The 69830-nt window shown below is 44.2% G+C and overlaps 17 non-coding genes across 17 annotated transcripts; all 17 read right to left on the minus strand.

Moving 5' to 3' along the window:
- Window positions 1-1088: 1088 nt before the first annotated feature.
- On the minus strand, window positions 1089-1195 carry LOC149428244 (U6 spliceosomal RNA). Its single transcript, XR_016310798.1, has one exon. It is a non-coding gene; the product is annotated as a U6 spliceosomal RNA (small nuclear RNA).
- Window positions 1196-4215: 3020 nt separating this feature from the next.
- Window positions 4216-4322, minus strand: LOC149428245 (U6 spliceosomal RNA). The gene has a single exon (XR_016310809.1). It is a non-coding gene; the product is annotated as a U6 spliceosomal RNA (small nuclear RNA).
- A 4804-nt stretch (window positions 4323-9126) lies between these two features.
- Window positions 9127-9233, minus strand: LOC149428246 (U6 spliceosomal RNA). Its single transcript, XR_016310820.1, has one exon. It is a non-coding gene; the product is annotated as a U6 spliceosomal RNA (small nuclear RNA).
- A 3016-nt stretch (window positions 9234-12249) lies between these two features.
- LOC149428247 (U6 spliceosomal RNA) lies at window positions 12250-12356 on the minus strand. The gene has a single exon (XR_016310824.1). It is a non-coding gene; the product is annotated as a U6 spliceosomal RNA (small nuclear RNA).
- A 3016-nt stretch (window positions 12357-15372) lies between these two features.
- On the minus strand, window positions 15373-15479 carry LOC149428248 (U6 spliceosomal RNA). Its single transcript, XR_016310825.1, has one exon. It is a non-coding gene; the product is annotated as a U6 spliceosomal RNA (small nuclear RNA).
- A 4799-nt stretch (window positions 15480-20278) lies between these two features.
- LOC149428249 (U6 spliceosomal RNA) lies at window positions 20279-20385 on the minus strand. Its single transcript, XR_016310799.1, has one exon. It is a non-coding gene; the product is annotated as a U6 spliceosomal RNA (small nuclear RNA).
- Window positions 20386-25184: 4799 nt separating this feature from the next.
- On the minus strand, window positions 25185-25291 carry LOC149428250 (U6 spliceosomal RNA). Its single transcript, XR_016310800.1, has one exon. It is a non-coding gene; the product is annotated as a U6 spliceosomal RNA (small nuclear RNA).
- A 3016-nt stretch (window positions 25292-28307) lies between these two features.
- LOC149428251 (U6 spliceosomal RNA) lies at window positions 28308-28414 on the minus strand. The gene has a single exon (XR_016310801.1). It is a non-coding gene; the product is annotated as a U6 spliceosomal RNA (small nuclear RNA).
- A 3020-nt stretch (window positions 28415-31434) lies between these two features.
- On the minus strand, window positions 31435-31541 carry LOC149428252 (U6 spliceosomal RNA). Its single transcript, XR_016310802.1, has one exon. It is a non-coding gene; the product is annotated as a U6 spliceosomal RNA (small nuclear RNA).
- Window positions 31542-34557: 3016 nt separating this feature from the next.
- Window positions 34558-34664, minus strand: LOC149428253 (U6 spliceosomal RNA). Its single transcript, XR_016310803.1, has one exon. It is a non-coding gene; the product is annotated as a U6 spliceosomal RNA (small nuclear RNA).
- A 4799-nt stretch (window positions 34665-39463) lies between these two features.
- Window positions 39464-39570, minus strand: LOC149428254 (U6 spliceosomal RNA). The gene has a single exon (XR_016310804.1). It is a non-coding gene; the product is annotated as a U6 spliceosomal RNA (small nuclear RNA).
- Window positions 39571-42586: 3016 nt separating this feature from the next.
- LOC149428255 (U6 spliceosomal RNA) lies at window positions 42587-42693 on the minus strand. The gene has a single exon (XR_016310805.1). It is a non-coding gene; the product is annotated as a U6 spliceosomal RNA (small nuclear RNA).
- A 3020-nt stretch (window positions 42694-45713) lies between these two features.
- Window positions 45714-45820, minus strand: LOC149428256 (U6 spliceosomal RNA). The gene has a single exon (XR_016310806.1). It is a non-coding gene; the product is annotated as a U6 spliceosomal RNA (small nuclear RNA).
- Window positions 45821-50619: 4799 nt separating this feature from the next.
- Window positions 50620-50726, minus strand: LOC149428257 (U6 spliceosomal RNA). The gene has a single exon (XR_016310807.1). It is a non-coding gene; the product is annotated as a U6 spliceosomal RNA (small nuclear RNA).
- A 3016-nt stretch (window positions 50727-53742) lies between these two features.
- Window positions 53743-53849, minus strand: LOC149428258 (U6 spliceosomal RNA). The gene has a single exon (XR_016310808.1). It is a non-coding gene; the product is annotated as a U6 spliceosomal RNA (small nuclear RNA).
- A 4794-nt stretch (window positions 53850-58643) lies between these two features.
- Window positions 58644-58750, minus strand: LOC149428259 (U6 spliceosomal RNA). Its single transcript, XR_016310810.1, has one exon. It is a non-coding gene; the product is annotated as a U6 spliceosomal RNA (small nuclear RNA).
- A 6583-nt stretch (window positions 58751-65333) lies between these two features.
- LOC149428260 (U6 spliceosomal RNA) lies at window positions 65334-65440 on the minus strand. Its single transcript, XR_016310811.1, has one exon. It is a non-coding gene; the product is annotated as a U6 spliceosomal RNA (small nuclear RNA).
- Between the last annotated feature and the right edge of the window lie 4390 nt (window positions 65441-69830).

Genomic DNA, 69830 nt, shown 5'->3' on the forward strand with positions numbered 1-69830 from the left:
AAGCATTTACCTGAATGACATCGATTCATTCAGGGGTTTGTTTTTTTTTTGTTTTTTTTTTTTGTGCTCAGCTGTGATCTGGCCACGGCTCATCACATGACATGTGCATGTGATCGCTGTGACGATTCACAGCTAGACACTAGTAGACAATGGATGGCATGCATGAAGCCATCCATGGTGTACAACTGTCATGTGACCTGCTGTGATTGGTCACAGCAGGTCACATGGTACCAGCAACGGGGCCGGTACTCAGATCTGTCATCGGCCGTGTCCGAGGTACATTGGTTTTGTTTTTTTGCTATATTATTTTCAACTCACTTTGATTGATTTATGTATCTCTGTGGTTTTAAAATCGATCTATTCACCTAGGGAAGCCTATTGAAACGAGTGGTCTGTCCTAGACGTGCGCTATGAGAACGCACACGCTGGCATGCCCCTTACACCCCGGTCACGTCAGGTGCAACTTGGCCTGCGACTTGTAAAACTGTAGGCCAAGTCGCACCCTATTGTCCGCTATTAGAGCGGTCGTACGGGTGCGGTTCCGGCTTTGTCGGAGCCGCGCCGACTTCTAAAGTAGTGCACGCAGCAGAGCTTTTGGTGCGATTTGCATAGGCATTGGTGTCAGCAGGTCACCCAATTTTGAAATTGGTTTTGATGTGAGCGGGGGCTCAGGGTGTAAGAGAGCGCTTATGGCATTTGCTGCCTTTTTGTTTTCCCGAATGAAGGGGCTCGGGGGAGGGGCGCACTTTGGCATCCTCACCTTGAGTGCCGGGGGAGCTTTCCCAGAGCTGGCCGTATAGAAAGGCATTGGGAAAGAAAGGGGAGCCAAGAGAAGGAGTGAGAGAATGGAGCGCCCCCATAGACTAACGGGGCAGTGGGATGCCCATAGGCGTGCTGCTCTTCTTCAGAGAAGGTTGGTGGGAGAAGCCGCTAGGGCACGTGCAGCTTTCAGTTGCGCTCTAACCGTAAGCCGCAGCTTGTAATTTTTATTTTTTAAAATAGTTGATGCTAAGAGTAAAAAAAAAAAAAAAGAAAGAAAGAAAGCAAGAAATCCAAAGCATTGAATTGAAGGAAGGTTGTTTGAGGAAAAAATTTGGGACCGCTTCATGGGTTAGCATGTCAACCTTACGCAGGGGCTTGCTAATTTTCTCTGTATCGTTCCACGATTGTAATCCTGCCCACCCGCCGATGCGGGGGGGCAAAGCAATGGGAGAGCCCGAGGGGTATATAAGCCGTCAAAGAGGTCAGAAGATCAGCTTATGGAGAGCGTTGAATGTCGGTGTTCTGCGCTATTTCTGCCAAACTATGTTTATGAATTCTAAGAATGCTTTTTGTATAATCATAATCAATGTGATCAATAATGTCTGTCAGTTGAAAAGTTGATTTTACTGAAGAAAATGAGGAGCACACAGGCTATTGTTAAGCAGGACACCGCATGCAAGTGAGCAGCTCTGCCAGGAGGCATTGTGGGAAGGCAGGCAGGCCACGCCCACCATGCCTTGCTGGGCCCATAAAGCAGAGGTGGTTGGATCCAAACCATCCTCTGCTAGGCGGCTATTTTGGATTTGGATTTCCTGGTAATTATTAAAGAGCCATTTTAGTCCATTGGTTTTGTTTTTTTGCTATATTATTTTCAACTCACTTTGATTGATTGATGTATCTCTGTGGTTTTAAAAATGGTGCCTGCGCCATCTATCCACCTAGGGAAGCCTATTGAAACGAGTGGTCTGTCCTAGAGGTGCGCTACGAGAACGCACACGCTGGCATGCCCCTTACACCCCGGTCACGTCAGGTGCAACTTGGCCTGCGACTTGCAAAACTGTAGGCCAAGTCGCACCCTATTGTCCGCTATTACAGCGGTCCTATGGGTGCGGTTCCGGCTTTGTCGGAGCCGCGCCGACCTCTAAAGTAGTGCACGCAGCAGAGCTTTTGGTGCGGTTTGCATAGGCATTGGTGTCAGCAGGTCGCCCGATTTTGAAATGGTTTTGGGTGTGAGCGGGGGCTCAGGGTGTAAGCGAGCGCTTATGGCATTTGTTCCCTGGTTCCCTTTTTGTTTTCCCGAATGAAGGAGCTCGGGGGAGGGGCGCACTTTTGGCATCCTCACCTTGAGTGCCAGGGGACCTTTCCCAGAGCTGGCCCAGAGGTCGTTGGATGGAAACCATCCTCCGCTAGGCGGCTCTTTTTGATTTTCTCGTATCGATGAACCATTTCCATGCCGGGCACTTTTACCCCCTTCCTGCCCAGGCCATTTTTCAGGTTTCAGCGCTCTCACAATTTCAATGACAATTCGCTCGGTCATACAACATTGTACCCAAACAAACATTTCATCGTTTTCTTCACACAACTAGAGCTTTCTTTTGGTGGTATTTAATCACCGCTGGGGTTTTTATTTTTGGCTAAATTAACCAAAAAAGACCGAAAATTTAAAAACAAAACACGGTTTTCTTTGTTTCTGTTATAAAAGTTCGCAAATCCGTAATGGTTCTTCATAAATTTAGGCCGAGATGTATTCTGCTACATGTCTTTGGTGAAAATAACCCAAATTAGGATGTATTTTTTAGTTTGTAGGAAAGTGATAGAGTTCACAAACTCTGGTATAGGTCTGAATATTGATCAATCCTGAAGTAGTGACAGCCAATCTAATTTCTTGAGGCCCAAGAATGTCAGAACAGTACAGATATTCCCCAAATGACCCCTTTTTGTAAAGTAGACAGTACGACGGATTTCATAAGAGGCATGGCGAGTTTTTTGAAGTTGTATTTTTTTTGTCCGAATTTTTCAGAAAATGAAAAAAATGATTGTCACAATTATTTTTTTTTACATACTGTCACCAGTGCAGTACAGCGTCATCCTATCACTGGCATAGCGGTGATCAGGGACACTGACTGGTGACAGTATGGGGAAAAAAAAAAAAAAAAATCATTTTTTTTACTTTTTTTTTATTATTGTTCATTTTTTATTACATTTTTTTTCTTTTTCTTCAAGATTTTCTTTTCATATTTCCCTATGACCAAAGTAGTACAATGTTACCACAGTAACATTGTACTACTTTGGGGAAGTGATCAGTTTTTTTTTTTTTCTTTTCTTACACAATTTGCTTATAGCAAAGACTTCCTTTGCTATAAGCAAGCATTTACCTGAATGACATCGATTCATTCAGGGGTTTGTTTTTTTTTTGTTTTTTTTTTTTGTGCTCAGCTGTGATCTGGCCACGGCTCATCACATGACATGTGCATGTGATCGCTGTGACGATTCACAGCTAGACACTAGTAGACAATGGATGGCATGCATGAAGCCATCCATGGTGTACAACTGTCATGTGACCTGCTGTGATTGGTCACAGCAGGTCACATGGTACCAGCAACGGGGCCGGTACTCAGATCTGTCATCGGCCGTGTCCGAGGTACATTGGTTTTGTTTTTTTGCTATATTATTTTCAACTCACTTTGATTGATTTATGTATCTCTGTGGTTTTAAAATCGATCTATTCACCTAGGGAAGCCTATTGAAACGAGTGGTCTGTCCTAGACGTGCGCTATGAGAACGCACACGCTGGCATGCCCCTTACACCCCGGTCACGTCAGGTGCAACTTGGCCTGCGACTTGTAAAACTGTAGGCCAAGTCGCACCCTATTGTCCGCTATTAGAGCGGTCGTACGGGTGCGGTTCCGGCTTTGTCGGAGCCGCGCCGACTTCTAAAGTAGTGCACGCAGCAGAGCTTTTGGTGCGATTTGCATAGGCATTGGTGTCAGCAGGTCACCCAATTTTGAAATTGGTTTTGATGTGAGCGGGGGCTCAGGGTGTAAGAGAGCGCTTATGGCATTTGCTGCCTTTTTGTTTTCCCGAATGAAGGGGCTCGGGGGAGGGGCGCACTTTGGCATCCTCACCTTGAGTGCCGGGGGAGCTTTCCCAGAGCTGGCCGTATAGAAAGGCATTGGGAAAGAAAGGGGAGCCAAGAGAAGGAGTGAGAGAATGGAGCGCCCCCATAGACTAACGGGGCAGTGGGATGCCCATAGGCGTGCTGCTCTTCTTCAGAGAAGGTTGGTGGGAGAAGCCGCTAGGGCACGTGCAGCTTTCAGTTGCGCTCTAACCGTAAGCCGCAGCTTGTAATTTTTATTTTTTAAAATAGTTGATGCTAAGAGTAAAAAAAAAAAAAAAGAAAGAAAGAAAGCAAGAAATCCAAAGCATTGAATTGAAGGAAGGTTGTTTGAGGAAAAAATTTGGGACCGCTTCATGGGTTAGCATGTCAACCTTACGCAGGGGCTTGCTAATTTTCTCTGTATCGTTCCACGATTGTAATCCTGCCCACCCGCCGATGCGGGGGGGCAAAGCAATGGGAGAGCCCGAGGGGTATATAAGCCGTCAAAGAGGTCAGAAGATCAGCTTATGGAGAGCGTTGAATGTCGGTGTTCTGCGCTATTTCTGCCAAACTATGTTTATGAATTCTAAGAATGCTTTTTGTATAATCATAATCAATGTGATCAATAATGTCTGTCAGTTGAAAAGTTGATTTTACTGAAGAAAATGAGGAGCACACAGGCTATTGTTAAGCAGGACACCGCATGCAAGTGAGCAGCTCTGCCAGGAGGCATTGTGGGAAGGCAGGCAGGCCACGCCCACCATGCCTTGCTGGGCCCATAAAGCAGAGGTGGTTGGATCCAAACCATCCTCTGCTAGGCGGCTATTTTGGATTTGGATTTCCTGGTAATTATTAAAGAGCCATTTTAGTCCATTGGTTTTGTTTTTTTGCTATATTATTTTCAACTCACTTTGATTGATTGATGTATCTCTGTGGTTTTAAAAATGGTGCCTGCGCCATCTATCCACCTAGGGAAGCCTATTGAAACGAGTGGTCTGTCCTAGAGGTGCGCTACGAGAACGCACACGCTGGCATGCCCCTTACACCCCGGTCACGTCAGGTGCAACTTGGCCTGCGACTTGCAAAACTGTAGGCCAAGTCGCACCCTATTGTCCGCTATTACAGCGGTCCTATGGGTGCGGTTCCGGCTTTGTCGGAGCCGCGCCGACCTCTAAAGTAGTGCACGCAGCAGAGCTTTTGGTGCGGTTTGCATAGGCATTGGTGTCAGCAGGTCGCCCGATTTTGAAATGGTTTTGGGTGTGAGCGGGGGCTCAGGGTGTAAGCGAGCGCTTATGGCATTTGTTCCCTGGTTCCCTTTTTGTTTTCCCGAATGAAGGAGCTCGGGGGAGGGGCGCACTTTTGGCATCCTCACCTTGAGTGCCAGGGGACCTTTCCCAGAGCTGGCCCAGAGGTCGTTGGATGGAAACCATCCTCCGCTAGGCGGCTCTTTTTGATTTTCTCGTATCGATGAACCATTTCCATGCCGGGCACTTTTACCCCCTTCCTGCCCAGGCCATTTTTCAGGTTTCAGCGCTCTCACAATTTCAATGACAATTCGCTCGGTCATACAACATTGTACCCAAACAAACATTTCATCGTTTTCTTCACACAACTAGAGCTTTCTTTTGGTGGTATTTAATCACCGCTGGGGTTTTTATTTTTGGCTAAATTAACCAAAAAAGACCGAAAATTTAAAAACAAAACACGGTTTTCTTTGTTTCTGTTATAAAAGTTCGCAAATCCGTAATGGTTCTTCATAAATTTAGGCCGAGATGTATTCTGCTACATGTCTTTGGTGAAAATAACCCAAATTAGGATGTATTTTTTAGTTTGTAGGAAAGTGATAGAGTTCACAAACTCTGGTATAGGTCTGAATATTGATCAATCCTGAAGTAGTGACAGCCAATCTAATTTCTTGAGGCCCAAGAATGTCAGAACAGTACAGATATTCCCCAAATGACCCCTTTTTGTAAAGTAGACAGTACGACGGATTTCATAAGAGGCATGGCGAGTTTTTTGAAGTTGTATTTTTTTTGTCCGAATTTTTCAGAAAATGAAAAAAATGATTGTCACAATTATTTTTTTTTACATACTGTCACCAGTGCAGTACAGCGTCATCCTATCACTGGCATAGCGGTGATCAGGGACACTGACTGGTGACAGTATGGAAAAAAAAAAAAAAATCATTTTTTTTACTTTTTTTTTATTATTGTTCATTTTTTATTACATTTTTTTTCTTTTTCTTCAAGATTTTCTTTTCATATTTCCCTATGACCAAAGTAGTACAATGTTACCACAGTAACATTGTACTACTTTGGGGAAGTGATCAGTTTTTTTTTTTTTCTTTTCTTACACAATTTGCTTATAGCAAAGACTTCCTTTGCTATAAGCAAGCATTTACCTGAATGACATCGATTCATTCAGGGGTTTGTTTTTTTTTTGTTTTTTTTTTTTGTGCTCAGCTGTGATCTGGCCACGGCTCATCACATGACATGTGCATGTGATCGCTGTGACGATTCACAGCTAGACACTAGTAGACAATGGATGGCATGCATGAAGCCATCCATGGTGTACAACTGTCATGTGACCTGCTGTGATTGGTCACAGCAGGTCACATGGTACCAGCAACGGGGCCGGTACTCAGATCTGTCATCGGCCGTGTCCGAGGTACATTGGTTTTGTTTTTTTGCTATATTATTTTCAACTCACTTTGATTGATTTATGTATCTCTGTGGTTTTAAAATCGATCTATTCACCTAGGGAAGCCTATTGAAACGAGTGGTCTGTCCTAGACGTGCGCTATGAGAACGCACACGCTGGCATGCCCCTTACACCCCGGTCACGTCAGGTGCAACTTGGCCTGCGACTTGTAAAACTGTAGGCCAAGTCGCACCCTATTGTCCGCTATTACAGCGGTCCTATGGGTGCGGTTCCGGCTTTGTCGGAGCCGCGCCGACCTCTAAAGTAGTGCACGCAGCAGAGCTTTTGGTGCGGTTTGCATAGGCATTGGTGTCAGCAGGTCGCCCGATTTTGAAATGGTTTTGGGTGTGAGCGGGGGCTCAGGGTGTAAGCGAGCGCTTATGGCATTTGTTCCCTGGTTCCCTTTTTGTTTTCCCGAATGAAGGAGCTCGGGGGAGGGGCGCACTTTTGGCATCCTCACCTTGAGTGCCAGGGGACCTTTCCCAGAGCTGGCCCAGAGGTCGTTGGATGGAAACCATCCTCCGCTAGGCGGCTCTTTTTGATTTTCTCGTATCGATGAACCATTTCCATGCCGGGCACTTTTACCCCCTTCCTGCCCAGGCCATTTTTCAGGTTTCAGCGCTCTCACAATTTCAATGACAATTCGCTCGGTCATACAACATTGTACCCAAACAAACATTTCATCGTTTTCTTCACACAACTAGAGCTTTCTTTTGGTGGTATTTAATCACCGCTGGGGTTTTTATTTTTGGCTAAATTAACCAAAAAAGACCGAAAATTTAAAAACAAAACACGGTTTTCTTTGTTTCTGTTATAAAAGTTCGCAAATCCGTAATGGTTCTTCATAAATTTAGGCCGAGATGTATTCTGCTACATGTCTTTGGTGAAAATAACCCAAATTAGGATGTATTTTTTAGTTTGTAGGAAAGTGATAGAGTTCACAAACTCTGGTATAGGTCTGAATATTGATCAATCCTGAAGTAGTGACAGCCAATCTAATTTCTTGAGGCCCAAGAATGTCAGAACAGTACAGATATTCCCCAAATGACCCCTTTTTGTAAAGTAGACAGTACGACGGATTTCATAAGAGGCATGGCGAGTTTTTTGAAGTTGTATTTTTTTTGTCCGAATTTTTCAGAAAATGAAAAAAATGATTGTCACAATTATTTTTTTTTACATACTGTCACCAGTGCAGTACAGCGTCATCCTATCACTGGCATAGCGGTGATCAGGGACACTGACTGGTGACAGTATGGAAAAAAAAAAAAAAATCATTTTTTTTACTTTTTTTTTATTATTGTTCATTTTTTATTACATTTTTTTTCTTTTTCTTCAAGATTTTCTTTTCATATTTCCCTATGACCAAAGTAGTACAATGTTACCACAGTAACATTGTACTACTTTGGGGAAGTGATCAGTTTTTTTTTTTTTCTTTTCTTACACAATTTGCTTATAGCAAAGACTTCCTTTGCTATAAGCAAGCATTTACCTGAATGACATCGATTCATTCAGGGGTTTGTTTTTTTTTTGTTTTTTTTTTTTGTGCTCAGCTGTGATCTGGCCACGGCTCATCACATGACATGTGCATGTGATCGCTGTGACGATTCACAGCTAGACACTAGTAGACAATGGATGGCATGCATGAAGCCATCCATGGTGTACAACTGTCATGTGACCTGCTGTGATTGGTCACAGCAGGTCACATGGTACCAGCAACGGGGCCGGTACTCAGATCTGTCATCGGCCGTGTCCGAGGTACATTGGTTTTGTTTTTTTGCTATATTATTTTCAACTCACTTTGATTGATTTATGTATCTCTGTGGTTTTAAAATCGATCTATTCACCTAGGGAAGCCTATTGAAACGAGTGGTCTGTCCTAGACGTGCGCTATGAGAACGCACACGCTGGCATGCCCCTTACACCCCGGTCACGTCAGGTGCAACTTGGCCTGCGACTTGTAAAACTGTAGGCCAAGTCGCACCCTATTGTCCGCTATTAGAGCGGTCGTACGGGTGCGGTTCCGGCTTTGTCGGAGCCGCGCCGACTTCTAAAGTAGTGCACGCAGCAGAGCTTTTGGTGCGATTTGCATAGGCATTGGTGTCAGCAGGTCACCCAATTTTGAAATTGGTTTTGATGTGAGCGGGGGCTCAGGGTGTAAGAGAGCGCTTATGGCATTTGCTGCCTTTTTGTTTTCCCGAATGAAGGGGCTCGGGGGAGGGGCGCACTTTGGCATCCTCACCTTGAGTGCCGGGGGAGCTTTCCCAGAGCTGGCCGTATAGAAAGGCATTGGGAAAGAAAGGGGAGCCAAGAGAAGGAGTGAGAGAATGGAGCGCCCCCATAGACTAACGGGGCAGTGGGATGCCCATAGGCGTGCTGCTCTTCTTCAGAGAAGGTTGGTGGGAGAAGCCGCTAGGGCACGTGCAGCTTTCAGTTGCGCTCTAACCGTAAGCCGCAGCTTGTAATTTTTATTTTTTAAAATAGTTGATGCTAAGAGTAAAAAAAAAAAAAAAGAAAGAAAGAAAGCAAGAAATCCAAAGCATTGAATTGAAGGAAGGTTGTTTGAGGAAAAAATTTGGGACCGCTTCATGGGTTAGCATGTCAACCTTACGCAGGGGCTTGCTAATTTTCTCTGTATCGTTCCACGATTGTAATCCTGCCCACCCGCCGATGCGGGGGGGCAAAGCAATGGGAGAGCCCGAGGGGTATATAAGCCGTCAAAGAGGTCAGAAGATCAGCTTATGGAGAGCGTTGAATGTCGGTGTTCTGCGCTATTTCTGCCAAACTATGTTTATGAATTCTAAGAATGCTTTTTGTATAATCATAATCAATGTGATCAATAATGTCTGTCAGTTGAAAAGTTGATTTTACTGAAGAAAATGAGGAGCACACAGGCTATTGTTAAGCAGGACACCGCATGCAAGTGAGCAGCTCTGCCAGGAGGCATTGTGGGAAGGCAGGCAGGCCACGCCCACCATGCCTTGCTGGGCCCATAAAGCAGAGGTGGTTGGATCCAAACCATCCTCTGCTAGGCGGCTATTTTGGATTTGGATTTCCTGGTAATTATTAAAGAGCCATTTTAGTCCATTGGTTTTGTTTTTTTGCTATATTATTTTCAACTCACTTTGATTGATTGATGTATCTCTGTGGTTTTAAAAATGGTGCCTGCGCCATCTATCCACCTAGGGAAGCCTATTGAAACGAGTGGTCTGTCCTAGACGTGCGCTATGAGAACGCACACGCTGGCATGCCCCTTACACCCCGGTCACGTCAGGTGCAACTTGGCCTGCGACTTGTAAAACTGTAGGCCAAGTCGCACCCTATTGTCCGCTATTACAGCGGTCCTATGGGTGCGGTTCCGGCTTTGTCGGAGCCGCGCCGACCTCTAAAGTAGTGCACGCAGCAGAGCTTTTGGTGCGGTTTGCATAGGCATTGGTGTCAGCAGGTCGCCCGATTTTGAAATGGTTTTGGGTGTGAGCGGGGGCTCAGGGTGTAAGCGAGCGCTTATGGCATTTGTTCCCTGGTTCCCTTTTTGTTTTCCCGAATGAAGGAGCTCGGGGGAGGGGCGCACTTTTGGCATCCTCACCTTGAGTGCCAGGGGACCTTTCCCAGAGCTGGCCCAGAGGTCGTTGGATGGAAACCATCCTCCGCTAGGCGGCTCTTTTTGATTTTCTCGTATCGATGAACCATTTCCATGCCGGGCACTTTTACCCCCTTCCTGCCCAGGCCATTTTTCAGGTTTCAGCGCTCTCACAATTTCAATGACAATTCGCTCGGTCATACAACATTGTACCCAAACAAACATTTCATCGTTTTCTTCACACAACTAGAGCTTTCTTTTGGTGGTATTTAATCACCGCTGGGGTTTTTATTTTTGGCTAAATTAACCAAAAAAGACCGAAAATTTAAAAACAAAACACGGTTTTCTTTGTTTCTGTTATAAAAGTTCGCAAATCCGTAATGGTTCTTCATAAATTTAGGCCGAGATGTATTCTGCTACATGTCTTTGGTGAAAATAACCCAAATTAGGATGTATTTTTTAGTTTGTAGGAAAGTGATAGAGTTCACAAACTCTGGTATAGGTCTGAATATTGATCAATCCTGAAGTAGTGACAGCCAATCTAATTTCTTGAGGCCCAAGAATGTCAGAACAGTACAGATATTCCCCAAATGACCCCTTTTTGTAAAGTAGACAGTACGACGGATTTCATAAGAGGCATGGCGAGTTTTTTGAAGTTGTATTTTTTTTGTCCGAATTTTTCAGAAAATGAAAAAAATGATTGTCACAATTATTTTTTTTTACATACTGTCACCAGTGCAGTACAGCGTCATCCTATCACTGGCATAGCGGTGATCAGGGACACTGACTGGTGACAGTATGGAAAAAAAAAAAAAAATCATTTTTTTTACTTTTTTTTTATTATTGTTCATTTTTTATTACATTTTTTTTCTTTTTCTTCAAGATTTTCTTTTCATATTTCCCTATGACCAAAGTAGTACAATGTTACCACAGTAACATTGTACTACTTTGGGGAAGTGATCAGTTTTTTTTTTTTTCTTTTCTTACACAATTTGCTTATAGCAAAGACTTCCTTTGCTATAAGCAAGCATTTACCTGAATGACATCGATTCATTCAGGGGTTTGTTTTTTTTTTGTTTTTTTTTTTTGTGCTCAGCTGTGATCTGGCCACGGCTCATCACATGACATGTGCATGTGATCGCTGTGACGATTCACAGCTAGACACTAGTAGACAATGGATGGCATGCATGAAGCCATCCATGGTGTACAACTGTCATGTGACCTGCTGTGATTGGTCACAGCAGGTCACATGGTACCAGCAACGGGGCCGGTACTCAGATCTGTCATCGGCCGTGTCCGAGGTACATTGGTTTTGTTTTTTTGCTATATTATTTTCAACTCACTTTGATTGATTTATGTATCTCTGTGGTTTTAAAATCGATCTATTCACCTAGGGAAGCCTATTGAAACGAGTGGTCTGTCCTAGACGTGCGCTATGAGAACGCACACGCTGGCATGCCCCTTACACCCCGGTCACGTCAGGTGCAACTTGGCCTGCGACTTGTAAAACTGTAGGCCAAGTCGCACCCTATTGTCCGCTATTAGAGCGGTCGTACGGGTGCGGTTCCGGCTTTGTCGGAGCCGCGCCGACTTCTAAAGTAGTGCACGCAGCAGAGCTTTTGGTGCGATTTGCATAGGCATTGGTGTCAGCAGGTCACCCAATTTTGAAATTGGTTTTGATGTGAGCGGGGGCTCAGGGTGTAAGAGAGCGCTTATGGCATTTGCTGCCTTTTTGTTTTCCCGAATGAAGGGGCTCGGGGGAGGGGCGCACTTTGGCATCCTCACCTTGAGTGCCGGGGGAGCTTTCCCAGAGCTGGCCGTATAGAAAGGCATTGGGAAAGAAAGGGGAGCCAAGAGAAGGAGTGAGAGAATGGAGCGCCCCCATAGACTAACGGGGCAGTGGGATGCCCATAGGCGTGCTGCTCTTCTTCAGAGAAGGTTGGTGGGAGAAGCCGCTAGGGCACGTGCAGCTTTCAGTTGCGCTCTAACCGTAAGCCGCAGCTTGTAATTTTTATTTTTTAAAATAGTTGATGCTAAGAGTAAAAAAAAAAAAAAAGAAAGAAAGAAAGCAAGAAATCCAAAGCATTGAATTGAAGGAAGGTTGTTTGAGGAAAAAATTTGGGACCGCTTCATGGGTTAGCATGTCAACCTTACGCAGGGGCTTGCTAATTTTCTCTGTATCGTTCCACGATTGTAATCCTGCCCACCCGCCGATGCGGGGGGGCAAAGCAATGGGAGAGCCCGAGGGGTATATAAGCCGTCAAAGAGGTCAGAAGATCAGCTTATGGAGAGCGTTGAATGTCGGTGTTCTGCGCTATTTCTGCCAAACTATGTTTATGAATTCTAAGAATGCTTTTTGTATAATCATAATCAATGTGATCAATAATGTCTGTCAGTTGAAAAGTTGATTTTACTGAAGAAAATGAGGAGCACACAGGCTATTGTTAAGCAGGACACCGCATGCAAGTGAGCAGCTCTGCCAGGAGGCATTGTGGGAAGGCAGGCAGGCCACGCCCACCATGCCTTGCTGGGCCCATAAAGCAGAGGTGGTTGGATCCAAACCATCCTCTGCTAGGCGGCTATTTTGGATTTGGATTTCCTGGTAATTATTAAAGAGCCATTTTAGTCCATTGGTTTTGTTTTTTTGCTATATTATTTTCAACTCACTTTGATTGATTGATGTATCTCTGTGGTTTTAAAAATGGTGCCTGCGCCATCTATCCACCTAGGGAAGCCTATTGAAACGAGTGGTCTGTCCTAGACGTGCGCTATGAGAACGCACACGCTGGCATGCCCCTTACACCCCGGTCACGTCAGGTGCAACTTGGCCTGCGACTTGTAAAACTGTAGGCCAAGTCGCACCCTATTGTCCGCTATTACAGCGGTCCTATGGGTGCGGTTCCGGCTTTGTCGGAGCCGCGCCGACCTCTAAAGTAGTGCACGCAGCAGAGCTTTTGGTGCGGTTTGCATAGGCATTGGTGTCAGCAGGTCGCCCGATTTTGAAATGGTTTTGGGTGTGAGCGGGGGCTCAGGGTGTAAGCGAGCGCTTATGGCATTTGTTCCCTGGTTCCCTTTTTGTTTTCCCGAATGAAGGAGCTCGGGGGAGGGGCGCACTTTTGGCATCCTCACCTTGAGTGCCAGGGGACCTTTCCCAGAGCTGGCCCAGAGGTCGTTGGATGGAAACCATCCTCCGCTAGGCGGCTCTTTTTGATTTTCTCGTATCGATGAACCATTTCCATGCCGGGCACTTTTACCCCCTTCCTGCCCAGGCCATTTTTCAGGTTTCAGCGCTCTCACAATTTCAATGACAATTCGCTCGGTCATACAACATTGTACCCAAACAAACATTTCATCGTTTTCTTCACACAACTAGAGCTTTCTTTTGGTGGTATTTAATCACCGCTGGGGTTTTTATTTTTGGCTAAATTAACCAAAAAAGACCGAAAATTTAAAAACAAAACACGGTTTTCTTTGTTTCTGTTATAAAAGTTCGCAAATCCGTAATGGTTCTTCATAAATTTAGGCCGAGATGTATTCTGCTACATGTCTTTGGTGAAAATAACCCAAATTAGGATGTATTTTTTAGTTTGTAGGAAAGTGATAGAGTTCACAAACTCTGGTATAGGTCTGAATATTGATCAATCCTGAAGTAGTGACAGCCAATCTAATTTCTTGAGGCCCAAGAATGTCAGAACAGTACAGATATTCCCCAAATGACCCCTTTTTGTAAAGTAGACAGTACGACGGATTTCATAAGAGGCATGGCGAGTTTTTTGAAGTTGTATTTTTTTTGTCCGAATTTTTCAGAAAATGAAAAAAATGATTGTCACAATTATTTTTTTTTACATACTGTCACCAGTGCAGTACAGCGTCATCCTATCACTGGCATAGCGGTGATCAGGGACACTGACTGGTGACAGTATGGAAAAAAAAAAAAAAATCATTTTTTTTACTTTTTTTTTATTATTGTTCATTTTTTATTACATTTTTTTTCTTTTTCTTCAAGATTTTCTTTTCATATTTCCCTATGACCAAAGTAGTACAATGTTACCACAGTAACATTGTACTACTTTGGGGAAGTGATCAGTTTTTTTTTTTTTCTTTTCTTACACAATTTGCTTATAGCAAAGACTTCCTTTGCTATAAGCAAGCATTTACCTGAATGACATCGATTCATTCAGGGGTTTGTTTTTTTTTTGTTTTTTTTTTTTGTGCTCAGCTGTGATCTGGCCACGGCTCATCACATGACATGTGCATGTGATCGCTGTGACGATTCACAGCTAGACACTAGTAGACAATGGATGGCATGCATGAAGCCATCCATGGTGTACAACTGTCATGTGACCTGCTGTGATTGGTCACAGCAGGTCACATGGTACCAGCAACGGGGCCGGTACTCAGATCTGTCATCGGCCGTGTCCGAGGTACATTGGTTTTGTTTTTTTGCTATATTATTTTCAACTCACTTTGATTGATTTATGTATCTCTGTGGTTTTAAAATCGATCTATTCACCTAGGGAAGCCTATTGAAACGAGTGGTCTGTCCTAGACGTGCGCTATGAGAACGCACACGCTGGCATGCCCCTTACACCCCGGTCACGTCAGGTGCAACTTGGCCTGCGACTTGTAAAACTGTAGGCCAAGTCGCACCCTATTGTCCGCTATTAGAGCGGTCGTACGGGTGCGGTTCCGGCTTTGTCGGAGCCGCGCCGACTTCTAAAGTAGTGCACGCAGCAGAGCTTTTGGTGCGATTTGCATAGGCATTGGTGTCAGCAGGTCACCCAATTTTGAAATTGGTTTTGATGTGAGCGGGGGCTCAGGGTGTAAGAGAGCGCTTATGGCATTTGCTGCCTTTTTGTTTTCCCGAATGAAGGGGCTCGGGGGAGGGGCGCACTTTGGCATCCTCACCTTGAGTGCCGGGGGAGCTTTCCCAGAGCTGGCCGTATAGAAAGGCATTGGGAAAGAAAGGGGAGCCAAGAGAAGGAGTGAGAGAATGGAGCGCCCCCATAGACTAACGGGGCAGTGGGATGCCCATAGGCGTGCTGCTCTTCTTCAGAGAAGGTTGGTGGGAGAAGCCGCTAGGGCACGTGCAGCTTTCAGTTGCGCTCTAACCGTAAGCCGCAGCTTGTAATTTTTATTTTTTAAAATAGTTGATGCTAAGAGTAAAAAAAAAAAAAAAGAAAGAAAGAAAGCAAGAAATCCAAAGCATTGAATTGAAGGAAGGTTGTTTGAGGAAAAAATTTGGGACCGCTTCATGGGTTAGCATGTCAACCTTACGCAGGGGCTTGCTAATTTTCTCTGTATCGTTCCACGATTGTAATCCTGCCCACCCGCCGATGCGGGGGGGCAAAGCAATGGGAGAGCCCGAGGGGTATATAAGCCGTCAAAGAGGTCAGAAGATCAGCTTATGGAGAGCGTTGAATGTCGGTGTTCTGCGCTATTTCTGCCAAACTATGTTTATGAATTCTAAGAATGCTTTTTGTATAATCATAATCAATGTGATCAATAATGTCTGTCAGTTGAAAAGTTGATTTTACTGAAGAAAATGAGGAGCACACAGGCTATTGTTAAGCAGGACACCGCATGCAAGTGAGCAGCTCTGCCAGGAGGCATTGTGGGAAGGCAGGCAGGCCACGCCCACCATGCCTTGCTGGGCCCATAAAGCAGAGGTGGTTGGATCCAAACCATCCTCTGCTAGGCGGCTATTTTGGATTTGGATTTCCTGGTAATTATTAAAGAGCCATTTTAGTCCATTGGTTTTGTTTTTTTGCTATATTATTTTCAACTCACTTTGATTGATTGATGTATCTCTGTGGTTTTAAAAATGGTGCCTGCGCCATCTATCCACCTAGGGAAGCCTATTGAAACGAGTGGTCTGTCCTAGACGTGCGCTATGAGAACGCACACGCTGGCATGCCCCTTACACCCCGGTCACGTCAGGTGCAACTTGGCCTGCGACTTGTAAAACTGTAGGCCAAGTCGCACCCTATTGTCCGCTATTACAGCGGTCCTATGGGTGCGGTTCCGGCTTTGTCGGAGCCGCGCCGACCTCTAAAGTAGTGCACGCAGCAGAGCTTTTGGTGCGGTTTGCATAGGCATTGGTGTCAGCAGGTCGCCCGATTTTGAAATGGTTTTGGGTGTGAGCGGGGGCTCAGGGTGTAAGCGAGCGCTTATGGCATTTGTTCCCTGGTTCCCTTTTTGTTTTCCCGAATGAAGGAGCTCGGGGGAGGGGCGCACTTTTGGCATCCTCACCTTGAGTGCCAGGGGACCTTTCCCAGAGCTGGCCCAGAGGTCGTTGGATGGAAACCATCCTCCGCTAGGCGGCTCTTTTTGATTTTCTCGTATCGATGAACCATTTCCATGCCGGGCACTTTTACCCCCTTCCTGCCCAGGCCATTTTTCAGGTTTCAGCGCTCTCACAATTTCAATGACAATTCGCTCGGTCATACAACATTGTACCCAAACAAACATTTCATCGTTTTCTTCACACAACTAGAGCTTTCTTTTGGTGGTATTTAATCACCGCTGGGGTTTTTATTTTTGGCTAAATTAACCAAAAAAGACCGAAAATTTAAAAACAAAACACGGTTTTCTTTGTTTCTGTTATAAAAGTTCGCAAATCCGTAATGGTTCTTCATAAATTTAGGCCGAGATGTATTCTGCTACATGTCTTTGGTGAAAATAACCCAAATTAGGATGTATTTTTTAGTTTGTAGGAAAGTGATAGAGTTCACAAACTCTGGTATAGGTCTGAATATTGATCAATCCTGAAGTAGTGACAGCCAATCTAATTTCTTGAGGCCCAAGAATGTCAGAACAGTACAGATATTCCCCAAATGACCCCTTTTTGTAAAGTAGACAGTACGACGGATTTCATAAGAGGCATGGCGAGTTTTTTGAAGTTGTATTTTTTTTGTCCGAATTTTTCAGAAAATGAAAAAAATGATTGTCACAATTATTTTTTTTTACATACTGTCACCAGTGCAGTACAGCGTCATCCTATCACTGGCATAGCGGTGATCAGGGACACTGACTGGTGACAGTATGGGGAAAAAAAAAAAAAAAAATCATTTTTTTTACTTTTTTTTTATTATTGTTCATTTTTTATTACATTTTTTTTCTTTTTCTTCAAGATTTTCTTTTCATATTTCCCTATGACCAAAGTAGTACAATGTTACCACAGTAACATTGTACTACTTTGGGGAAGTGATCAGTTTTTTTTTTTTCTTTTCTTACACAATTTGCTTATAGCAAAGACTTCCTTTGCTATAAGCAAGCATTTACCTGAATGACATCGATTCATTCAGGGGTTTGTTTTTTTTTTTTTTTGTGCTCAGCTGTGATCTGGCCACGGCTCATCACATGACATGTGCATGTGATCGCTGTGACGATTCACAGCTAGACACTAGTAGACAATGGATGGCATGCATGAAGCCATCCATGGTGTACAACTGTCATGTGACCTGCTGTGATTGGTCACAGCAGGTCACATGGTACCAGCAACGGGGCCGGTACTCAGATCTGTCATCGGCCGTGTCCGAGGTACATTGGTTTTGTTTTTTTGCTATATTATTTTCAACTCACTTTGATTGATTTATGTATCTCTGTGGTTTTAAAATCGATCTATTCACCTAGGGAAGCCTATTGAAACGAGTGGTCTGTCCTAGACGTGCGCTATGAGAACGCACACGCTGGCATGCCCCTTACACCCCGGTCACGTCAGGTGCAACTTGGCCTGCGACTTGTAAAACTGTAGGCCAAGTCGCACCCTATTGTCCGCTATTACAGCGGTCCTATGGGTGCGGTTCCGGCTTTGTCGGAGCCGCGCCGACCTCTAAAGTAGTGCACGCAGCAGAGCTTTTGGTGCGGTTTGCATAGGCATTGGTGTCAGCAGGTCGCCCGATTTTGAAATGGTTTTGGGTGTGAGCGGGGGCTCAGGGTGTAAGCGAGCGCTTATGGCATTTGTTCCCTGGTTCCCTTTTTGTTTTCCCGAATGAAGGAGCTCGGGGGAGGGGCGCACTTTTGGCATCCTCACCTTGAGTGCCAGGGGACCTTTCCCAGAGCTGGCCCAGAGGTCGTTGGATGGAAACCATCCTCCGCTAGGCGGCTCTTTTTGATTTTCTCGTATCGATGAACCATTTCCATGCCGGGCACTTTTACCCCCTTCCTGCCCAGGCCATTTTTCAGGTTTCAGCGCTCTCACAATTTCAATGACAATTCGCTCGGTCATACAACATTGTACCCAAACAAACATTTCATCGTTTTCTTCACACAACTAGAGCTTTCTTTTGGTGGTATTTAATCACCGCTGGGGTTTTTATTTTTGGCTAAATTAACCAAAAAAGACCGAAAATTTAAAAACAAAACACGGTTTTCTTTGTTTCTGTTATAAAAGTTCGCAAATCCGTAATGGTTCTTCATAAATTTAGGCCGAGATGTATTCTGCTACATGTCTTTGGTGAAAATAACCCAAATTAGGATGTATTTTTTAGTTTGTAGGAAAGTGATAGAGTTCACAAACTCTGGTATAGGTCTGAATATTGATCAATCCTGAAGTAGTGACAGCCAATCTAATTTCTTGAGGCCCAAGAATGTCAGAACAGTACAGATATTCCCCAAATGACCCCTTTTTGTAAAGTAGACAGTACGACGGATTTCATAAGAGGCATGGCGAGTTTTTTGAAGTTGTATTTTTTTTGTCCGAATTTTTCAGAAAATGAAAAAAATGATTGTCACAATTATTTTTTTTTACATACTGTCACCAGTGCAGTACAGCGTCATCCTATCACTGGCATAGCGGTGATCAGGGACACTGACTGGTGACAGTATGGAAAAAAAAAAAAAAATCATTTTTTTTACTTTTTTTTTATTATTGTTCATTTTTTATTACATTTTTTTTCTTTTTCTTCAAGATTTTCTTTTCATATTTCCCTATGACCAAAGTAGTACAATGTTACCACAGTAACATTGTACTACTTTGGGGAAGTGATCAGTTTTTTTTTTTTTCTTTTCTTACACAATTTGCTTATAGCAAAGACTTCCTTTGCTATAAGCAAGCATTTACCTGAATGACATCGATTCATTCAGGGGTTTGTTTTTTTTTTGTTTTTTTTTTTTGTGCTCAGCTGTGATCTGGCCACGGCTCATCACATGACATGTGCATGTGATCGCTGTGACGATTCACAGCTAGACACTAGTAGACAATGGATGGCATGCATGAAGCCATCCATGGTGTACAACTGTCATGTGACCTGCTGTGATTGGTCACAGCAGGTCACATGGTACCAGCAACGGGGCCGGTACTCAGATCTGTCATCGGCCGTGTCCGAGGTACATTGGTTTTGTTTTTTTGCTATATTATTTTCAACTCACTTTGATTGATTTATGTATCTCTGTGGTTTTAAAATCGATCTATTCACCTAGGGAAGCCTATTGAAACGAGTGGTCTGTCCTAGACGTGCGCTATGAGAACGCACACGCTGGCATGCCCCTTACACCCCGGTCACGTCAGGTGCAACTTGGCCTGCGACTTGTAAAACTGTAGGCCAAGTCGCACCCTATTGTCCGCTATTAGAGCGGTCGTACGGGTGCGGTTCCGGCTTTGTCGGAGCCGCGCCGACTTCTAAAGTAGTGCACGCAGCAGAGCTTTTGGTGCGATTTGCATAGGCATTGGTGTCAGCAGGTCACCCAATTTTGAAATTGGTTTTGATGTGAGCGGGGGCTCAGGGTGTAAGAGAGCGCTTATGGCATTTGCTGCCTTTTTGTTTTCCCGAATGAAGGGGCTCGGGGGAGGGGCGCACTTTGGCATCCTCACCTTGAGAGCCGGGGGAGCTTTCCCAGAGCTGGCCGTATAGAAAGGCATTGGGAAAGAAAGGGGAGCCAAGAGAAGGAGTGAGAGAATGGAGCGCCCCCATAGACTAACGGGGCAGTGGGATGCCCATAGGCGTGCTGCTCTTCTTCAGAGAAGGTTGGTGGGAGAAGCCGCTAGGGCACGTGCAGCTTTCAGTTGCGCTCTAACCGTAAGCCGCAGCTTGTAATTTTTATTTTTTAAAATAGTTGATGCTAAGAGTAAAAAAAAAAAAAAAGAAAGAAAGAAAGCAAGAAATCCAAAGCATTGAATTGAAGGAAGGTTGTTTGAGGAAAAAATTTGGGACCGCTTCATGGGTTAGCATGTCAACCTTACGCAGGGGCTTGCTAATTTTCTCTGTATCGTTCCACGATTGTAATCCTGCCCACCCGCCGATGCGGGGGGGCAAAGCAATGGGAGAGCCCGAGGGGTATATAAGCCGTCAAAGAGGTCAGAAGATCAGCTTATGGAGAGCGTTGAATGTCGGTGTTCTGCGCTATTTCTGCCAAACTATGTTTATGAATTCTAAGAATGCTTTTTGTATAATCATAATCAATGTGATCAATAATGTCTGTCAGTTGAAAAGTTGATTTTACTGAAGAAAATGAGGAGCACACAGGCTATTGTTAAGCAGGACACCGCATGCAAGTGAGCAGCTCTGCCAGGAGGCATTGTGGGAAGGCAGGCAGGCCACGCCCACCATGCCTTGCTGGGCCCATAAAGCAGAGGTGGTTGGATCCAAACCATCCTCTGCTAGGCGGCTATTTTGGATTTGGATTTCCTGGTAATTATTAAAGAGCCATTTTAGTCCATTGGTTTTGTTTTTTTGCTATATTATTTTCAACTCACTTTGATTGATTGATGTATCTCTGTGGTTTTAAAAATGGTGCCTGCGCCATCTATCCACCTAGGGAAGCCTATTGAAACGAGTGGTCTGTCCTAGACGTGCGCTATGAGAACGCACACGCTGGCATGCCCCTTACACCCCGGTCACGTCAGGTGCAACTTGGCCTGCGACTTGTAAAACTGTAGGCCAAGTCGCACCCTATTGTCCGCTATTACAGCGGTCCTATGGGTGCGGTTCCGGCTTTGTCGGAGCCGCGCCGACCTCTAAAGTAGTGCACGCAGCAGAGCTTTTGGTGCGGTTTGCATAGGCATTGGTGTCAGCAGGTCGCCCGATTTTGAAATGGTTTTGGGTGTGAGCGGGGGCTCAGGGTGTAAGCGAGCGCTTATGGCATTTGTTCCCTGGTTCCCTTTTTGTTTTCCCGAATGAAGGAGCTCGGGGGAGGGGCGCACTTTTGGCATCCTCACCTTGAGTGCCAGGGGACCTTTCCCAGAGCTGGCCCAGAGGTCGTTGGATGGAAACCATCCTCCGCTAGGCGGCTCTTTTTGATTTTCTCGTATCGATGAACCATTTCCATGCCGGGCACTTTTACCCCCTTCCTGCCCAGGCCATTTTTCAGGTTTCAGCGCTCTCACAATTTCAATGACAATTCGCTCGGTCATACAACATTGTACCCAAACAAACATTTCATCGTTTTCTTCACACAACTAGAGCTTTCTTTTGGTGGTATTTAATCACCGCTGGGGTTTTTATTTTTGGCTAAATTAACCAAAAAAGACCGAAAATTTAAAAACAAAACACGGTTTTCTTTGTTTCTGTTATAAAAGTTCGCAAATCCGTAATGGTTCTTCATAAATTTAGGCCGAGATGTATTCTGCTACATGTCTTTGGTGAAAATAACCCAAATTAGGATGTATTTTTTAGTTTGTAGGAAAGTGATAGAGTTCACAAACTCTGGTATAGGTCTGAATATTGATCAATCCTGAAGTAGTGACAGCCAATCTAATTTCTTGAGGCCCAAGAATGTCAGAACAGTACAGATATTCCCCAAATGACCCCTTTTTGTAAAGTAGACAGTACGACGGATTTCATAAGAGGCATGGCGAGTTTTTTGAAGTTGTATTTTTTTTGTCCGAATTTTTCAGAAAATGAAAAAAATGATTGTCACAATTATTTTTTTTTACATACTGTCACCAGTGCAGTACAGCGTCATCCTATCACTGGCATAGCGGTGATCAGGGACACTGACTGGTGACAGTATGGGGAAAAAAAAAAAAAAAAATCATTTTTTTTACTTTTTTTTTATTATTGTTCATTTTTTATTACATTTTTTTTCTTTTTCTTCAAGATTTTCTTTTCATATTTCCCTATGACCAAAGTAGTACAATGTTACCACAGTAACATTGTACTACTTTGGGGAAGTGATCAGTTTTTTTTTTTTCTTTTCTTACACAATTTGCTTATAGCAAAGACTTCCTTTGCTATAAGCAAGCATTTACCTGAATGACATCGATTCATTCAGGGGTTTGTTTTTTTTTTTTTTTGTGCTCAGCTGTGATCTGGCCACGGCTCATCACATGACATGTGCATGTGATCGCTGTGACGATTCACAGCTAGACACTAGTAGACAATGGATGGCATGCATGAAGCCATCCATGGTGTACAACTGTCATGTGACCTGCTGTGATTGGTCACAGCAGGTCACATGGTACCAGCAACGGGGCCGGTACTCAGATCTGTCATCGGCCGTGTCCGAGGTACATTGGTTTTGTTTTTTTGCTATATTATTTTCAACTCACTTTGATTGATTTATGTATCTCTGTGGTTTTAAAATCGATCTATTCACCTAGGGAAGCCTATTGAAACGAGTGGTCTGTCCTAGACGTGCGCTATGAGAACGCACACGCTGGCATGCCCCTTACACCCCGGTCACGTCAGGTGCAACTTGGCCTGCGACTTGTAAAACTGTAGGCCAAGTCGCACCCTATTGTCCGCTATTACAGCGGTCCTATGGGTGCGGTTCCGGCTTTGTCGGAGCCGCGCCGACCTCTAAAGTAGTGCACGCAGCAGAGCTTTTGGTGCGGTTTGCATAGGCATTGGTGTCAGCAGGTCGCCCGATTTTGAAATGGTTTTGGGTGTGAGCGGGGGCTCAGGGTGTAAGCGAGCGCTTATGGCATTTGTTCCCTGGTTCCCTTTTTGTTTTCCCGAATGAAGGAGCTCGGGGGAGGGGCGCACTTTTGGCATCCTCACCTTGAGTGCCAGGGGACCTTTCCCAGAGCTGGCCCAGAGGTCGTTGGATGGAAACCATCCTCCGCTAGGCGGCTCTTTTTGATTTTCTCGTATCGATGAACCATTTCCATGCCGGGCACTTTTACCCCCTTCCTGCCCAGGCCATTTTTCAGGTTTCAGCGCTCTCACAATTTCAATGACAATTCGCTCGGTCATACAACATTGTACCCAAACAAACATTTCATCGTTTTCTTCACACAACTAGAGCTTTCTTTTGGTGGTATTTAATCACCGCTGGGGTTTTTATTTTTGGCTAAATTAACCAAAAAAGACCGAAAATTTAAAAACAAAACACGGTTTTCTTTGTTTCTGTTATAAAAGTTCGCAAATCCGTAATGGTTCTTCATAAATTTAGGCCGAGATGTATTCTGCTACATGTCTTTGGTGAAAATAACCCAAATTAGGATGTATTTTTTAGTTTGTAGGAAAGTGATAGAGTTCACAAACTCTGGTATAGGTCTGAATATTGATCAATCCTGAAGTAGTGACAGCCAATCTAATTTCTTGAGGCCCAAGAATGTCAGAACAGTACAGATATTCCCCAAATGACCCCTTTTTGTAAAGTAGACAGTACGACGGATTTCATAAGAGGCATGGCGAGTTTTTTGAAGTTGTATTTTTTTTGTCCGAATTTTTCAGAAAATGAAAAAAATGATTGTCACAATTATTTTTTTTTACATACTGTCACCAGTGCAGTACAGCGTCATCCTATCACTGGCATAGCGGTGATCAGGGACACTGACTGGTGACAGTATGGAAAAAAAAAAAAAAATCATTTTTTTTACTTTTTTTTTATTATTGTTCATTTTTTATTACATTTTTTTTCTTTTTCTTCAAGATTTTCTTTTCATATTTCCCTATGACCAAAGTAGTACAATGTTACCACAGTAACATTGTACTACTTTGGGGAAGTGATCAGTTTTTTTTTTTTTCTTTTCTTACACAATTTGCTTATAGCAAAGACTTCCTTTGCTATAAGCAAGCATTTACCTGAATGACATCGATTCATTCAGGGGTTTGTTTTTTTTTTGTTTTTTTTTTTTGTGCTCAGCTGTGATCTGGCCACGGCTCATCACATGACATGTGCATGTGATCGCTGTGACGATTCACAGCTAGACACTAGTAGACAATGGATGGCATGCATGAAGCCATCCATGGTGTACAACTGTCATGTGACCTGCTGTGATTGGTCACAGCAGGTCACATGGTACCAGCAACGGGGCCGGTACTCAGATCTGTCATCGGCCGTGTCCGAGGTACATTGGTTTTGTTTTTTTGCTATATTATTTTCAACTCACTTTGATTGATTTATGTATCTCTGTGGTTTTAAAATCGATCTATTCACCTAGGGAAGCCTATTGAAACGAGTGGTCTGTCCTAGACGTGCGCTATGAGAACGCACACGCTGGCATGCCCCTTACACCCCGGTCACGTCAGGTGCAACTTGGCCTGCGACTTGTAAAACTGTAGGCCAAGTCGCACCCTATTGTCCGCTATTAGAGCGGTCGTACGGGTGCGGTTCCGGCTTTGTCGGAGCCGCGCCGACTTCTAAAGTAGTGCACGCAGCAGAGCTTTTGGTGCGATTTGCATAGGCATTGGTGTCAGCAGGTCACCCAATTTTGAAATTGGTTTTGATGTGAGCGGGGGCTCAGGGTGTAAGAGAGCGCTTATGGCATTTGCTGCCTTTTTGTTTTCCCGAATGAAGGGGCTCGGGGGAGGGGCGCACTTTGGCATCCTCACCTTGAGAGCCGGGGGAGCTTTCCCAGAGCTGGCCGTATAGAAAGGCATTGGGAAAGAAAGGGGAGCCAAGAGAAGGAGTGAGAGAATGGAGCGCCCCCATAGACTAACGGGGCAGTGGGATGCCCATAGGCGTGCTGCTCTTCTTCAGAGAAGGTTGGTGGGAGAAGCCGCTAGGGCACGTGCAGCTTTCAGTTGCGCTCTAACCGTAAGCCGCAGCTTGTAATTTTTATTTTTTAAAATAGTTGATGCTAAGAGTAAAAAAAAAAAAAAAGAAAGAAAGAAAGCAAGAAATCCAAAGCATTGAATTGAAGGAAGGTTGTTTGAGGAAAAAATTTGGGACCGCTTCATGGGTTAGCATGTCAACCTTACGCAGGGGCTTGCTAATTTTCTCTGTATCGTTCCACGATTGTAATCCTGCCCACCCGCCGATGCGGGGGGGCAAAGCAATGGGAGAGCCCGAGGGGTATATAAGCCGTCAAAGAGGTCAGAAGATCAGCTTATGGAGAGCGTTGAATGTCGGTGTTCTGCGCTATTTCTGCCAAACTATGTTTATGAATTCTAAGAATGCTTTTTGTATAATCATAATCAATGTGATCAATAATGTCTGTCAGTTGAAAAGTTGATTTTACTGAAGAAAATGAGGAGCACACAGGCTATTGTTAAGCAGGACACCGCATGCAAGTGAGCAGCTCTGCCAGGAGGCATTGTGGGAAGGCAGGCAGGCCACGCCCACCATGCCTTGCTGGGCCCATAAAGCAGAGGTGGTTGGATCCAAACCATCCTCTGCTAGGCGGCTATTTTGGATTTGGATTTCCTGGTAATTATTAAAGAGCCATTTTAGTCCATTGGTTTTGTTTTTTTGCTATATTATTTTCAACTCACTTTGATTGATTGATGTATCTCTGTGGTTTTAAAAATGGTGCCTGCGCCATCTATCCACCTAGGGAAGCCTATTGAAACGAGTGGTCTGTCCTAGAGGTGCGCTACGAGAACGCACACGCTGGCATGCCCCTTACACCCCGGTCACGTCAGGTGCAACTTGGCCTGCGACTTGCAAAACTGTAGGCCAAGTCGCACCCTATTGTCCGCTATTACAGCGGTCCTATGGGTGCGGTTCCGGCTTTGTCGGAGCCGCGCCGACCTCTAAAGTAGTGCACGCAGCAGAGCTTTTGGTGCGGTTTGCATAGGCATTGGTGTCAGCAGGTCGCCCGATTTTGAAATGGTTTTGGGTGTGAGCGGGGGCTCAGGGTGTAAGCGAGCGCTTATGGCATTTGTTCCCTGGTTCCCTTTTTGTTTTCCCGAATGAAGGAGCTCGGGGGAGGGGCGCACTTTTGGCATCCTCACCTTGAGTGCCAGGGGACCTTTCCCAGAGCTGGCCCAGAGGTCGTTGGATGGAAACCATCCTCCGCTAGGCGGCTCTTTTTGATTTTCTCGTATCGATGAACCATTTCCATGCCGGGCACTTTTACCCCCTTCCTGCCCAGGCCATTTTTCAGGTTTCAGCGCTCTCACAATTTCAATGACAATTCGCTCGGTCATACAACATTGTACCCAAACAAACATTTCATCGTTTTCTTCACACAACTAGAGCTTTCTTTTGGTGGTATTTAATCACCGCTGGGGTTTTTATTTTTGGCTAAATTAACCAAAAAAGACCGAAAATTTAAAAACAAAACACGGTTTTCTTTGTTTCTGTTATAAAAGTTCGCAAATCCGTAATGGTTCTTCATAAATTTAGGCCGAGATGTATTCTGCTACATGTCTTTGGTGAAAATAACCCAAATTAGGATGTATTTTTTAGTTTGTAGGAAAGTGATAGAGTTCACAAACTCTGGTATAGGTCTGAATATTGATCAATCCTGAAGTAGTGACAGCCAATCTAATTTCTTGAGGCCCAAGAATGTCAGAACAGTACAGATATTCCCCAAATGACCCCTTTTTGTAAAGTAGACAGTACGACGGATTTCATAAGAGGCATGGCGAGTTTTTTGAAGTTGTATTTTTTTTGTCCGAATTTTTCAGAAAATGAAAAAAATGATTGTCACAATTATTTTTTTTTACATACTGTCACCAGTGCAGTACAGCGTCATCCTATCACTGGCATAGCGGTGATCAGGGACACTGACTGGTGACAGTATGGAAAAAAAAAAAAAAATCATTTTTTTTACTTTTTTTTTATTATTGTTCATTTTTTATTACATTTTTTTTCTTTTTCTTCAAGATTTTCTTTTCATATTTCCCTATGACCAAAGTAGTACAATGTTACCACAGTAACATTGTACTACTTTGGGGAAGTGATCAGTTTTTTTTTTTTTCTTTTCTTACACAATTTGCTTATAGCAAAGACTTCCTTTGCTATAAGCAAGCATTTACCTGAATGACATCGATTCATTCAGGGGTTTGTTTTTTTTTTGTTTTTTTTTTTTGTGCTCAGCTGTGATCTGGCCACGGCTCATCACATGACATGTGCATGTGATCGCTGTGACGATTCACAGCTAGACACTAGTAGACAATGGATGGCATGCATGAAGCCATCCATGGTGTACAACTGTCATGTGACCTGCTGTGATTGGTCACAGCAGGTCACATGGTACCAGCAACGGGGCCGGTACTCAGATCTGTCATCGGCCGTGTCCGAGGTACATTGGTTTTGTTTTTTTGCTATATTATTTTCAACTCACTTTGATTGATTTATGTATCTCTGTGGTTTTAAAATCGATCTATTCACCTAGGGAAGCCTATTGAAACGAGTGGTCTGTCCTAGACGTGCGCTATGAGAACGCACACGCTGGCATGCCCCTTACACCCCGGTCACGTCAGGTGCAACTTGGCCTGCGACTTGTAAAACTGTAGGCCAAGTCGCACCCTATTGTCCGCTATTAGAGCGGTCGTACGGGTGCGGTTCCGGCTTTGTCGGAGCCGCGCCGACTTCTAAAGTAGTGCACGCAGCAGAGCTTTTGGTGCGATTTGCATAGGCATTGGTGTCAGCAGGTCACCCAATTTTGAAATTGGTTTTGATGTGAGCGGGGGCTCAGGGTGTAAGAGAGCGCTTATGGCATTTGCTGCCTTTTTGTTTTCCCGAATGAAGGGGCTCGGGGGAGGGGCGCACTTTGGCATCCTCACCTTGAGTGCCGGGGGAGCTTTCCCAGAGCTGGCCGTATAGAAAGGCATTGGGAAAGAAAGGGGAGCCAAGAGAAGGAGTGAGAGAATGGAGCGCCCCCATAGACTAACGGGGCAGTGGGATGCCCATAGGCGTGCTGCTCTTCTTCAGAGAAGGTTGGTGGGAGAAGCCGCTAGGGCACGTGCAGCTTTCAGTTGCGCTCTAACCGTAAGCCGCAGCTTGTAATTTTTATTTTTTAAAATAGTTGATGCTAAGAGTAAAAAAAAAAAAAAAGAAAGAAAGAAAGCAAGAAATCCAAAGCATTGAATTGAAGGAAGGTTGTTTGAGGAAAAAATTTGGGACCGCTTCATGGGTTAGCATGTCAACCTTACGCAGGGGCTTGCTAATTTTCTCTGTATCGTTCCACGATTGTAATCCTGCCCACCCGCCGATGCGGGGGGGCAAAGCAATGGGAGAGCCCGAGGGGTATATAAGCCGTCAAAGAGGTCAGAAGATCAGCTTATGGAGAGCGTTGAATGTCGGTGTTCTGCGCTATTTCTGCCAAACTATGTTTATGAATTCTAAGAATGCTTTTTGTATAATCATAATCAATGTGATCAATAATGTCTGTCAGTTGAAAAGTTGATTTTACTGAAGAAAATGAGGAGCACACAGGCTATTGTTAAGCAGGACACCGCATGCAAGTGAGCAGCTCTGCCAGGAGGCATTGTGGGAAGGCAGGCAGGCCACGCCCACCATGCCTTGCTGGGCCCATAAAGCAGAGGTGGTTGGATCCAAACCATCCTCTGCTAGGCGGCTATTTTGGATTTGGATTTCCTGGTAATTATTAAAGAGCCATTTTAGTCCATTGGTTTTGTTTTTTTGCTATATTATTTTCAACTCACTTTGATTGATTGATGTATCTCTGTGGTTTTAAAAATGGTGCCTGCGCCATCTATCCACCTAGGGAAGCCTATTGAAACGAGTGGTCTGTCCTAGAGGTGCGCTACGAGAACGCACACGCTGGCATGCCCCTTACACCCCGGTCACGTCAGGTGCAACTTGGCCTGCGACTTGCAAAACTGTAGGCCAAGTCGCACCCTATTGTCCGCTATTACAGCGGTCCTATGGGTGCGGTTCCGGCTTTGTCGGAGCCGCGCCGACCTCTAAAGTAGTGCACGCAGCAGAGCTTTTGGTGCGGTTTGCATAGGCATTGGTGTCAGCAGGTCGCCCGATTTTGAAATGGTTTTGGGTGTGAGCGGGGGCTCAGGGTGTAAGCGAGCGCTTATGGCATTTGTTCCCTGGTTCCCTTTTTGTTTTCCCGAATGAAGGAGCTCGGGGGAGGGGCGCACTTTTGGCATCCTCACCTTGAGTGCCAGGGGACCTTTCCCAGAGCTGGCCCAGAGGTCGTTGGATGGAAACCATCCTCCGCTAGGCGGCTCTTTTTGATTTTCTCGTATCGATGAACCATTTCCATGCCGGGCACTTTTACCCCCTTCCTGCCCAGGCCATTTTTCAGGTTTCAGCGCTCTCACAATTTCAATGACAATTCGCTCGGTCATACAACATTGTACCCAAACAAACATTTCATCGTTTTCTTCACACAACTAGAGCTTTCTTTTGGTGGTATTTAATCACCGCTGGGGTTTTTATTTTTGGCTAAATTAACCAAAAAAGACCGAAAATTTAAAAACAAAACACGGTTTTCTTTGTTTCTGTTATAAAAGTTCGCAAATCCGTAATGGTTCTTCATAAATTTAGGCCGAGATGTATTCTGCTACATGTCTTTGGTGAAAATAACCCAAATTAGGATGTATTTTTTAGTTTGTAGGAAAGTGATAGAGTTCACAAACTCTGGTATAGGTCTGAATATTGATCAATCCTGAAGTAGTGACAGCCAATCTAATTTCTTGAGGCCCAAGAATGTCAGAACAGTACAGATATTCCCCAAATGACCCCTTTTTGTAAAGTAGACAGTACGACGGATTTCATAAGAGGCATGGCGAGTTTTTTGAAGTTGTATTTTTTTTGTCCGAATTTTTCAGAAAATGAAATAAATGATTGTCACAATTATTTTTTTTTACATACTGTCACCAGTGCAGTACAGCGTCATCCTATCACTGGCATAGCGGTGATCAGGGACACTGACTGGTGACAGTATGGGGAAAAAAAAAAAAAAAAATCATTTTTTTTACTTTTTTTTTATTATTGTTCATTTTTTATTACATTTTTTTTCTTTTTCTTCAAGATTTTCTTTTCATATTTCCCTATGACCAAAGTAGTACAATGTTACCACAGTAACATTGTACTACTTTGGGGAAGTGATCAGTTTTTTTTTTTTTCTTTTCTTACACAATTTGCTTATAGCAAAGACTTCCTTTGCTATAAGCAAGCATTTACCTGAATGACATCGATTCATTCAGGGGTTTGTTTTTTTTTTGTTTTTTTTTTTTGTGCTCAGCTGTGATCTGGCCACGGCTCATCACATGACATGTGCATGTGATCGCTGTGACGATTCACAGCTAGACACTAGTAGACAATGGATGGCATGCATGAAGCCATCCATGGTGTACAACTGTCATGTGACCTGCTGTGATTGGTCACAGCAGGTCACATGGTACCAGCAACGGGGCCGGTACTCAGATCTGTCATCGGCCGTGTCCGAGGTACATTGGTTTTGTTTTTTTGCTATATTATTTTCAACTCACTTTGATTGATTTATGTATCTCTGTGGTTTTAAAATCGATCTATTCACCTAGGGAAGCCTATTGAAACGAGTGGTCTGTCCTAGACGTGCGCTATGAGAACGCACACGCTGGCATGCCCCTTACACCCCGGTCACGTCAGGTGCAACTTGGCCTGCGACTTGTAAAACTGTAGGCCAAGTCGCACCCTATTGTCCGCTATTAGAGCGGTCGTACGGGTGCGGTTCCGGCTTTGTCGGAGCCGCGCCGACTTCTAAAGTAGTGCACGCAGCAGAGCTTTTGGTGCGATTTGCATAGGCATTGGTGTCAGCAGGTCACCCAATTTTGAAATTGGTTTTGATGTGAGCGGGGGCTCAGGGTGTAAGAGAGCGCTTATGGCATTTGCTGCCTTTTTGTTTTCCCGAATGAAGGGGCTCGGGGGAGGGGCGCACTTTGGCATCCTCACCTTGAGTGCCGGGGGAGCTTTCCCAGAGCTGGCCGTATAGAAAGGCATTGGGAAAGAAAGGGGAGCCAAGAGAAGGAGTGAGAGAATGGAGCGCCCCCATAGACTAACGGGGCAGTGGGATGCCCATAGGCGTGCTGCTCTTCTTCAGAGAAGGTTGGTGGGAGAAGCCGCTAGGGCACGTGCAGCTTTCAGTTGCGCTCTAACCGTAAGCCGCAGCTTGTAATTTTTATTTTTTAAAATAGTTGATGCTAAGAGTAAAAAAAAAAAAAAAGAAAGAAAGAAAGCAAGAAATCCAAAGCATTGAATTGAAGGAAGGTTGTTTGAGGAAAAAATTTGGGACCGCTTCATGGGTTAGCATGTCAACCTTACGCAGGGGCTTGCTAATTTTCTCTGTATCGTTCCACGATTGTAATCCTGCCCACCCGCCGATGCGGGGGGGCAAAGCAATGGGAGAGCCCGAGGGGTATATAAGCCGTCAAAGAGGTCAGAAGATCAGCTTATGGAGAGCGTTGAATGTCGGTGTTCTGCGCTATTTCTGCCAAACTATGTTTATGAATTCTAAGAATGCTTTTTGTATAATCATAATCAATGTGATCAATAATGTCTGTCAGTTGAAAAGTTGATTTTACTGAAGAAAATGAGGAGCACACAGGCTATTGTTAAGCAGGACACCGCATGCAAGTGAGCAGCTCTGCCAGGAGGCATTGTGGGAAGGCAGGCAGGCCACGCCCACCATGCCTTGCTGGGCCCATAAAGCAGAGGTGGTTGGATCCAAACCATCCTCTGCTAGGCGGCTATTTTGGATTTGGATTTCCTGGTAATTATTAAAGAGCCATTTTAGTCCATTGGTTTTGTTTTTTTGCTATATTATTTTCAACTCACTTTGATTGATTGATGTATCTCTGTGGTTTTAAAAATGGTGCCTGCGCCATCTATCCACCTAGGGAAGCCTATTGAAACGAGTGGTCTGTCCTAGACGTGCGCTATGAGAACGCACACGCTGGCATGCCCCTTACACCCCGGTCACGTCAGGTGCAACTTGGCCTGCGACTTGTAAAACTGTAGGCCAAGTCGCACCCTATTGTCCGCTATTACAGCGGTCCTATGGGTGCGGTTCCGGCTTTGTCGGAGCCGCGCCGACCTCTAAAGTAGTGCACGCAGCAGAGCTTTTGGTGCGGTTTGCATAGGCATTGGTGTCAGCAGGTCGCCCGATTTTGAAATGGTTTTGGGTGTGAGCGGGGGCTCAGGGTGTAAGCGAGCGCTTATGGCATTTGTTCCCTGGTTCCCTTTTTGTTTTCCCGAATGAAGGAGCTCGGGGGAGGGGCGCACTTTTGGCATCCTCACCTTGAGTGCCAGGGGACCTTTCCCAGAGCTGGCCCAGAGGTCGTTGGATGGAAACCATCCTCCGCTAGGCGGCTCTTTTTGATTTTCTCGTATCGATGAACCATTTCCATGCCGGGCACTTTTACCCCCTTCCTGCCCAGGCCATTTTTCAGGTTTCAGCGCTCTCACAATTTCAATGACAATTCGCTCGGTCATACAACATTGTACCCAAACAAACATTTCATCGTTTTCTTCACACAACTAGAGCTTTCTTTTGGTGGTATTTAATCACCGCTGGGGTTTTTATTTTTGGCTAAATTAACCAAAAAAGACCGAAAATTTAAAAACAAAACACGGTTTTCTTTGTTTCTGTTATAAAAGTTCGCAAATCCGTAATGGTTCTTCATAAATTTAGGCCGAGATGTATTCTGCTACATGTCTTTGGTGAAAATAACCCAAATTAGGATGTATTTTTTAGTTTGTAGGAAAGTGATAGAGTTCACAAACTCTGGTATAGGTCTGAATATTGATCAATCCTGAAGTAGTGACAGCCAATCTAATTTCTTGAGGCCCAAGAATGTCAGAACAGTACAGATATTCCCCAAATGACCCCTTTTTGTAAAGTAGACAGTACGACGGATTTCATAAGAGGCATGGCGAGTTTTTTGAAGTTGTATTTTTTTTGTCCGAATTTTTCAGAAAATGAAAAAAATGATTGTCACAATTATTTTTTTTTACATACTGTCACCAGTGCAGTACAGCGTCATCCTATCACTGGCATAGCGGTGATCAGGGACACTGACTGGTGACAGTATGGAAAAAAAAAAAAAAATCATTTTTTTTACTTTTTTTTTATTATTGTTCATTTTTTATTACATTTTTTTTCTTTTTCTTCAAGATTTTCTTTTCATATTTCCCTATGACCAAAGTAGTACAATGTTACCACAGTAACATTGTACTACTTTGGGGAAGTGATCAGTTTTTTTTTTTTTCTTTTCTTACACAATTTGCTTATAGCAAAGACTTCCTTTGCTATAAGCAAGCATTTACCTGAATGACATCGATTCATTCAGGGGTTTGTTTTTTTTTTGTTTTTTTTTTTTGTGCTCAGCTGTGATCTGGCCACGGCTCATCACATGACATGTGCATGTGATCGCTGTGACGATTCACAGCTAGACACTAGTAGACAATGGATGGCATGCATGAAGCCATCCATGGTGTACAACTGTCATGTGACCTGCTGTGATTGGTCACAGCAGGTCACATGGTACCAGCAACGGGGCCGGTACTCAGATCTGTCATCGGCCGTGTCCGAGGTACATTGGTTTTGTTTTTTTGCTATATTATTTTCAACTCACTTTGATTGATTTATGTATCTCTGTGGTTTTAAAATCGATCTATTCACCTAGGGAAGCCTATTGAAACGAGTGGTCTGTCCTAGACGTGCGCTATGAGAACGCACACGCTGGCATGCCCCTTACACCCCGGTCACGTCAGGTGCAACTTGGCCTGCGACTTGTAAAACTGTAGGCCAAGTCGCACCCTATTGTCCGCTATTAGAGCGGTCGTACGGGTGCGGTTCCGGCTTTGTCGGAGCCGCGCCGACTTCTAAAGTAGTGCACGCAGCAGAGCTTTTGGTGCGATTTGCATAGGCATTGGTGTCAGCAGGTCACCCAATTTTGAAATTGGTTTTGATGTGAGCGGGGGCTCAGGGTGTAAGAGAGCGCTTATGGCATTTGCTGCCTTTTTGTTTTCCCGAATGAAGGGGCTCGGGGGAGGGGCGCACTTTGGCATCCTCACCTTGAGAGCCGGGGGAGCTTTCCCAGAGCTGGCCGTATAGAAAGGCATTGGGAAAGAAAGGGGAGCCAAGAGAAGGAGTGAGAGAATGGAGCGCCCCCATAGACTAACGGGGCAGTGGGATGCCCATAGGCGTGCTGCTCTTCTTCAGAGAAGGTTGGTGGGAGAAGCCGCTAGGGCACGTGCAGCTTTCAGTTGCGCTCTAACCGTAAGCCGCAGCTTGTAATTTTTATTTTTTAAAATAGTTGATGCTAAGAGTAAAAAAAAAAAAAAAGAAAGAAAGAAAGCAAGAAATCCAAAGCATTGAATTGAAGGAAGGTTGTTTGAGGAAAAAATTTGGGACCGCTTCATGGGTTAGCATGTCAACCTTACGCAGGGGCTTGCTAATTTTCTCTGTATCGTTCCACGATTGTAATCCTGCCCACCCGCCGATGCGGGGGGGCAAAGCAATGGGAGAGCCCGAGGGGTATATAAGCCGTCAAAGAGGTCAGAAGATCAGCTTATGGAGAGCGTTGAATGTCGGTGTTCTGCGCTATTTCTGCCAAACTATGTTTATGAATTCTAAGAATGCTTTTTGTATAATCATAATCAATGTGATCAATAATGTCTGTCAGTTGAAAAGTTGATTTTACTGAAGAAAATGAGGAGCACACAGGCTATTGTTAAGCAGGACACCGCATGCAAGTGAGCAGCTCTGCCAGGAGGCATTGTGGGAAGGCAGGCAGGCCACGCCCACCATGCCTTGCTGGGCCCATAAAGCAGAGGTGGTTGGATCCAAACCATCCTCTGCTAGGCGGCTATTTTGGATTTGGATTTCCTGGTAATTATTAAAGAGCCATTTTAGTCCATTGGTTTTGTTTTTTTGCTATATTATTTTCAACTCACTTTGATTGATTGATGTATCTCTGTGGTTTTAAAAATGGTGCCTGCGCCATCTATCCACCTAGGGAAGCCTATTGAAACGAGTGGTCTGTCCTAGACGTGCGCTATGAGAACGCACACGCTGGCATGCCCCTTACACCCCGGTCACGTCAGGTGCAACTTGGCCTGCGACTTGTAAAACTGTAGGCCAAGTCGCACCCTATTGTCCGCTATTACAGCGGTCCTATGGGTGCGGTTCCGGCTTTGTCGGAGCCGCGCCGACCTCTAAAGTAGTGCACGCAGCAGAGCTTTTGGTGCGGTTTGCATAGGCATTGGTGTCAGCAGGTCGCCCGATTTTGAAATGGTTTTGGGTGTGAGCGGGGGCTCAGGGTGTAAGCGAGCGCTTATGGCATTTGTTCCCTGGTTCCCTTTTTGTTTTCCCGAATGAAGGAGCTCGGGGGAGGGGCGCACTTTTGGCATCCTCACCTTGAGTGCCAGGGGACCTTTCCCAGAGCTGGCCCAGAGGTCGTTGGATGGAAACCATCCTCCGCTAGGCGGCTCTTTTTGATTTTCTCGTATCGATGAACCATTTCCATGCCGGGCACTTTTACCCCCTTCCTGCCCAGGCCATTTTTCAGGTTTCAGCGCTCTCACAATTTCAATGACAATTCGCTCGGTCATACAACATTGTACCCAAACAAACATTTCATCGTTTTCTTCACACAACTAGAGCTTTCTTTTGGTGGTATTTAATCACCGCTGGGGTTTTTATTTTTGGCTAAATTAACCAAAAAAGACCGAAAATTTAAAAACAAAACACGGTTTTCTTTGTTTCTGTTATAAAAGTTCGCAAATCCGTAATGGTTCTTCATAAATTTAGGCCGAGATGTATTCTGCTACATGTCTTTGGTGAAAATAACCCAAATTAGGATGTATTTTTTAGTTTGTAGGAAAGTGATAGAGTTCACAAACTCTGGTATAGGTCTGAATATTGATCAATCCTGAAGTAGTGACAGCCAATCTAATTTCTTGAGGCCCAAGAATGTCAGAACAGTACAGATATTCCCCAAATGACCCCTTTTTGTAAAGTAGACAGTACGACGGATTTCATAAGAGGCATGGCGAGTTTTTTGAAGTTGTATTTTTTTTGTCCGAATTTTTCAGAAAATGAAAAAAATGATTGTCACAATTATTTTTTTTTACATACTGTCACCAGTGCAGTACAGCGTCATCCTATCACTGGCATAGCGGTGATCAGGGACACTGACTGGTGACAGTATGGGGAAAAAAAAAAAAAAAAATCATTTTTTTTACTTTTTTTTTATTATTGTTCATTTTTTATTACATTTTTTTTCTTTTTCTTCAAGATTTTCTTTTCATATTTCCCTATGACCAAAGTAGTACAATGTTACCACAGTAACATTGTACTACTTTGGGGAAGTGATCAGTTTTTTTTTTTTCTTTTCTTACACAATTTGCTTATAGCAAAGACTTCCTTTGCTATAAGCAAGCATTTACCTGAATGACATCGATTCATTCAGGGGTTTGTTTTTTTTTTTTTTTGTGCTCAGCTGTGATCTGGCCACGGCTCATCACATGACATGTGCATGTGATCGCTGTGACGATTCACAGCTAGACACTAGTAGACAATGGATGGCATGCATGAAGCCATCCATGGTGTACAACTGTCATGTGACCTGCTGTGATTGGTCACAGCAGGTCACATGGTACCAGCAACGGGGCCGGTACTCAGATCTGTCATCGGCCGTGTCCGAGGTACATTGGTTTTGTTTTTTTGCTATATTATTTTCAACTCACTTTGATTGATTTATGTATCTCTGTGGTTTTAAAATCGATCTATTCACCTAGGGAAGCCTATTGAAACGAGTGGTCTGTCCTAGACGTGCGCTATGAGAACGCACACGCTGGCATGCCCCTTACACCCCGGTCACGTCAGGTGCAACTTGGCCTGCGACTTGTAAAACTGTAGGCCAAGTCGCACCCTATTGTCCGCTATTACAGCGGTCCTATGGGTGCGGTTCCGGCTTTGTCGGAGCCGCGCCGACCTCTAAAGTAGTGCACGCAGCAGAGCTTTTGGTGCGGTTTGCATAGGCATTGGTGTCAGCAGGTCGCCCGATTTTGAAATGGTTTTGGGTGTGAGCGGGGGCTCAGGGTGTAAGCGAGCGCTTATGGCATTTGTTCCCTGGTTCCCTTTTTGTTTTCCCGAATGAAGGAGCTCGGGGGAGGGGCGCACTTTTGGCATCCTCACCTTGAGTGCCAGGGGACCTTTCCCAGAGCTGGCCCAGAGGTCGTTGGATGGAAACCATCCTCCGCTAGGCGGCTCTTTTTGATTTTCTCGTATCGATGAACCATTTCCATGCCGGGCACTTTTACCCCCTTCCTGCCCAGGCCATTTTTCAGGTTTCAGCGCTCTCACAATTTCAATGACAATTCGCTCGGTCATACAACATTGTACCCAAACAAACATTTCATCGTTTTCTTCACACAACTAGAGCTTTCTTTTGGTGGTATTTAATCACCGCTGGGGTTTTTATTTTTGGCTAAATTAACCAAAAAAGACCGAAAATTTAAAAACAAAACACGGTTTTCTTTGTTTCTGTTATAAAAGTTCGCAAATCCGTAATGGTTCTTCATAAATTTAGGCCGAGATGTATTCTGCTACATGTCTTTGGTGAAAATAACCCAAATTAGGATGTATTTTTTAGTTTGTAGGAAAGTGATAGAGTTCACAAACTCTGGTATAGGTCTGAATATTGATCAATCCTGAAGTAGTGACAGCCAATCTAATTTCTTGAGGCCCAAGAATGTCAGAACAGTACAGATATTCCCCAAATGACCCCTTTTTGTAAAGTAGACAGTACGACGGATTTCATAAGAGGCATGGCGAGTTTTTTGAAGTTGTATTTTTTTTGTCCGAATTTTTCAGAAAATGAAAAAAATGATTGTCACAATTATTTTTTTTTACATACTGTCACCAGTGCAGTACAGCGTCATCCTATCACTGGCATAGCGGTGATCAGGGACACTGACTGGTGACAGTATGGAAAAAAAAAAAAAAATCATTTTTTTTACTTTTTTTTTATTATTGTTCATTTTTTATTACATTTTTTTTCTTTTTCTTCAAGATTTTCTTTTCATATTTCCCTATGACCAAAGTAGTACAATGTTACCACAGTAACATTGTACTACTTTGGGGAAGTGATCAGTTTTTTTTTTTTTCTTTTCTTACACAATTTGCTTATAGCAAAGACTTCCTTTGCTATAAGCAAGCATTTACCTGAATGACATCGATTCATTCAGGGGTTTGTTTTTTTTTTGTTTTTTTTTTTTGTGCTCAGCTGTGATCTGGCCACGGCTCATCACATGACATGTGCATGTGATCGCTGTGACGATTCACAGCTAGACACTAGTAGACAATGGATGGCATGCATGAAGCCATCCATGGTGTACAACTGTCATGTGACCTGCTGTGATTGGTCACAGCAGGTCACATGGTACCAGCAACGGGGCCGGTACTCAGATCTGTCATCGGCCGTGTCCGAGGTACATTGGTTTTGTTTTTTTGCTATATTATTTTCAACTCACTTTGATTGATTTATGTATCTCTGTGGTTTTAAAATCGATCTATTCACCTAGGGAAGCCTATTGAAACGAGTGGTCTGTCCTAGACGTGCGCTATGAGAACGCACACGCTGGCATGCCCCTTACACCCCGGTCACGTCAGGTGCAACTTGGCCTGCGACTTGTAAAACTGTAGGCCAAGTCGCACCCTATTGTCCGCTATTAGAGCGGTCGTACGGGTGCGGTTCCGGCTTTGTCGGAGCCGCGCCGACTTCTAAAGTAGTGCACGCAGCAGAGCTTTTGGTGCGATTTGCATAGGCATTGGTGTCAGCAGGTCACCCAATTTTGAAATTGGTTTTGATGTGAGCGGGGGCTCAGGGTGTAAGAGAGCGCTTATGGCATTTGCTGCCTTTTTGTTTTCCCGAATGAAGGGGCTCGGGGGAGGGGCGCACTTTGGCATCCTCACCTTGAGAGCCGGGGGAGCTTTCCCAGAGCTGGCCGTATAGAAAGGCATTGGGAAAGAAAGGGGAGCCAAGAGAAGGAGTGAGAGAATGGAGCGCCCCCATAGACTAACGGGGCAGTGGGATGCCCATAGGCGTGCTGCTCTTCTTCAGAGAAGGTTGGTGGGAGAAGCCGCTAGGGCACGTGCAGCTTTCAGTTGCGCTCTAACCGTAAGCCGCAGCTTGTAATTTTTATTTTTTAAAATAGTTGATGCTAAGAGTAAAAAAAAAAAAAAAGAAAGAAAGAAAGCAAGAAATCCAAAGCATTGAATTGAAGGAAGGTTGTTTGAGGAAAAAATTTGGGACCGCTTCATGGGTTAGCATGTCAACCTTACGCAGGGGCTTGCTAATTTTCTCTGTATCGTTCCACGATTGTAATCCTGCCCACCCGCCGATGCGGGGGGGCAAAGCAATGGGAGAGCCCGAGGGGTATATAAGCCGTCAAAGAGGTCAGAAGATCAGCTTATGGAGAGCGTTGAATGTCGGTGTTCTGCGCTATTTCTGCCAAACTATGTTTATGAATTCTAAGAATGCTTTTTGTATAATCATAATCAATGTGATCAATAATGTCTGTCAGTTGAAAAGTTGATTTTACTGAAGAAAATGAGGAGCACACAGGCTATTGTTAAGCAGGACACCGCATGCAAGTGAGCAGCTCTGCCAGGAGGCATTGTGGGAAGGCAGGCAGGCCACGCCCACCATGCCTTGCTGGGCCCATAAAGCAGAGGTGGTTGGATCCAAACCATCCTCTGCTAGGCGGCTATTTTGGATTTGGATTTCCTGGTAATTATTAAAGAGCCATTTTAGTCCATTGGTTTTGTTTTTTTGCTATATTATTTTCAACTCACTTTGATTGATTGATGTATCTCTGTGGTTTTAAAAATGGTGCCTGCGCCATCTATCCACCTAGGGAAGCCTATTGAAACGAGTGGTCTGTCCTAGAGGTGCGCTACGAGAACGCACACGCTGGCATGCCCCTTACACCCCGGTCACGTCAGGTGCAACTTGGCCTGCGACTTGCAAAACTGTAGGCCAAGTCGCACCCTATTGTCCGCTATTACAGCGGTCCTATGGGTGCGGTTCCGGCTTTGTCGGAGCCGCGCCGACCTCTAAAGTAGTGCACGCAGCAGAGCTTTTGGTGCGGTTTGCATAGGCATTGGTGTCAGCAGGTCGCCCGATTTTGAAATGGTTTTGGGTGTGAGCGGGGGCTCAGGGTGTAAGCGAGCGCTTATGGCATTTGTTCCCTGGTTCCCTTTTTGTTTTCCCGAATGAAGGAGCTCGGGGGAGGGGCGCACTTTTGGCATCCTCACCTTGAGTGCCAGGGGACCTTTCCCAGAGCTGGCCCAGAGGTCGTTGGATGGAAACCATCCTCCGCTAGGCGGCTCTTTTTGATTTTCTCGTATCGATGAACCATTTCCATGCCGGGCACTTTTACCCCCTTCCTGCCCAGGCCATTTTTCAGGTTTCAGCGCTCTCACAATTTCAATGACAATTCGCTCGGTCATACAACATTGTACCCAAACAAACATTTCATCGTTTTCTTCACACAACTAGAGCTTTCTTTTGGTGGTATTTAATCACCGCTGGGGTTTTTATTTTTGGCTAAATTAACCAAAAAAGACCGAAAATTTAAAAACAAAACACGGTTTTCTTTGTTTCTGTTATAAAAGTTCGCAAATCCGTAATGGTTCTTCATAAATTTAGGCCGAGATGTATTCTGCTACATGTCTTTGGTGAAAATAACCCAAATTAGGATGTATTTTTTAGTTTGTAGGAAAGTGATAGAGTTCACAAACTCTGGTATAGGTCTGAATATTGATCAATCCTGAAGTAGTGACAGCCAATCTAATTTCTTGAGGCCCAAGAATGTCAGAACAGTACAGATATTCCCCAAATGACCCCTTTTTGTAAAGTAGACAGTACGACGGATTTCATAAGAGGCATGGCGAGTTTTTTGAAGTTGTATTTTTTTTGTCCGAATTTTTCAGAAAATGAAAAAAATGATTGTCACAATTATTTTTTTTTACATACTGTCACCAGTGCAGTACAGCGTCATCCTATCACTGGCATAGCGGTGATCAGGGACACTGACTGGTGACAGTATGGAAAAAAAAAAAAAAATCATTTTTTTTACTTTTTTTTTATTATTGTTCATTTTTTATTACATTTTTTTTCTTTTTCTTCAAGATTTTCTTTTCATATTTCCCTATGACCAAAGTAGTACAATGTTACCACAGTAACATTGTACTACTTTGGGGAAGTGATCAGTTTTTTTTTTTTTCTTTTCTTACACAATTTGCTTATAGCAAAGACTTCCTTTGCTATAAGCAAGCATTTACCTGAATGACATCGATTCATTCAGGGGTTTGTTTTTTTTTTGTTTTTTTTTTTTGTGCTCAGCTGTGATCTGGCCACGGCTCATCACATGACATGTGCATGTGATCGCTGTGACGATTCACAGCTAGACACTAGTAGACAATGGATGGCATGCATGAAGCCATCCATGGTGTACAACTGTCATGTGACCTGCTGTGATTGGTCACAGCAGGTCACATGGTACCAGCAACGGGGCCGGTACTCAGATCTGTCATCGGCCGTGTCCGAGGTACATTGGTTTTGTTTTTTTGCTATATTATTTTCAACTCACTTTGATTGATTTATGTATCTCTGTGGTTTTAAAATCGATCTATTCACCTAGGGAAGCCTATTGAAACGAGTGGTCTGTCCTAGACGTGCGCTATGAGAACGCACACGCTGGCATGCCCCTTACACCCCGGTCACGTCAGGTGCAACTTGGCCTGCGACTTGTAAAACTGTAGGCCAAGTCGCACCCTATTGTCCGCTATTAGAGCGGTCGTACGGGTGCGGTTCCGGCTTTGTCGGAGCCGCGCCGACTTCTAAAGTAGTGCACGCAGCAGAGCTTTTGGTGCGATTTGCATAGGCATTGGTGTCAGCAGGTCACCCAATTTTGAAATTGGTTTTGATGTGAGCGGGGGCTCAGGGTGTAAGAGAGCGCTTATGGCATTTGCTGCCTTTTTGTTTTCCCGAATGAAGGGGCTCGGGGGAGGGGCGCACTTTGGCATCCTCACCTTGAGTGCCGGGGGAGCTTTCCCAGAGCTGGCCGTATAGAAAGGCATTGGGAAAGAAAGGGGAGCCAAGAGAAGGAGTGAGAGAATGGAGCGCCCCCATAGACTAACGGGGCAGTGGGATGCCCATAGGCGTGCTGCTCTTCTTCAGAGAAGGTTGGTGGGAGAAGCCGCTAGGGCACGTGCAGCTTTCAGTTGCGCTCTAACCGTAAGCCGCAGCTTGTAATTTTTATTTTTTAAAATAGTTGATGCTAAGAGTAAAAAAAAAAAAAAAGAAAGAAAGAAAGCAAGAAATCCAAAGCATTGAATTGAAGGAAGGTTGTTTGAGGAAAAAATTTGGGACCGCTTCATGGGTTAGCATGTCAACCTTACGCAGGGGCTTGCTAATTTTCTCTGTATCGTTCCACGATTGTAATCCTGCCCACCCGCCGATGCGGGGGGGCAAAGCAATGGGAGAGCCCGAGGGGTATATAAGCCGTCAAAGAGGTCAGAAGATCAGCTTATGGAGAGCGTTGAATGTCGGTGTTCTGCGCTATTTCTGCCAAACTATGTTTATGAATTCTAAGAATGCTTTTTGTATAATCATAATCAATGTGATCAATAATGTCTGTCAGTTGAAAAGTTGATTTTACTGAAGAAAATGAGGAGCACACAGGCTATTGTTAAGCAGGACACCGCATGCAAGTGAGCAGCTCTGCCAGGAGGCATTGTGGGAAGGCAGGCAGGCCACGCCCACCATGCCTTGCTGGGCCCATAAAGCAGAGGTGGTTGGATCCAAACCATCCTCTGCTAGGCGGCTATTTTGGATTTGGATTTCCTGGTAATTATTAAAGAGCCATTTTAGTCCATTGGTTTTGTTTTTTTGCTATATTATTTTCAACTCACTTTGATTGATTGATGTATCTCTGTGGTTTTAAAAATGGTGCCTGCGCCATCTATCCACCTAGGGAAGCCTATTGAAACGAGTGGTCTGTCCTAGAGGTGCGCTACGAGAACGCACACGCTGGCATGCCCCTTACACCCCGGTCACGTCAGGTGCAACTTGGCCTGCGACTTGCAAAACTGTAGGCCAAGTCGCACCCTATTGTCCGCTATTACAGCGGTCCTATGGGTGCGGTTCCGGCTTTGTCGGAGCCGCGCCGACCTCTAAAGTAGTGCACGCAGCAGAGCTTTTGGTGCGGTTTGCATAGGCATTGGTGTCAGCAGGTCGCCCGATTTTGAAATGGTTTTGGGTGTGAGCGGGGGCTCAGGGTGTAAGCGAGCGCTTATGGCATTTGTTCCCTGGTTCCCTTTTTGTTTTCCCGAATGAAGGAGCTCGGGGGAGGGGCGCACTTTTGGCATCCTCACCTTGAGTGCCAGGGGACCTTTCCCAGAGCTGGCCCAGAGGTCGTTGGATGGAAACCATCCTCCGCTAGGCGGCTCTTTTTGATTTTCTCGTATCGATGAACCATTTCCATGCCGGGCACTTTTACCCCCTTCCTGCCCAGGCCATTTTTCAGGTTTCAGCGCTCTCACAATTTCAATGACAATTCGCTCGGTCATACAACATTGTACCCAAACAAACATTTCATCGTTTTCTTCACACAACTAGAGCTTTCTTTTGGTGGTATTTAATCACCGCTGGGGTTTTTATTTTTGGCTAAATTAACCAAAAAAGACCGAAAATTTAAAAACAAAACACGGTTTTCTTTGTTTCTGTTATAAAAGTTCGCAAATCCGTAATGGTTCTTCATAAATTTAGGCCGAGATGTATTCTGCTACATGTCTTTGGTGAAAATAACCCAAATTAGGATGTATTTTTTAGTTTGTAGGAAAGTGATAGAGTTCACAAACTCTGGTATAGGTCTGAATATTGATCAATCCTGAAGTAGTGACAGCCAATCTAATTTCTTGAGGCCCAAGAATGTCAGAACAGTACAGATATTCCCCAAATGACCCCTTTTTGTAAAGTAGACAGTACGACGGATTTCATAAGAGGCATGGCGAGTTTTTTGAAGTTGTATTTTTTTTGTCCGAATTTTTCAGAAAATGAAATAAATGATTGTCACAATTATTTTTTTTTACATACTGTCACCAGTGCAGTACAGCGTCATCCTATCACTGGCATAGCGGTGATCAGGGACACTGACTGGTGACAGTATGGGGAAAAAAAAAAAAAAAAATCATTTTTTTTACTTTTTTTTTATTATTGTTCATTTTTTATTACATTTTTTTTCTTTTTCTTCAAGATTTTCTTTTCATATTTCCCTATGACCAAAGTAGTACAATGTTACCACAGTAACATTGTACTACTTTGGGGAAGTGATCAGTTTTTTTTTTTTTCTTTTCTTACACAATTTGCTTATAGCAAAGACTTCCTTTGCTATAAGCAAGCATTTACCTGAATGACATCGATTCATTCAGGGGTTTGTTTTTTTTTTGTTTTTTTTTTTTGTGCTCAGCTGTGATCTGGCCACGGCTCATCACATGACATGTGCATGTGATCGCTGTGACGATTCACAGCTAGACACTAGTAGACAATGGATGGCATGCATGAAGCCATCCATGGTGTACAACTGTCATGTGACCTGCTGTGATTGGTCACAGCAGGTCACATGGTACCAGCAACGGGGCCGGTACTCAGATCTGTCATCGGCCGTGTCCGAGGTACATTGGTTTTGTTTTTTTGCTATATTATTTTCAACTCACTTTGATTGATTTATGTATCTCTGTGGTTTTAAAATCGATCTATTCACCTAGGGAAGCCTATTGAAACGAGTGGTCTGTCCTAGACGTGCGCTATGAGAACGCACACGCTGGCATGCCCCTTACACCCCGGTCACGTCAGGTGCAACTTGGCCTGCGACTTGTAAAACTGTAGGCCAAGTCGCACCCTATTGTCCGCTATTAGAGCGGTCGTACGGGTGCGGTTCCGGCTTTGTCGGAGCCGCGCCGACTTCTAAAGTAGTGCACGCAGCAGAGCTTTTGGTGCGATTTGCATAGGCATTGGTGTCAGCAGGTCACCCAATTTTGAAATTGGTTTTGATGTGAGCGGGGGCTCAGGGTGTAAGAGAGCGCTTATGGCATTTGCTGCCTTTTTGTTTTCCCGAATGAAGGGGCTCGGGGGAGGGGCGCACTTTGGCATCCTCACCTTGAGTGCCGGGGGAGCTTTCCCAGAGCTGGCCGTATAGAAAGGCATTGGGAAAGAAAGGGGAGCCAAGAGAAGGAGTGAGAGAATGGAGCGCCCCCATAGACTAACGGGGCAGTGGGATGCCCATAGGCGTGCTGCTCTTCTTCAGAGAAGGTTGGTGGGAGAAGCCGCTAGGGCACGTGCAGCTTTCAGTTGCGCTCTAACCGTAAGCCGCAGCTTGTAATTTTTATTTTTTAAAATAGTTGATGCTAAGAGTAAAAAAAAAAAAAAAGAAAGAAAGAAAGCAAGAAATCCAAAGCATTGAATTGAAGGAAGGTTGTTTGAGGAAAAAATTTGGGACCGCTTCATGGGTTAGCATGTCAACCTTACGCAGGGGCTTGCTAATTTTCTCTGTATCGTTCCACGATTGTAATCCTGCCCACCCGCCGATGCGGGGGGGCAAAGCAATGGGAGAGCCCGAGGGGTATATAAGCCGTCAAAGAGGTCAGAAGATCAGCTTATGGAGAGCGTTGAATGTCGGTGTTCTGCGCTATTTCTGCCAAACTATGTTTATGAATTCTAAGAATGCTTTTTGTATAATCATAATCAATGTGATCAATAATGTCTGTCAGTTGAAAAGTTGATTTTACTGAAGAAAATGAGGAGCACACAGGCTATTGTTAAGCAGGACACCGCATGCAAGTGAGCAGCTCTGCCAGGAGGCATTGTGGGAAGGCAGGCAGGCCACGCCCACCATGCCTTGCTGGGCCCATAAAGCAGAGGTGGTTGGATCCAAACCATCCTCTGCTAGGCGGCTATTTTGGATTTGGATTTCCTGGTAATTATTAAAGAGCCATTTTAGTCCATTGGTTTTGTTTTTTTGCTATATTATTTTCAACTCACTTTGATTGATTGATGTATCTCTGTGGTTTTAAAAATGGTGCCTGCGCCATCTATCCACCTAGGGAAGCCTATTGAAACGAGTGGTCTGTCCTAGACGTGCGCTATGAGAACGCACACGCTGGCATGCCCCTTACACCCCGGTCACGTCAGGTGCAACTTGGCCTGCGACTTGTAAAACTGTAGGCCAAGTCGCACCCTATTGTCCGCTATTACAGCGGTCCTATGGGTGCGGTTCCGGCTTTGTCGGAGCCGCGCCGACCTCTAAAGTAGTGCACGCAGCAGAGCTTTTGGTGCGGTTTGCATAGGCATTGGTGTCAGCAGGTCGCCCGATTTTGAAATGGTTTTGGGTGTGAGCGGGGGCTCAGGGTGTAAGCGAGCGCTTATGGCATTTGTTCCCTGGTTCCCTTTTTGTTTTCCCGAATGAAGGAGCTCGGGGGAGGGGCGCACTTTTGGCATCCTCACCTTGAGTGCCAGGGGACCTTTCCCAGAGCTGGCCCAGAGGTCGTTGGATGGAAACCATCCTCCGCTAGGCGGCTCTTTTTGATTTTCTCGTATCGATGAACCATTTCCATGCCGGGCACTTTTACCCCCTTCCTGCCCAGGCCATTTTTCAGGTTTCAGCGCTCTCACAATTTCAATGACAATTCGCTCGGTCATACAACATTGTACCCAAACAAACATTTCATCGTTTTCTTCACACAACTAGAGCTTTCTTTTGGTGGTATTTAATCACCGCTGGGGTTTTTATTTTTGGCTAAATTAACCAAAAAAGACCGAAAATTTAAAAACAAAACACGGTTTTCTTTGTTTCTGTTATAAAAGTTCGCAAATCCGTAATGGTTCTTCATAAATTTAGGCCGAGATGTATTCTGCTACATGTCTTTGGTGAAAATAACCCAAATTAGGATGTATTTTTTAGTTTGTAGGAAAGTGATAGAGTTCACAAACTCTGGTATAGGTCTGAATATTGATCAATCCTGAAGTAGTGACAGCCAATCTAATTTCTTGAGGCCCAAGAATGTCAGAACAGTACAGATATTCCCCAAATGACCCCTTTTTGTAAAGTAGACAGTACGACGGATTTCATAAGAGGCATGGCGAGTTTTTTGAAGTTGTATTTTTTTTGTCCGAATTTTTCAGAAAATGAAAAAAATGATTGTCACAATTATTTTTTTTTACATACTGTCACCAGTGCAGTACAGCGTCATCCTATCACTGGCATAGCGGTGATCAGGGACACTGACTGGTGACAGTATGGGGAAAAAAAAAAAAAAAAATCATTTTTTTTACTTTTTTTTTATTATTGTTCATTTTTTATTACATTTTTTTTCTTTTTCTTCAAGATTTTCTTTTCATATTTCCCTATGACCAAAGTAGTACAATGTTACCACAGTAACATTGTACTACTTTGGGGAAGTGATCAGTTTTTTTTTTTTCTTTTCTTACACAATTTGCTTATAGCAAAGACTTCCTTTGCTATAAGCAAGCATTTACCTGAATGACATCGATTCATTCAGGGGTTTGTTTTTTTTTTTTTTTGTGCTCAGCTGTGATCTGGCCACGGCTCATCACATGACATGTGCATGTGATCGCTGTGACGATTCACAGCTAGACACTAGTAGACAATGGATGGCATGCATGAAGCCATCCATGGTGTACAACTGTCATGTGACCTGCTGTGATTGGACACAGCAGGTCACATGGTACCAGCAACGGGGCCGGTACTCAGATCTGTCATCGGCCGTGTCCGAGGTACATTGGTTTTGTTTTTTTGCTATATTATTTTCAACTCACTTTGATTGATTTATGTATCTCTGTGGTTTTAAAATCGATCTATTCACCTAGGGAAGCCTATTGAAACGAGTGGTCTGTCCTAGACGTGCGCTATGAGAACGCACACGCTGGCATGCCCCTTACACCCCGGTCACGTCAGGTGCAACTTGGCCTGCGACTTGTAAAACTGTAGGCCAAGTCGCACCCTATTGTCCGCTATTACAGCGGTCCTATGGGTGCGGTTCCGGCTTTGTCGGAGCCGCGCCGACCTCTAAAGTAGTGCACGCAGCAGAGCTTTTGGTGCGGTTTGCATAGGCATTGGTGTCAGCAGGTCGCCCGATTCTGAAATGGTTTTGGGTGTGAGCGGGGGCTCAGGGTGTAAGCGAGCGCTTATGGCATTTGTTCCCTGGTTCCCTTTTTGTTTTCCCGAATGAAGGAGCTCGGGGGAGGGGCGCACTTTTGGCATCCTCACCTTGAGTGCCAGGGGACCTTTCCCAGAGCTGGCCCAGAGGTCGTTGGATGGAAACCATCCTCCGCTAGGCGGCTCTTTTTGATTTTCTCGTATCGATGAACCATTTCCATGCCGGGCACTTTTACCCCCTTCCTGCCCAGGCCATTTTTCAGGTTTCAGCGCTCTCACAATTTCAATGACAATTCGCTCGGTCATACAACATTGTACCCAAACAAACATTTCATCGTTTTCTTCACACAACTAGAGCTTTCTTTTGGTGGTATTTAATCACCGCTGGGGTTTTTATTTTTGGCTAAATTAACCAAAAAAGACCGAAAATTTAAAAACAAAACACGGTTTTCTTTGTTTCTGTTATAAAAGTTCGCAAATCCGTAATGGTTCTTCATAAATTTAGGCCGAGATGTATTCTGCTACATGTCTTTGGTGAAAATAACCCAAATTAGGATGTATTTTTTAGTTTGTAGGAAAGTGATAGAGTTCACAAACTCTGGTATAGGTCTGAATATTGATCAATCCTGAAGTAGTGACAGCCAATCTAATTTCTTGAGGCCCAAGAATGTCAGAACAGTACAGATATTCCCCAAATGACCCCTTTTTGTAAAGTAGACAGTACGACGGATTTCATAAGAGGCATGGCGAGTTTTTTGAAGTTGTATTTTTTTTGTCCGAATTTTTCAGAAAATGAAAAAAATGATTGTCACAATTATTTTTTTTTACATACTGTCACCAGTGCAGTACAGCGTCATCCTATCACTGGCATAGCGGTGATCAGGGACACTGACTGGTGACAGTATGGAAAAAAAAAAAAAAATCATTTTTTTTACTTTTTTTTTATTATTGTTCATTTTTTATTACATTTTTTTTCTTTTTCTTCAAGATTTTCTTTTCATATTTCCCTATGACCAAAGTAGTACAATGTTACCACAGTAACATTGTACTACTTTGGGGAAGTGATCAGTTTTTTTTTTTTTCTTTTCTTACACAATTTGCTTATAGCAAAGACTTCCTTTGCTATAAGCAAGCATTTACCTGAATGACATCGATTCATTCAGGGGTTTGTTTTTTTTTTGTTTTTTTTTTTTGTGCTCAGCTGTGATCTGGCCACGGCTCATCACATGACATGTGCATGTGATCGCTGTGACGATTCACAGCTAGACACTAGTAGACAATGGATGGCATGCATGAAGCCATCCATGGTGTACAACTGTCATGTGACCTGCTGTGATTGGTCACAGCAGGTCACATGGTACCAGCAACGGGGCCGGTACTCAGATCTGTCATCGGCCGTGTCCGAGGTACATTGGTTTTGTTTTTTTGCTATATTATTTTCAACTCACTTTGATTGATTTATGTATCTCTGTGGTTTTAAAATCGATCTATTCACCTAGGGAAGCCTATTGAAACGAGTGGTCTGTCCTAGACGTGCGCTATGAGAACGCACACGCTGGCATGCCCCTTACACCCCGGTCACGTCAGGTGCAACTTGGCCTGCGACTTGTAAAACTGTAGGCCAAGTCGCACCCTATTGTCCGCTATTAGAGCGGTCGTACGGGTGCGGTTCCGGCTTTGTCGGAGCCGCGCCGACTTCTAAAGTAGTGCACGCAGCAGAGCTTTTGGTGCGATTTGCATAGGCATTGGTGTCAGCAGGTCACCCAATTTTGAAATTGGTTTTGATGTGAGCGGGGGCTCAGGGTGTAAGAGAGCGCTTATGGCATTTGCTGCCTTTTTGTTTTCCCGAATGAAGGGGCTCGGGGGAGGGGCGCACTTTGGCATCCTCACCTTGAGAGCCGGGGGAGCTTTCCCAGAGCTGGCCGTATAGAAAGGCATTGGGAAAGAAAGGGGAGCCAAGAGAAGGAGTGAGAGAATGGAGCGCCCCCATAGACTAACGGGGCAGTGGGATGCCCATAGGCGTGCTGCTCTTCTTCAGAGAAGGTTGGTGGGAGAAGCCGCTAGGGCACGTGCAGCTTTCAGTTGCGCTCTAACCGTAAGCCGCAGCTTGTAATTTTTATTTTTTAAAATAGTTGATGCTAAGAGTAAAAAAAAAAAAAAAGAAAGAAAGAAAGCAAGAAATCCAAAGCATTGAATTGAAGGAAGGTTGTTTGAGGAAAAAATTTGGGACCGCTTCATGGGTTAGCATGTCAACCTTACGCAGGGGCTTGCTAATTTTCTCTGTATCGTTCCACGATTGTAATCCTGCCCACCCGCCGATGCGGGGGGGCAAAGCAATGGGAGAGCCCGAGGGGTATATAAGCCGTCAAAGAGGTCAGAAGATCAGCTTATGGAGAGCGTTGAATGTCGGTGTTCTGCGCTATTTCTGCCAAACTATGTTTATGAATTCTAAGAATGCTTTTTGTATAATCATAATCAATGTGATCAATAATGTCTGTCAGTTGAAAAGTTGATTTTACTGAAGAAAATGAGGAGCACACAGGCTATTGTTAAGCAGGACACCGCATGCAAGTGAGCAGCTCTGCCAGGAGGCATTGTGGGAAGGCAGGCAGGCCACGCCCACCATGCCTTGCTGGGCCCATAAAGCAGAGGTGGTTGGATCCAAACCATCCTCTGCTAGGCGGCTATTTTGGATTTGGATTTCCTGGTAATTATTAAAGAGCCATTTTAGTCCATTGGTTTTGTTTTTTTGCTATATTATTTTCAACTCACTTTGATTGATTGATGTATCTCTGTGGTTTTAAAAATGGTGCCTGCGCCATCTATCCACCTAGGGAAGCCTATTGAAACGAGTGGTCTGTCCTAGAGGTGCGCTACGAGAACGCACACGCTGGCATGCCCCTTACACCCCGGTCACGTCAGGTGCAACTTGGCCTGCGACTTGCAAAACTGTAGGCCAAGTCGCACCCTATTGTCCGCTATTACAGCGGTCCTATGGGTGCGGTTCCGGCTTTGTCGGAGCCGCGCCGACCTCTAAAGTAGTGCACGCAGCAGAGCTTTTGGTGCGGTTTGCATAGGCATTGGTGTCAGCAGGTCGCCCGATTTTGAAATGGTTTTGGGTGTGAGCGGGGGCTCAGGGTGTAAGCGAGCGCTTATGGCATTTGTTCCCTGGTTCCCTTTTTGTTTTCCCGAATGAAGGAGCTCGGGGGAGGGGCGCACTTTTGGCATCCTCACCTTGAGTGCCAGGGGACCTTTCCCAGAGCTGGCCCAGAGGTCGTTGGATGGAAACCATCCTCCGCTAGGCGGCTCTTTTTGATTTTCTCGTATCGATGAACCATTTCCATGCCGGGCACTTTTACCCCCTTCCTGCCCAGGCCATTTTTCAGGTTTCAGCGCTCTCACAATTTCAATGACAATTCGCTCGGTCATACAACATTGTACCCAAACAAACATTTCATCGTTTTCTTCACACAACTAGAGCTTTCTTTTGGTGGTATTTAATCACCGCTGGGGTTTTTATTTTTGGCTAAATTAACCAAAAAAGACCGAAAATTTAAAAACAAAACACGGTTTTCTTTGTTTCTGTTATAAAAGTTCGCAAATCCGTAATGGTTCTTCATAAATTTAGGCCGAGATGTATTCTGCTACATGTCTTTGGTGAAAATAACCCAAATTAGGATGTATTTTTTAGTTTGTAGGAAAGTGATAGAGTTCACAAACTCTGGTATAGGTCTGAATATTGATCAATCCTGAAGTAGTGACAGCCAATCTAATTTCTTGAGGCCCAAGAATGTCAGAACAGTACAGATATTCCCCAAATGACCCCTTTTTGTAAAGTAGACAGTACGACGGATTTCATAAGAGGCATGGCGAGTTTTTTGAAGTTGTATTTTTTTTGTCCGAATTTTTCAGAAAATGAAAAAAATGATTGTCACAATTATTTTTTTTTACATACTGTCACCAGTGCAGTACAGCGTCATCCTATCACTGGCATAGCGGTGATCAGGGACACTGACTGGTGACAGTATGGAAAAAAAAAAAAAAATCATTTTTTTTACTTTTTTTTTATTATTGTTCATTTTTTATTACATTTTTTTTCTTTTTCTTCAAGATTTTCTTTTCATATTTCCCTATGACCAAAGTAGTACAATGTTACCACAGTAACATTGTACTACTTTGGGGAAGTGATCAGTTTTTTTTTTTTTCTTTTCTTACACAATTTGCTTATAGCAAAGACTTCCTTTGCTATAAGCAAGCATTTACCTGAATGACATCGATTCATTCAGGGGTTTGTTTTTTTTTTGTTTTTTTTTTTTGTGCTCAGCTGTGATCTGGCCACGGCTCATCACATGACATGTGCATGTGATCGCTGTGACGATTCACAGCTAGACACTAGTAGACAATGGATGGCATGCATGAAGCCATCCATGGTGTACAACTGTCATGTGACCTGCTGTGATTGGTCACAGCAGGTCACATGGTACCAGCAACGGGGCCGGTACTCAGATCTGTCATCGGCCGTGTCCGAGGTACATTGGTTTTGTTTTTTTGCTATATTATTTTCAACTCACTTTGATTGATTTATGTATCTCTGTGGTTTTAAAATCGATCTATTCACCTAGGGAAGCCTATTGAAACGAGTGGTCTGTCCTAGACGTGCGCTATGAGAACGCACACGCTGGCATGCCCCTTACACCCCGGTCACGTCAGGTGCAACTTGGCCTGCGACTTGTAAAACTGTAGGCCAAGTCGCACCCTATTGTCCGCTATTAGAGCGGTCGTACGGGTGCGGTTCCGGCTTTGTCGGAGCCGCGCCGACTTCTAAAGTAGTGCACGCAGCAGAGCTTTTGGTGCGATTTGCATAGGCATTGGTGTCAGCAGGTCACCCAATTTTGAAATTGGTTTTGATGTGAGCGGGGGCTCAGGGTGTAAGAGAGCGCTTATGGCATTTGCTGCCTTTTTGTTTTCCCGAATGAAGGGGCTCGGGGGAGGGGCGCACTTTGGCATCCTCACCTTGAGTGCCGGGGGAGCTTTCCCAGAGCTGGCCGTATAGAAAGGCATTGGGAAAGAAAGGGGAGCCAAGAGAAGGAGTGAGAGAATGGAGCGCCCCCATAGACTAACGGGGCAGTGGGATGCCCATAGGCGTGCTGCTCTTCTTCAGAGAAGGTTGGTGGGAGAAGCCGCTAGGGCACGTGCAGCTTTCAGTTGCGCTCTAACCGTAAGCCGCAGCTTGTAATTTTTATTTTTTAAAATAGTTGATGCTAAGAGTAAAAAAAAAAAAAAAGAAAGAAAGAAAGCAAGAAATCCAAAGCATTGAATTGAAGGAAGGTTGTTTGAGGAAAAAATTTGGGACCGCTTCATGGGTTAGCATGTCAACCTTACGCAGGGGCTTGCTAATTTTCTCTGTATCGTTCCACGATTGTAATCCTGCCCACCCGCCGATGCGGGGGGGCAAAGCAATGGGAGAGCCCGAGGGGTATATAAGCCGTCAAAGAGGTCAGAAGATCAGCTTATGGAGAGCGTTGAATGTCGGTGTTCTGCGCTATTTCTGCCAAACTATGTTTATGAATTCTAAGAATGCTTTTTGTATAATCATAATCAATGTGATCAATAATGTCTGTCAGTTGAAAAGTTGATTTTACTGAAGAAAATGAGGAGCACACAGGCTATTGTTAAGCAGGACACCGCATGCAAGTGAGCAGCTCTGCCAGGAGGCATTGTGGGAAGGCAGGCAGGCCACGCCCACCATGCCTTGCTGGGCCCATAAAGCAGAGGTGGTTGGATCCAAACCATCCTCTGCTAGGCGGCTATTTTGGATTTGGATTTCCTGGTAATTATTAAAGAGCCATTTTAGTCCATTGGTTTTGTTTTTTTGCTATATTATTTTCAACTCACTTTGATTGATTGATGTATCTCTGTGGTTTTAAAAATGGTGCCTGCGCCATCTATCCACCTAGGGAAGCCTATTGAAACGAGTGGTCTGTCCTAGAGGTGCGCTACGAGAACGCACACGCTGGCATGCCCCTTACACCCCGGTCACGTCAGGTGCAACTTGGCCTGCGACTTGCAAAACTGTAGGCCAAGTCGCACCCTATTGTCCGCTATTACAGCGGTCCTATGGGTGCGGTTCCGGCTTTGTCGGAGCCGCGCCGACCTCTAAAGTAGTGCACGCAGCAGAGCTTTTGGTGCGGTTTGCATAGGCATTGGTGTCAGCAGGTCGCCCGATTTTGAAATGGTTTTGGGTGTGAGCGGGGGCTCAGGGTGTAAGCGAGCGCTTATGGCATTTGTTCCCTGGTTCCCTTTTTGTTTTCCCGAATGAAGGAGCTCGGGGGAGGGGCGCACTTTTGGCATCCTCACCTTGAGTGCCAGGGGACCTTTCCCAGAGCTGGCCCAGAGGTCGTTGGATGGAAACCATCCTCCGCTAGGCGGCTCTTTTTGATTTTCTCGTATCGATGAACCATTTCCATGCCGGGCACTTTTACCCCCTTCCTGCCCAGGCCATTTTTCAGGTTTCAGCGCTCTCACAATTTCAATGACAATTCGCTCGGTCATACAACATTGTACCCAAACAAACATTTCATCGTTTTCTTCACACAACTAGAGCTTTCTTTTGGTGGTATTTAATCACCGCTGGGGTTTTTATTTTTGGCTAAATTAACCAAAAAAGACCGAAAATTTAAAAACAAAACACGGTTTTCTTTGTTTCTGTTATAAAAGTTCGCAAATCCGTAATGGTTCTTCATAAATTTAGGCCGAGATGTATTCTGCTACATGTCTTTGGTGAAAATAACCCAAATTAGGATGTATTTTTTAGTTTGTAGGAAAGTGATAGAGTTCACAAACTCTGGTATAGGTCTGAATATTGATCAATCCTGAAGTAGTGACAGCCAATCTAATTTCTTGAGGCCCAAGAATGTCAGAACAGTACAGATATTCCCCAAATGACCCCTTTTTGTAAAGTAGACAGTACGACGGATTTCATAAGAGGCATGGCGAGTTTTTTGAAGTTGTATTTTTTTTGTCCGAATTTTTCAGAAAATGAAAAAAATGATTGTCACAATTATTTTTTTTTACATACTGTCACCAGTGCAGTACAGCGTCATCCTATCACTGGCATAGCGGTGATCAGGGACACTGACTGGTGACAGTATGGGGAAAAAAAAAAAAAAAAATCATTTTTTTTACTTTTTTTTTATTATTGTTCATTTTTTATTACATTTTTTTTCTTTTTCTTCAAGATTTTCTTTTCATATTTCCCTATGACCAAAGTAGTACAATGTTACCACAGTAACATTGTACTACTTTGGGGAAGTGATCAGTTTTTTTTTTTTCTTTTCTTACACAATTTGCTTATAGCAAAGACTTCCTTTGCTATAAGCAAGCATTTACCTGAATGACATCGATTCATTCAGGGGTTTGTTTTTTTTTTTTTTTGTGCTCAGCTGTGATCTGGCCACGGCTCATCACATGACATGTGCATGTGATCGCTGTGACGATTCACAGCTAGACACTAGTAGACAATGGATGGCATGCATGAAGCCATCCATGGTGTACAACTGTCATGTGACCTGCTGTGATTGGTCACAGCAGGTCACATGGTACCAGCAACGGGGCCGGTACTCAGATCTGTCATCGGCCGTGTCCGAGGTACATTGGTTTTGTTTTTTTGCTATATTATTTTCAACTCACTTTGATTGATTTATGTATCTCTGTGGTTTTAAAATCGATCTATTCACCTAGGGAAGCCTATTGAAACGAGTGGTCTGTCCTAGACGTGCGCTATGAGAACGCACACGCTGGCATGCCCCTTACACCCCGGTCACGTCAGGTGCAACTTGGCCTGCGACTTGTAAAACTGTAGGCCAAGTCGCACCCTATTGTCCGCTATTACAGCGGTCCTATGGGTGCGGTTCCGGCTTTGTCGGAGCCGCGCCGACCTCTAAAGTAGTGCACGCAGCAGAGCTTTTGGTGCGGTTTGCATAGGCATTGGTGTCAGCAGGTCGCCCGATTTTGAAATGGTTTTGGGTGTGAGCGGGGGCTCAGGGTGTAAGCGAGCGCTTATGGCATTTGTTCCCTGGTTCCCTTTTTGTTTTCCCGAATGAAGGAGCTCGGGGGAGGGGCGCACTTTTGGCATCCTCACCTTGAGTGCCAGGGGACCTTTCCCAGAGCTGGCCCAGAGGTCGTTGGATGGAAACCATCCTCCGCTAGGCGGCTCTTTTTGATTTTCTCGTATCGATGAACCATTTCCATGCCGGGCACTTTTACCCCCTTCCTGCCCAGGCCATTTTTCAGGTTTCAGCGCTCTCACAATTTCAATGACAATTCGCTCGGTCATACAACATTGTACCCAAACAAACATTTCATCGTTTTCTTCACACAACTAGAGCTTTCTTTTGGTGGTATTTAATCACCGCTGGGGTTTTTATTTTTGGCTAAATTAACCAAAAAAGACCGAAAATTTAAAAACAAAACACGGTTTTCTTTGTTTCTGTTATAAAAGTTCGCAAATCCGTAATGGTTCTTCATAAATTTAGGCCGAGATGTATTCTGCTACATGTCTTTGGTGAAAATAACCCAAATTAGGATGTATTTTTTAGTTTGTAGGAAAGTGATAGAGTTCACAAACTCTGGTATAGGTCTGAATATTGATCAATCCTGAAGTAGTGACAGCCAATCTAATTTCTTGAGGCCCAAGAATGTCAGAACAGTACAGATATTCCCCAAATGACCCCTTTTTGTAAAGTAGACAGTACGACGGATTTCATAAGAGGCATGGCGAGTTTTTTGAAGTTGTATTTTTTTTGTCCGAATTTTTCAGAAAATGAAAAAAATGATTGTCACAATTATTTTTTTTTACATACTGTCACCAGTGCAGTACAGCGTCATCCTATCACTGGCATAGCGGTGATCAGGGACACTGACTGGTGACAGTATGGGGAAAAAAAAAAAAAAAAATCATTTTTTTTACTTTTTTTTTATTATTGTTCATTTTTTATTACATTTTTTTTCTTTTTCTTCAAGATTTTCTTTTCATATTTCCCTATGACCAAAGTAGTACAATGTTACCACAGTAACATTGTACTACTTTGGGGAAGTGATCAGTTTTTTTTTTTTCTTTTCTTACACAATTTGCTTATAGCAAAGACTTCCTTTGCTATAAGCAAGCATTTACCTGAATGACATCGATTCATTCAGGGGTTTGTTTTTTTTTTTTTTTGTGCTCAGCTGTGATCTGGCCACGGCTCATCACATGACATGTGCATGTGATCGCTGTGACGATTCACAGCTAGACACTAGTAGACAATGGATGGCATGCATGAAGCCATCCATGGTGTACAACTGTCATGTGACCTGCTGTGATTGGTCACAGCAGGTCACATGGTACCAGCAACGGGGCCGGTACTCAGATCTGTCATCGGCCGTGTCCGAGGTACATTGGTTTTGTTTTTTTGCTATATTATTTTCAACTCACTTTGATTGATTTATGTATCTCTGTGGTTTTAAAATCGATCTATTCACCTAGGGAAGCCTATTGAAACGAGTGGTCTGTCCTAGACGTGCGCTATGAGAACGCACACGCTGGCATGCCCCTTACACCCCGGTCACGTCAGGTGCAACTTGGCCTGCGACTTGTAAAACTGTAGGCCAAGTCGCACCCTATTGTCCGCTATTACAGCGGTCCTATGGGTGCGGTTCCGGCTTTGTCGGAGCCGCGCCGACTTCTAAAGTAGTGCACGCAGCAGAGCTTTTGGTGCGATTTGCATAGGCATTGGTGTCAGCAGGTCACCCAATTTTGAAATTGGTTTTGATGTGAGCGGGGGCTCAGGGTGTAAGAGAGCGCTTATGGCATTTGCTGCCTTTTTGTTTTCCCGAATGAAGGGGCTCGGGGGAGGGGCGCACTTTGGCATCCTCACCTTGAGAGCCGGGGGAGCTTTCCCAGAGCTGGCCGTATAGAAAGGCATTGGGAAAGAAAGGGGAGCCAAGAGAAGGAGTGAGAGAATGGAGCGCCCCCATAGACTAACGGGGCAGTGGGATGCCCATAGGCGTGCTGCTCTTCTTCAGAGAAGGTTGGTGGGAGAAGCCGCTAGGGCACGTGCAGCTTTCAGTTGCGCTCTAACCGTAAGCCGCAGCTTGTAATTTTTATTTTTTAAAATAGTTGATGCTAAGAGTAAAAAAAAAAAAAAAGAAAGAAAGAAAGCAAGAAATCCAAAGCATTGAATTGAAGGAAGGTTGTTTGAGGAAAAAATTTGGGACCGCTTCATGGGTTAGCATGTCAACCTTACGCAGGGGCTTGCTAATTTTCTCTGTATCGTTCCACGATTGTAATCCTGCCCACCCGCCGATGCGGGGGGGCAAAGCAATGGGAGAGCCCGAGGGGTATATAAGCCGTCAAAGAGGTCAGAAGATCAGCTTATGGAGAGCGTTGAATGTCGGTGTTCTGCGCTATTTCTGCCAAACTATGTTTATGAATTCTAAGAATGCTTTTTGTATAATCATAATCAATGTGATCAATAATGTCTGTCAGTTGAAAAGTTGATTTTACTGAAGAAAATGAGGAGCACACAGGCTATTGTTAAGCAGGACACCGCATGCAAGTGAGCAGCTCTGCCAGGAGGCATTGTGGGAAGGCAGGCAGGCCACGCCCACCATGCCTTGCTGGGCCCATAAAGCAGAGGTGGTTGGATCCAAACCATCCTCTGCTAGGCGGCTATTTTGGATTTGGATTTCCTGGTAATTATTAAAGAGCCATTTTAGTCCATTGGTTTTGTTTTTTTGCTATATTATTTTCAACTCACTTTGATTGATTGATGTATCTCTGTGGTTTTAAAAATGGTGCCTGCGCCATCTATCCACCTAGGGAAGCCTATTGAAACGAGTGGTCTGTCCTAGAGGTGCGCTACGAGAACGCACACGCTGGCATGCCCCTTACACCCCGGTCACGTCAGGTGCAACTTGGCCTGCGACTTGCAAAACTGTAGGCCAAGTCGCACCCTATTGTCCGCTATTACAGCGGTCCTATGGGTGCGGTTCCGGCTTTGTCGGAGCCGCGCCGACCTCTAAAGTAGTGCACGCAGCAGAGCTTTTGGTGCGGTTTGCATAGGCATTGGTGTCAGCAGGTCGCCCGATTTTGAAATGGTTTTGGGTGTGAGCGGGGGCTCAGGGTGTAAGCGAGCGCTTATGGCATTTGTTCCCTGGTTCCCTTTTTGTTTTCCCGAATGAAGGAGCTCGGGGGAGGGGCGCACTTTTGGCATCCTCACCTTGAGTGCCAGGGGACCTTTCCCAGAGCTGGCCCAGAGGTCGTTGGATGGAAACCATCCTCCGCTAGGCGGCTCTTTTTGATTTTCTCGTATCGATGAACCATTTCCATGCCGGGCACTTTTACCCCCTTCCTGCCCAGGCCATTTTTCAGGTTTCAGCGCTCTCACAATTTCAATGACAATTCGCTCGGTCATACAACATTGTACCCAAACAAACATTTCATCGTTTTCTTCACACAACTAGAGCTTTCTTTTGGTGGTATTTAATCACCGCTGGGGTTTTTATTTTTGGCTAAATTAACCAAAAAAGACCGAAAATTTAAAAACAAAACACGGTTTTCTTTGTTTCTGTTATAAAAGTTCGCAAATCCGTAATGGTTCTTCATAAATTTAGGCCGAGATGTATTCTGCTACATGTCTTTGGTGAAAATAACCCAAATTAGGATGTATTTTTTAGTTTGTAGGAAAGTGATAGAGTTCACAAACTCTGGTATAGGTCTGAATATTGATCAATCCTGAAGTAGTGACAGCCAATCTAATTTCTTGAGGCCCAAGAATGTCAGAACAGTACAGATATTCCCCAAATGACCCCTTTTTGTAAAGTAGACAGTACGACGGATTTCATAAGAGGCATGGCGAGTTTTTTGAAGTTGTATTTTTTTTGTCCGAATTTTTCAGAAAATGAAAAAAATGATTGTCACAATTATTTTTTTTTACATACTGTCACCAGTGCAGTACAGCGTCATCCTATCACTGGCATAGCGGTGATCAGGGACACTGACTGGTGACAGTATGGGGAAAAAAAAAAAAAAAAATCATTTTTTTTACTTTTTTTTTTATTATTGTTCATTTTTTATTACATTTTTTTTCTTTTTCTTCAAGATTTTCTTTTCATATTTCCCTATGACCAAAGTAGTACAATGTTACCACAGTAACATTGTACTACTTTGGGGAAGTGATCAGTTTTTTTTTTTTCTTTTCTTACACAATTTGCTTATAGCAAAGACTTCCTTTGCTATAAGCAAGCATTTACCTGAATGACATCGATTCATTCAGGGGTTTGTTTTTTTTTTTTTTTGTGCTCAGCTGTGATCTGGCCACGGCTCATCACATGACATGTGCATGTGATCGCTGTGACGATTCACAGCTAGACACTAGTAGACAATGGATGGCATGCATGAAGCCATCCATGGTGTACAACTGTCATGTGACCTGCTGTGATTGGTCACAGCAGGTCACATGGTACCAGCAACGGGGCCGGTACTCAGATCTGTCATCGGCCGTGTCCGAGGTACATTGGTTTTGTTTTTTTGCTATATTATTTTCAACTCACTTTGATTGATTTATGTATCTCTGTGGTTTTAAAATCGATCTATTCACCTAGGGAAGCCTATTGAAACGAGTGGTCTGTCCTAGACGTGCGCTATGAGAACGCACACGCTGGCATGCCCCTTACACCCCGGTCACGTCAGGTGCAACTTGGCCTGCGACTTGTAAAACTGTAGGCCAAGTCGCACCCTATTGTCCGCTATTACAGCGGTCCTATGGGTGCGGTTCCGGCTTTGTCGGAGCCGCGCCGACCTCTAAAGTAGTGCACGCAGCAGAGCTTTTGGTGCGGTTTGCATAGGCATTGGTGTCAGCAGGTCGCCCGATTTTGAAATGGTTTTGGGTGTGAGCGGGGGCTCAGGGTGTAAGCGAGCGCTTATGGCATTTGTTCCCTGGTTCCCTTTTTGTTTTCCCGAATGAAGGAGCTCGGGGGAGGGGCGCACTTTTGGCATCCTCACCTTGAGTGCCAGGGGACCTTTCCCAGAGCTGGCCCAGAGGTCGTTGGATGGAAACCATCCTCCGCTAGGCGGCTCTTTTTGATTTTCTCGTATCGATGAACCATTTCCATGCCGGGCACTTTTACCCCCTTCCTGCCCAGGCCATTTTTCAGGTTTCAGCGCTCTCACAATTTCAATGACAATTCGCTCGGTCATACAACATTGTACCCAAACAAACATTTCATCGTTTTCTTCACACAACTAGAGCTTTCTTTTGGTGGTATTTAATCACCGCTGGGGTTTTTATTTTTGGCTAAATTAACCAAAAAAGACCGAAAATTTAAAAACAAAACACGGTTTTCTTTGTTTCTGTTATAAAAGTTCGCAAATCCGTAATGGTTCTTCATAAATTTAGGCCGAGATGTATTCTGCTACATGTCTTTGGTGAAAATAACCCAAATTAGGATGTATTTTTTAGTTTGTAGGAAAGTGATAGAGTTCACAAACTCTGGTATAGGTCTGAATATTGATCAATCCTGAAGTAGTGACAGCCAATCTAATTTCTTGAGGCCCAAGAATGTCAGAACAGTACAGATATTCCCCAAATGACCCCTTTTTGTAAAGTAGACAGTACGACGGATTTCATAAGAGGCATGGCGAGTTTTTTGAAGTTGTATTTTTTTTGTCCGAATTTTTCAGAAAATGAAAAAAATGATTGTCACAATTATTTTTTTTTACATACTGTCACCAGTGCAGTACAGCGTCATCCTATCACTGGCATAGCGGTGATCAGGGACACTGACTGGTGACAGTATGGGGAAAAAAAAAAAAAAAAATCATTTTTTTTACTTTTTTTTTATTATTGTTCATTTTTTATTACATTTTTTTTCTTTTTCTTCAAGATTTTCTTTTCATATTTCCCTATGACCAAAGTAGTACAATGTTACCACAGTAACATTGTACTACTTTGGGGAAGTGATCAGTTTTTTTTTTTTCTTTTCTTACACAATTTGCTTATAGCAAAGACTTCCTTTGCTATAAGCAAGCATTTACCTGAATGACATCGATTCATTCAGGGGTTTGTTTTTTTTTTTTTTTGTGCTCAGCTGTGATCTGGCCACGGCTCATCACATGACATGTGCATGTGATCGCTGTGACGATTCACAGCTAGACACTAGTAGACAATGGATGGCATGCATGAAGCCATCCATGGTGTACAACTGTCATGTGACCTGCTGTGATTGGTCACAGCAGGTCACATGGTACCAGCAACGGGGCCGGTACTCAGATCTGTCATCGGCCGTGTCCGAGGTACATTGGTTTTGTTTTTTTGCTATATTATTTTCAACTCACTTTGATTGATTTATGTATCTCTGTGGTTTTAAAATCGATCTATTCACCTAGGGAAGCCTATTGAAACGAGTGGTCTGTCCTAGACGTGCGCTATGAGAACGCACACGCTGGCATGCCCCTTACACCCCGGTCACGTCAGGTGCAACTTGGCCTGCGACTTGTAAAACTGTAGGCCAAGTCGCACCCTATTGTCCGCTATTACAGCGGTCCTATGGGTGCGGTTCCGGCTTTGTCGGAGCCGCGCCGACCTCTAAAGTAGTGCACGCAGCAGAGCTTTTGGTGCGGTTTGCATAGGCATTGGTGTCAGCAGGTCGCCCGATTTTGAAATGGTTTTGGGTGTGAGCGGGGGCTCAGGGTGTAAGCGAGCGCTTATGGCATTTGTTCCCTGGTTCCCTTTTTGTTTTCCCGAATGAAGGAGCTCGGGGGAGGGGCGCACTTTTGGCATCCTCACCTTGAGTGCCAGGGGACCTTTCCCAGAGCTGGCCCAGAGGTCGTTGGATGGAAACCATCCTCCGCTAGGCGGCTCTTTTTGATTTTCTCGTATCGATGAACCATTTCCATGCCGGGCACTTTTACCCCCTTCCTGCCCAGGCCATTTTTCAGGTTTCAGCGCTCTCACAATTTCAATGACAATTCGCTCGGTCATACAACATTGTACCCAAACAAACATTTCATCGTTTTCTTCACACAACTAGAGCTTTCTTTTGGTGGTATTTAATCACCGCTGGGGTTTTTATTTTTGGCTAAATTAACCAAAAAAGACCGAAAATTTAAAAACAAAACACGGTTTTCTTTGTTTCTGTTATAAAAGTTCGCAAATCCGTAATGGTTCTTCATAAATTTAGGCCGAGATGTATTCTGCTACATGTCTTTGGTGAAAATAACCCAAATTAGGATGTATTTTTTAGTTTGTAGGAAAGTGATAGAGTTCACAAACTCTGGTATAGGTCTGAATATTGATCAATCCTGAAGTAGTGACAGCCAATCTAATTTCTTGAGGCCCAAGAATGTCAGAACAGTACAGATATTCCCCAAATGACCCCTTTTTGTAAAGTAGACAGTACGACGGATTTCATAAGAGGCATGGCGAGTTTTTTGAAGTTGTATTTTTTTTGTCCGAATTTTTCAGAAAATGAAAAAAATGATTGTCACAATTATTTTTTTTTACATACTGTCACCAGTGCAGTACAGCGTCATCCTATCACTGGCATAGCGGTGATCAGGGACACTGACTGGTGACAGTATGGAAAAAAAAAAAAAAATCATTTTTTTTACTTTTTTTTTATTATTGTTCATTTTTTATTACATTTTTTTTCTTTTTCTTCAAGATTTTCTTTTCATATTTCCCTATGACCAAAGTAGTACAATGTTACCACAGTAACATTGTACTACTTTGGGGAAGTGATCAGTTTTTTTTTTTTTCTTTTCTTACACAATTTGCTTATAGCAAAGACTTCCTTTGCTATAAGCAAGCATTTACCTGAATGACATCGATTCATTCAGGGGTTTGTTTTTTTTTTGTTTTTTTTTTTTGTGCTCAGCTGTGATCTGGCCACGGCTCATCACATGACATGTGCATGTGATCGCTGTGACGATTCACAGCTAGACACTAGTAGACAATGGATGGCATGCATGAAGCCATCCATGGTGTACAACTGTCATGTGACCTGCTGTGATTGGTCACAGCAGGTCACATGGTACCAGCAACGGGGCCGGTACTCAGATCTGTCATCGGCCGTGTCCGAGGTACATTGGTTTTGTTTTTTTGCTATATTATTTTCAACTCACTTTGATTGATTTATGTATCTCTGTGGTTTTAAAATCGATCTATTCACCTAGGGAAGCCTATTGAAACGAGTGGTCTGTCCTAGACGTGCGCTATGAGAACGCACACGCTGGCATGCCCCTTACACCCCGGTCACGTCAGGTGCAACTTGGCCTGCGACTTGTAAAACTGTAGGCCAAGTCGCACCCTATTGTCCGCTATTAGAGCGGTCGTACGGGTGCGGTTCCGGCTTTGTCGGAGCCGCGCCGACTTCTAAAGTAGTGCACGCAGCAGAGCTTTTGGTGCGATTTGCATAGGCATTGGTGTCAGCAGGTCACCCAATTTTGAAATTGGTTTTGATGTGAGCGGGGGCTCAGGGTGTAAGAGAGCGCTTATGGCATTTGCTGCCTTTTTGTTTTCCCGAATGAAGGGGCTCGGGGGAGGGGCGCACTTTGGCATCCTCACCTTGAGTGCCGGGGGAGCTTTCCCAGAGCTGGCCGTATAGAAAGGCATTGGGAAAGAAAGGGGAGCCAAGAGAAGGAGTGAGAGAATGGAGCGCCCCCATAGACTAACGGGGCAGTGGGATGCCCATAGGCGTGCTGCTCTTCTTCAGAGAAGGTTGGTGGGAGAAGCCGCTAGGGCACGTGCAGCTTTCAGTTGCGCTCTAACCGTAAGCCGCAGCTTGTAATTTTTATTTTTTAAAATAGTTGATGCTAAGAGTAAAAAAAAAAAAAAAGAAAGAAAGAAAGCAAGAAATCCAAAGCATTGAATTGAAGGAAGGTTGTTTGAGGAAAAAATTTGGGACCGCTTCATGGGTTAGCATGTCAACCTTACGCAGGGGCTTGCTAATTTTCTCTGTATCGTTCCACGATTGTAATCCTGCCCACCCGCCGATGCGGGGGGGCAAAGCAATGGGAGAGCCCGAGGGGTATATAAGCCGTCAAAGAGGTCAGAAGATCAGCTTATGGAGAGCGTTGAATGTCGGTGTTCTGCGCTATTTCTGCCAAACTATGTTTATGAATTCTAAGAATGCTTTTTGTATAATCATAATCAATGTGATCAATAATGTCTGTCAGTTGAAAAGTTGATTTTACTGAAGAAAATGAGGAGCACACAGGCTATTGTTAAGCAGGACACCGCATGCAAGTGAGCAGCTCTGCCAGGAGGCATTGTGGGAAGGCAGGCAGGCCACGCCCACCATGCCTTGCTGGGCCCATAAAGCAGAGGTGGTTGGATCCAAACCATCCTCTGCTAGGCGGCTATTTTGGATTTGGATTTCCTGGTAATTATTAAAGAGCCATTTTAGTCCATTGGTTTTGTTTTTTTGCTATATTATTTTCAACTCACTTTGATTGATTGATGTATCTCTGTGGTTTTAAAAATGGTGCCTGCGCCATCTATCCACCTAGGGAAGCCTATTGAAACGAGTGGTCTGTCCTAGAGGTGCGCTACGAGAACGCACACGCTGGCATGCCCCTTACACCCCGGTCACGTCAGGTGCAACTTGGCCTGCGACTTGCAAAACTGTAGGCCAAGTCGCACCCTATTGTCCGCTATTACAGCGGTCCTATGGGTGCGGTTCCGGCTTTGTCGGAGCCGCGCCGACCTCTAAAGTAGTGCACGCAGCAGAGCTTTTGGTGCGGTTTGCATAGGCATTGGTGTCAGCAGGTCGCCCGATTTTGAAATGGTTTTGGGTGTGAGCGGGGGCTCAGGGTGTAAGCGAGCGCTTATGGCATTTGTTCCCTGGTTCCCTTTTTGTTTTCCCGAATGAAGGAGCTCGGGGGAGGGGCGCACTTTTGGCATCCTCACCTTGAGTGCCAGGGGACCTTTCCCAGAGCTGGCCCAGAGGTCGTTGGATGGAAACCATCCTCCGCTAGGCGGCTCTTTTTGATTTTCTCGTATCGATGAACCATTTCCATGCCGGGCACTTTTACCCCCTTCCTGCCCAGGCCATTTTTCAGGTTTCAGCGCTCTCACAATTTCAATGACAATTCGCTCGGTCATACAACATTGTACCCAAACAAACATTTCATCGTTTTCTTCACACAACTAGAGCTTTCTTTTGGTGGTATTTAATCACCGCTGGGGTTTTTATTTTTGGCTAAATTAACCAAAAAAGACCGAAAATTTAAAAACAAAACACGGTTTTCTTTGTTTCTGTTATAAAAGTTCGCAAATCCGTAATGGTTCTTCATAAATTTAGGCCGAGATGTATTCTGCTACATGTCTTTGGTGAAAATAACCCAAATTAGGATGTATTTTTTAGTTTGTAGGAAAGTGATAGAGTTCACAAACTCTGGTATAGGTCTGAATATTGATCAATCCTGAAGTAGTGACAGCCAATCTAATTTCTTGAGGCCCAAGAATGTCAGAACAGTACAGATATTCCCCAAATGACCCCTTTTTGTAAAGTAGACAGTACGACGGATTTCATAAGAGGCATGGCGAGTTTTTTGAAGTTGTATTTTTTTTGTCCGAATTTTTCAGAAAATGAAAAAAATGATTGTCACAATTATTTTTTTTTACATACTGTCACCAGTGCAGTACAGCGTCATCCTATCACTGGCATAGCGGTGATCAGGGACACTGACTGGTGACAGTATGGGGAAAAAAAAAAAAAAAAATCATTTTTTTTACTTTTTTTTTATTATTGTTCATTTTTTATTACATTTTTTTTCTTTTTCTTCAAGATTTTCTTTTCATATTTCCCTATGACCAAAGTAGTACAATGTTACCACAGTAACATTGTACTACTTTGGGGAAGTGATCAGTTTTTTTTTTTTCTTTTCTTACACAATTTGCTTATAGCAAAGACTTCCTTTGCTATAAGCAAGCATTTACCTGAATGACATCGATTCATTCAGGGGTTTGTTTTTTTTTTTTTTTGTGATCAGCTGTGATCTGGCCACGGCTCATCACATGACATGTGCATGTGATCGCTGTGACGATTCACAGCTAGACACTAGTAGACAATGGATGGCATGCATGAAGCCATCCATGGTGTACAACTGTCATGTGACCTGCTGTGATTGGTCACAGCAGGTCACATGGTACCAGCAACGGGGCCGGTACTCAGATCTGTCATCGGCCGTGTCCGAGGTACATTGGTTTTGTTTTTTTGCTATATTATTTTCAACTCACTTTGATTGATTTATGTATCTCTGTGGTTTTAAAATCGATCTATTCACCTAGGGAAGCCTATTGAAACGAGTGGTCTGTCCTAGACGTGCGCTATGAGAACGCACACGCTGGCATGCCCCTTACACCCCGGTCACGTCAGGTGCAACTTGGCCTGCGACTTGTAAAACTGTAGGCCAAGTCGCACCCTATTGTCCGCTATTACAGCGGTCCTATGGGTGCGGTTCCGGCTTTGTCGGAGCCGCGCCGACCTCTAAAGTAGTGCACGCAGCAGAGCTTTTGGTGCGGTTTGCATAGGCATTGGTGTCAGCAGGTCGCCCGATTTTGAAATGGTTTTGGGTGTGAGCGGGGGCTCAGGGTGTAAGCGAGCGCTTATGGCATTTGTTCCCTGGTTCCCTTTTTGTTTTCCCGAATGAAGGAGCTCGGGGGAGGGGCGCACTTTTGGCATCCTCACCTTGAGTGCCAGGGGACCTTTCCCAGAGCTGGCCCAGAGGTCGTTGGATGGAAACCATCCTCCGCTAGGCGGCTCTTTTTGATTTTCTCGTATCGATGAACCATTTCCATGCCGGGCACTTTTACCCCCTTCCTGCCCAGGCCATTTTTCAGGTTTCAGCGCTCTCACAATTTCAATGACAATTCGCTCGGTCATACAACATTGTACCCAAACAAACATTTCATCGTTTTCTTCACACAACTAGAGCTTTCTTTTGGTGGTATTTAATCACCGCTGGGGTTTTTATTTTTGGCTAAATTAACCAAAAAAGACCGAAAATTTAAAAACAAAACACGGTTTTCTTTGTTTCTGTTATAAAAGTTCGCAAATCCGTAATGGTTCTTCATAAATTTAGGCCGAGATGTATTCTGCTACATGTCTTTGGTGAAAATAACCCAAATTAGGATGTATTTTTTAGTTTGTAGGAAAGTGATAGAGTTCACAAACTCTGGTATAGGTCTGAATATTGATCAATCCTGAAGTAGTGACAGCCAATCTAATTTCTTGAGGCCCAAGAATGTCAGAACAGTACAGATATTCCCCAAATGACCCCTTTTTGTAAAGTAGACAGTACGACGGATTTCATAAGAGGCATGGCGAGTTTTTTGAAGTTGTATTTTTTTTGTCCGAATTTTTCAGAAAATGAAAAAAATGATTGTCACAATTATTTTTTTTTACATACTGTCACCAGTGCAGTACAGCGTCATCCTATCACTGGCATAGCGGTGATCAGGGACACTGACTGGTGACAGTATGGGGAAAAAAAAAAAAAAAAATCATTTTTTTTACTTTTTTTTTATTATTGTTCATTTTTTATTACATTTTTTTTCTTTTTCTTCAAGATTTTCTTTTCATATTTCCCTATGACCAAAGTAGTACAATGTTACCACAGTAACATTGTACTACTTTGGGGAAGTGATCAGTTTTTTTTTTTTCTTTTCTTACACAATTTGCTTATAGCAAAGACTTCCTTTGCTATAAGCAAGCATTTACCTGAATGACATCGATTCATTCAGGGGTTTGTTTTTTTTTTTTTTTGTGCTCAGCTGTGATCTGGCCACGGCTCATCACATGACATGTGCATGTGATCGCTGTGACGATTCACAGCTAGACACTAGTAGACAATGGATGGCATGCATGAAGCCATCCATGGTGTACAACTGTCATGTGACCTGCTGTGATTGGTCACAGCAGGTCACATGGTACCAGCAACGGGGCCGGTACTCAGATCTGTCATCGGCCGTGTCCGAGGTACATTGGTTTTGTTTTTTTGCTATATTATTTTCAACTCACTTTGATTGATTTATGTATCTCTGTGGTTTTAAAATCGATCTATTCACCTAGGGAAGCCTATTGAAACGAGTGGTCTGTCCTAGACGTGCGCTATGAGAACGCACACGCTGGCATGCCCCTTACACCCCGGTCACGTCAGGTGCAACTTGGCCTGCGACTTGTAAAACTGTAGGCCAAGTCGCACCCTATTGTCCGCTATTACAGCGGTCCTATGGGTGCGGTTCCGGCTTTGTCGGAGCCGCGCCGACCTCTAAAGTAGTGCACGCAGCAGAGCTTTTGGTGCGGTTTGCATAGGCATTGGTGTCAGCAGGTCGCCCGATTTTGAAATGGTTTTGGGTGTGAGCGGGGGCTCAGGGTGTAAGCGAG

Source organism: Staurois parvus, unplaced genomic scaffold, assembly GCF_062004578.1.
Source record: "Staurois parvus isolate SC_StPar_1 unplaced genomic scaffold, SC_StPar_1.0 ptg003371l, whole genome shotgun sequence".
NCBI classification, from domain to species: domain Eukaryota; kingdom Metazoa; phylum Chordata; class Amphibia; order Anura; family Ranidae; genus Staurois; species Staurois parvus.